General features: G+C 35.0%; 4 protein-coding genes and 1 long non-coding RNA gene across 5 annotated transcripts in view; 3 read left to right on the top strand and 2 right to left on the bottom strand.

Moving 5' to 3' along the window:
- Positions 1-22,822: 22,822 nt before the first annotated feature.
- Positions 22,823-25,352, top strand: LOC126715071 (pentatricopeptide repeat-containing protein At5g39980, chloroplastic). Its single transcript, XM_050415497.1, has one exon. It carries the CDS (start codon positions 23,065-23,067, stop codon positions 25,132-25,134), a length of 2,070 nt encoding a protein of 689 aa, XP_050271454.1. The 5' UTR covers positions 22,823-23,064; the 3' UTR covers positions 25,135-25,352.
- A 5,103-nt stretch (positions 25,353-30,455) lies between these two features.
- On the top strand, positions 30,456-30,884 carry LOC126703541 (histone deacetylase 6-like). The gene has a single exon (XM_050402504.1). It carries the CDS (start codon positions 30,456-30,458, stop codon positions 30,882-30,884), a length of 429 nt encoding a protein of 142 aa, XP_050258461.1.
- Positions 30,885-38,381: 7,497 nt separating this feature from the next.
- Positions 38,382-43,585, top strand: LOC126715070 (beta-glucuronosyltransferase GlcAT14B-like). Its single transcript, XM_050415496.1, has 4 exons — positions 38,382-39,273; positions 39,375-39,450; positions 39,552-39,667; positions 42,711-43,585. The coding sequence occupies exons 1-4, from the start codon at positions 38,673-38,675 to the stop codon at positions 43,223-43,225; spliced, it is 1,308 nt and encodes a 435-aa protein (XP_050271453.1). The 5' UTR covers positions 38,382-38,672; the 3' UTR covers positions 43,226-43,585.
- A 5,962-nt stretch (positions 43,586-49,547) lies between these two features.
- On the bottom strand, positions 49,548-51,206 carry LOC126707240 (40S ribosomal protein S28-1-like). The gene is made up of 2 exons (XM_050406829.1): positions 51,132-51,206; positions 49,548-49,985 (listed from the first exon to the last, which is right to left on the bottom strand). Exon 2 carries the CDS (start codon positions 49,975-49,977, stop codon positions 49,780-49,782), a length of 198 nt encoding a protein of 65 aa, XP_050262786.1. The 5' UTR covers positions 49,978-49,985; positions 51,132-51,206; the 3' UTR covers positions 49,548-49,779.
- A 19,137-nt stretch (positions 51,207-70,343) lies between these two features.
- Positions 70,344-72,089, bottom strand: part of LOC126715069 (uncharacterized) — a 3,493-nt gene continuing 1,747 nt past the window's right edge. The window contains exons 1-2 of the long non-coding RNA XR_007651795.1: positions 70,826-72,089; positions 70,344-70,741 (exon numbers count right to left, since the gene is read on the bottom strand). The exon at positions 70,826-72,089 is cut by the window's right edge and continues 1,747 nt beyond it. This is a non-coding gene — a long non-coding RNA (uncharacterized LOC126715069). The remainder of the gene's footprint in view (positions 70,742-70,825) is intronic.

Genomic DNA, 72,089 nt, shown 5'->3' with positions numbered 1-72,089 from the left:
GGCTTGCGCGTTGGCACAGGTGGCGGTGGAGTTGAGCCTCTATCAAGTAAAGGTCTGCGAAGGTTCCTCTATTCCCAACGACATGCTGTTGTTGCTCCGACATAAATCTCCGCTTGGGGCTATGCCTCGCAGTGCCAATGGCACAGGCAATTCTAAGGGCTTCTAACATCAAGCTAACTCCCCCCATCTTGGTCGAGGGGCTAACCTTCGAAAAATAAATAAATAAATAAACAACTACAAGTTTTGGACAGAACCAAGGCCTTATATGGCCCTCAGACTGAAGCCTCTGGGGAAACCAACTACTTAGAAGAAAAACTACAAGTTTTGGACAGAACCAAGGTCTTGTATGGTCCTCGGACTCAAGCCTCTGGAGAAACCAACTACTTAGAAGAAAAACTACAAGTTTTGGACAGAACCAAGGCCTTGTATGGTCCTCGGACTCAAGCCTCTGGGGAAACCAACTACTTAGAAGAAAAACTACAAGTTTTGGACAGAACCTAGGCCTTGTATGATCCTCGGACTCAAGCCTCTGGGGAAACCAACTACTTAGAAGAATAACTACAAGTTTCGGACAGAACCAAGGCCTTGTATGATCCTCGGACTCAAGCCTCTGGGGAAACCAACTACTTCGAAGAAAAATTACAAGTTTTGGACAGAACCAAGGTCTTGTATGGTCCTCGGACTCAAGCCTCTAGGGAAACCAACTACTTAGAAGAAAAACTACAAGTTTTGGACAGAACCAAGGCCTTGTATGGTCCTCGGACTCAAGCCTCTGGGGAAACCAACTACTTAGAAGAAAAACTACAAGTTTTGGACAGAACCAAGGCCTTGTATGGTCCTCGGACTCAAGCCTCTGGGGAAACCAACTACTTAGAAGAAAAACTACAAGTTTTGAACAGAACCTAGGCCTTGTATGGTCCTCGGACTCAAGCCTCTGGGGAAACCAACTACTTAGAAGAAAAACTACAAGTTTTGGACAGAACCAAGGCCTTGTATGGTCCTTAGACTCGAGCCTCTGGGGAAACCAACGACTTAGAAGAAAAACTACTGGGTTTGGACACAACCTGGACATTATATGGCCTTTAAAATCTACCCCGGAGAGGAGTTACCCATCGATAGTTGGGTTAACCCCTAGACTGAATGGAATCCCGAGTCTACCCTTGGATCCTCAATAGCAAGAGAACTGATGCGACTGTTATAGGGTCAGGTATTATCAAAAACACGGCCAAAGCCCTTCATTGCTCGGTAACCCTCTCGGATGGTTTATTTAGAGTTTATCGCTCTCGGACGGTCGCCTCGCATGCATGACGGAGCACTCAGCTGTTATCTCGGTTAGTTTCATGAGTTTAATCTATTGGAAGTTAGCATTATTATACTTGATAATGTCGATAAGTTCAAATTAGTAAGATTCTGTTTCAAGGTTTCCTGCTCTAAGTGTCATTAGAGGAAAATACACATGTAGCATACCCATTCACAAAGTAATTGCCGCAGAAAAGAAAAGTATTTAGAAGGAACGAATTCATCTTTTATTAGGAAAAAGAAATAGTACAACGTACAATGAAAGAGCTTGAATAAGCTTATACTAAAAACTAACTACATAAGCGAAAAGAAAAGATACAAGGGAATGAAGAAAAAGCCGAAGAAGAGGTGCAGAGAAGAGGGATGCTGCTGTTCCAAAATGTTATCCAAGGAGACCATTCCTCAATACTTTTACATGCCTACAACTCAGGCAGCAAAAGAACCCAACTTGGGGCTAGCACCGTTGAAGAAAAGGTGCAGAGAGCTCAACTTGAGGCTAGCACCGTTGAAGAAAAGGTGCAGAGAGCTCAACTTGAGGCTAGCACCGTTGAAGAAAAGGTGCAGGGAGCCGGAAGTTGATGAGCCTCCATGTTAACCACGCCTACGATAGAGCAGACGGCACTGATGGCGGAAAACCTTACTTCTGACGCATCAAGAATCTGATGCGACCAGTACCTGCTTCGGATTTTAACTGAAAGAGGTAGAGATACCATCCCCACCTTATCAAGATGAAAGATCATCTTGAGTCTGTGCCTCCCCTGTCCAGACCGCACCACCTTGAGTTTCAGAGGGGTCCGGTGCCTCTATGGCGGATGTAGTCCCTTCGCCTCTACCCGTGCCTTAAACATATTGTACTAAGGGTGGATAACACTGGATATGGAGACTGTGATTGTGGCTGAAGGAGTATGATTTTGAAGGGAGCCGAAGGGTTATGTGCAAGGGGAATAACCTCCTATCCTACTTATAGAGAGGGCAAGATGGTGGCATTTAATTTATGCGGGTTTCCAAGGAACGCTACAGACAAGATGGTTTTGGATCAATTTCCAACATCATCTGCAACCGTAAGATTTGAAGATCCTCGTGAAGGCGCGCTTCTAACACTGAAACGTCAAAGGACACCGCGTGAGTAAAAACTAAAGGGAGGCCTCTCAGTTCGGCACGTCTCACACTCAAATGGAAAAACGCAAACATCAGTAAAGTACAGAATTTGAGCAGGCCATGATGTGGGCCCAACATCACCAAAACCCTCCTCCCCAACTAAAAGTTGGGCAGCAGGATTTTTAGGGGCTATTATGAGGCCAGAGAATTCGTGGCCCAGGCCCACTCTACGTTAGGGCCCAGGGCCTGAGCCAAGGAGAGCTATTGCCGAGGACGCATAATGAAGGCTCAAAAAAGGCACAAGGATATGGCCGAGGACAATCTTATGCTCAGCACCTCACAAAGTGCCCGAAGAAAAGGACAAACTCGGTACAGGGGCAGGACAAAAGAGAAAGCTGCCAACACCGTAATACAGAATCCAGCATCTGACAAGCCCATGCTCCAAACCATGCCACTTAACTTTTCCAACGACCCCCAACCACTCTAGGTATGGATTGACAGGACAGGTCTGCACCCCAAAAAGTAAAAACTTACACGTGGACACTAAAAGGGGAAGTGAACACTAGTATAAAAGGGAAAGAAAGCGAAGGAGAAAGAGGCCTTCGGCCCAGGAGGAGGGAAATCCCTGCAAAAGGGAGAAAAGGAAAGATACAAGACTCCTCGGACGCTGTCCGAGGACTTAAGTCCTACAACCCGCACTAATGGAGGGCTTAGCTAGTCAAGCCAAGTCCGTCCATATATAAGCTCCCATAAAAACTACGACTAAACCGCTCACCTGTGCCCAAGGTCCTGCCTTTCAAGCTCACTCTCTACAAATCATATTGTTAGGGCCCTTTACATACGAGCTCAACGTCATTCTTGGGTCGTTAAAATCGTGTCCCTACACCTACAAAATAAGTCTTTTTTTCTTTTATGATTTAGCACTATTCAAAATTTGGAATTGCTCAATATATTTTTTATGCCAATATATTTTGTCAATGTCAACGTCTTGGATATATATATATATAGAGGTACCTCTATGTGATTTGTATGTTAGTACTTGGGAGAACTATGATTTGAGGAAATCGATATTCTTTCTATAAATAAAAAAGAATATAAAAAAAAACGCTAAATAATAAATTTTAAGATGAAGATTCAATTATAAATAGTTTTTATCCTAAAGGACTTAAATAAAATTCTCCACTAAATTTTATTAAATTATATATAAAATAAATAAATAAATAAATAAATTTCACATTATCTTCTTGACATGGGTTTTCTCGTGATTGCATGTCTACCATTATATTCATGATCGGGATCAATATAAAAATAGTTTTTAATTAAATTTCAAATAATCTTTTGGACAACCAATTAAAATTAGTTAGGATTGTCCTACGCATGTATGCCTATGATAAGACCGTTTCTTGACCTATAAAAATTGCTCATTTTATTTGGATTCAGAAAAATACAATTTTCCCCTATTCAATAATGATATCACGCGATGTGAATTTTGATGCTGGATCTATTATGAACTTTAATTTCTACCCAAGTGAAATTATCGATTTGCTCGAGTACTAAAAAAGGTGACCTTTAATTTTATTGTTGCGAAATGAGGTGTATACAGTGCTACGAGGACAGAGGACAGGTGCAGAAAGCCCAAAGAGATCGACGGTGGTATTCAAAACTTTCACATCCAGCTGCGCAGCGTTGAAGCAAGAGACAAGAGTACACTATCGACCCACTGGGGGAGCATATTCTTTATTGGTGATCGAGGACAACATGACGATATCTTCTTTTTTTTTTTTTTTTTTTTTTTGGGTGAAAGACGATTCATTAAAAACAGCTAAAGGGGAACAATAGGAACAGGACACAACTTGTTAATATACACCCCATTGAGATCATCCTCAAACACATCCAATAAGTCCACAGGCAGACAATGAAAAGAAGAAAAAACACAATCTAAACTAAAATTCATTCTAGCAAGGCTATCCGCACATCTATTTGCCTAACGAAAGCAATGCTTAACACGAATCTGAGGAATACGGGAAGCTAACAATTTGCAGTTGTCCAGAATAGGAGAAATAATATTATTCACATAGTCTGGTTTGTTCAAAATGTCCACAATAGCTTTTGGCATCCAGCTCAATCTCAAGAGAAGTAACATTAAGATTGCAGTACAAGATAAGGCCCTCCCTTAGCCCCCATAATTCTGCAGCAAAGCTACTGGTGATGCCGATACACTTGCTGAAACCAACAACCCACTACCCTAAATCATCTTTAACCACACCCCCACACCCTGCCAAATCGGGATTCCCATTGACCGCACCATCAGTGTTCAGCTTCATCCAGCCTTGTGGCGGCCTCTCCCATCGAATTCCCTTCAGCACTTTCTGAGTTTGCAACCTTGGGGAAGCAACACAATGATAATACTCCAATGCTTGTTTCACAATCTCTATAGCAAGGCTCGGATTCCTATTCTTCTTGTTGAAAACCATATTGTTCCTACTCTTCCAAACATTCCATATAGCTATTGGAAATACAACTTTCCAAGGGGGTTGGGTAGCACAAAGATTACTCATCATCCTACCATTGAAAGCCAACCAACTCTGAAGGTCACTCCTCCAAAATTCATGATTCGAAAAGGATATTCCTAGCTGATTCCACACACATTTCAGCTAATTGCAGTCCCTTAGCGCATGAAGAATGGTTTCAGATCCTCCCTGGCAGATTGGACAAACAATATCTTGGGTTATACCCCTTCTCTGCAAACAAACTTTAACTCCAATACTATTATGAACACATCTGCAAAGAAAAGTTTTAATTTTTGGGAGTGTTTCCGCTTTCCAAATCCAACTTGACGGGAAAATAGGAGTTTTATCAAACCCCATTGCAAGTCTATTAGCACTTCTCAAATCAAAAGTACCTTGAGGAGAATCAACCCAAGACAACTTATTAGCTCCTCTATTCAGGATTGTCACCGGAATGGCTTGAATCATCCTTTTAATTTCAAGAGGAATCTCAAAAGGGATTTTCCCCCAATCCCAACCCATGTCTAACAAAATGTCCTTAACTTCAAGAAGGCTAGATATTTTAGAAATGGGGTACATAGAGTTGTTTGTCTTACTCGTTACAACCATGTCAATTTGTTCCAACAACTGCTTCCCTCTCCTTTCAATTCAACTTGTAAGGTGTACTTGAGCAATCCTTTAATATATATATATATATATATATAGAGAGAGAGAGAGAGAGAGAGAGAGAGAGAGAGAGAGAGAGTTGTTGCTCTGAGTTCCTATTTTCTGCTTTTTTTGGTTCTTGTAATCTTTAGTTGAGAGTGGTTGTATAGAGGGGCCACAATGCTTTGTTTCAAAAGATTCAAAACCTGGTTGTCGCATAAAGAGGATTGCCTTTGCCTTGGCCACCCCTTCACTTTTCTTTATTATTATTATTATTATTATTGCTATTATTATTTTAATACTGAAATAGAAACTTTTATTGAAAAGCGGAATTAAACATGGTTGCCCTTGGCCAACTTTTTTATAAAAAAAATTATTTTATTCTTAAGAAGCCAAAAAGTTCATTAACAATAAAAGAAGAAGGTGAAAATGCTTGGTAAGCCTCTCTCTTTCTCTATATATATATATTTCATAGGGTATTTGTTAATTAATTATTTTAACAAAGTTTTGATACTATTTTTATAGAAAATGTAAAAATTTATCAAAAAAGTTAATTACTTTTCTATTTTCTTATAAAAAATTTTAAAAAAATTTCCTAAATCAATTCCCCAACCCATTAGCTTTTCCCCTTGTTTCAGTTGTTAATTTCTTTGGTCAAATCAAATAAATTTGCACAGGCCTAAAATAAATCCATACATATGGGCATATAAATATTGATAAAACAATTCAATATACAATTTATATAATACACGTACTGCATGAAAATTTTCTAATACATAGTAACATACACAAAAGAAAAACATCTTTCTACTTCGATATAAACTCATAACAGCCAGTGGCGGTTTCAGGATTTTTTTCCAAGGTGGTCCTTAAAAAGCATAAATTACACAATCTAATAGTAAGAGAAATTCATATATTGACAATAATGATGCACAAAAATCATTAGTGAGTTGATCGTCCACACACATGCCAATGGATGTACCTAAAGAACAAAAGAGAAGAATCAATCAAAGGGCACCGGTGAGGTATCGGCCAAAGGCCCTCCAAAGGTTAAGTCAGTAATAGAAGAATTTCCATAGTAACGTACACATAAGAAAAACATCTTTCTACTTCGATATAAACTCACAATAGCTAGTGGCGGTTTCAAGATTTTTTTCCAAGGTGGTCCTTAAAAAGCATAAATTACACAATCTAATAATAAGAGAAATTCATATATTGACAATGATGATGCACAAAAATCATCAGTGAGTTGATCGTCCACACACATGCCAATGGATGTACCTAAAGAACAAAAGAGAAGAATCAATCAAAGGGCATCGGTGGGGTATCGGCCAAAGGCCTTCCGAAGGTTAAGTCAATAATAGAAGAATTTCCATGAACTCAAGAGTGCTAGAGTTAGGGAGAATTCACGTACCTCAAGAAATGTAAGGTTTACAGTTTATATAGTGGCAGGGAACTGCCTCGAATCCCTTAATACGGGGTAATTTCCTTATAGAGAGAAAGGTCTCGAGATACTTGAGATCACCCTTCCATATATGGAAGATCTAATTGTGTGGTAGGACCTTTGGTCGTGATGTGCAAGCAATCCCCATGTTAGGATGTGTGAGTGGCCCCACGTAAGTCAACCATAGAGGGATAGGTTATCGAGGTCAGGGGTCGCCTGTTAGCATATGGGTTGATTGTCCCCTAGTGAGTCATCCCCCTTTAGTGTAGTAAAAAAGGTTTCGCACCCCCATTTCTTGTTCAATTGAAAATTATCTTCATCAATTGCCCCCTACTCCATGAGTCGTTGGGATGGTCGACGGGTCGTGGAGTTGTCATAAATAGGAGAAATTATGTCCTTCTGACAGGGTTAGTGACACATGTCACTTCTTGATTGCAGGAGCCAAACATCGTGATGCTTCATTTCTCGTGCTAGATCATCCTATAAATAGTCCAATGTCGTTATTGTCCTCATTACCTGAAAATTTTTCATTCTGATCCCAGAGCTCAATCGTCGGTTCCCTTGCTTCGTTGGTCACTCATTCGTCTGTTCCCTAGGTATGCTTCATCGATTTCTTTTATTCTGCCTCTTCCTTTATTGTTTGTTAGTTGCACACTTAGAAAGTAGAGTAGAATCTTAGCTTTCATTTGTCGCTTATAGGTGAGAGATGTCTAGAGATAGTAAAGCGATGAGTGAACGTACCCGTCAATCTGCATAAGTTTGGACGATGACTTGTCTAGTCACTCTAGGCTTGAGTATTCATTAGATGACTCGTTGGCATCCGATAGGGAGTCTGCGTCTGATCCCTCCTTGGAGGAGGCCAGTCTTTTGGGGCGACAACCAAGAGAGGTTATCCTTCTAGATGATTGGTCTATCTATGATTTCCCAGTTGATATGAGTGACGAGATCTTTGGAAGACTGGAGCCCCTTTTCCAAATACCTGACAATGTGCCCATTAGGAAGGGTGTCATAGGGGAGTAGTGCTATGAAGAGAGGTTGTCTAACGTAGGCTTCTATGAGACCACCTTCATAGCAAGGCCTCGTCTACCCCTTTCCTCCCTGCATTGTCAGTTAGCCTCCTTCATGGGCGTGTCTGTTAGCCAGATAACCCCTAACGCTTGGAGGATCTTCATTGGGGCTGAGGTGATGTGGGGTTAGCTCAATGGAGGTTGCCGCCTTAACTCTAGAGGAGTTCTTCTACTGTTATAAACCCTACGGGATCCCACAATCTATGGGTTTTTATAACTTTGTGTATTGCCGAGTTGCCCTGAGGTTGATATTTGATTTGCTAGATTCCAATCGTTAGTGGAAAGTCAAGTTCTTTTTGTGCAAAATGGTTAATTGGGTGTGTCAACTTGACGAGTGGAATAGCATAGGGTCCTTTTATGACCACTCTTGGGGGCTTTTGAACAAGTCTGGTGAGTCATCAGTGCTATCTGGGTCATTGGTTTACATTCTTTATTTAACTAACGTATCGTTTCTGCTTGTTTTAACTACAGTGTGCCCAAGTATCCTTCCTGAGCATGAGGCATTTTTGGAGAGGGTCTTCGAGATACCTTTTAAGGAAAGGTCTTGGAAGAAGCTTGTTAATTTCGACACACTCTGTGGTGGACCAATCCCTTCTGAAGAAGCCTAATGGTTGGATCGTTTCTTAAGAGTTCATAAGTATTTTTTATCATCGCTTTTGCTTTGCTTTAGCTCATACTTTTGCCTTTTCTAACCCACTCATTGGTTTCAGAGATGGAGTCAGCAAAGAATAAGCAGGCAACAAAGAATAGGTAGGAGAAGATTAAGAAAGCCGCTGCCTTGAGAGCTCAAGGTGGGGGATCGTGAGCCTAGCCCACTCATGCCTCTAAGAAGAGGAAGCACACCTTTAATGTTTAATCGTCAAGTAAAAGTGTTAGTGGTTCATCCATTCGTCCGAAGGCATATGAGGTTGTTACTGATGCTTCTCGTCATGGAAAGGGGAAGGGTCTCATGATCTCCCAATGCCCCGTCTTCCCTCTTCCTCGAGACCAACCCTTTGGGTGACTCCGGTCTTCATGACATGATGAGGGTATGTTTCCATTTCATTCGTCCCCCTGTGTAGACTTGTCCCTTTATGTTGTTCGTCCTTCTCTGACTTTGACTCGTCCCTTCTTACTCAAGGCTTGGTAAGGATACAAGCTTTGCAAATTTGTTGCTTATCTCGCAAAGCGTCAATCAAGCGCCTAAAGGATCGTTTAGAGTTTGAAGTAGATAAGAAATTCAAGGATTCTTCTCGGGCTCTTGGCCAAGAGGTGATTAATCTAAAGGCCAAGTTAAGTGGGATGGCCTATCAAACCAACGATTTGGTTAAGGAGAATGCCAATTTGAAATCTGAGGTGGCTACGCTACATGAGCATATAGAAAAAGTGAAGGAGGAGGTCATTAAGGAGTACCAGATGTCTTAACCCTATTTCAATGAAATGGGGGTTACTATGGGGACGGGTTTGAGGACTTTCGCAAACAAGCTATCCTTATGTTCCTAGACCTGGACTTTTCCCAAATCCAAATCAAGCTAACTGCCTCGACAACTCCTGCTACTGAGCTAACTCCTGATGATATAAAGACTGATGAAGAGATGTTGGTGACTGACAGGCCTGGTGGTGTGGCCGATGACCCTGTGGACCCTTTAAATCAGACTGGCAACTCCCCGACCAATCCTTAAAAAACTTTAATTGTACTTTTTCTTTTCTATTGCTTCTTGTCTTTTAGTCTTTGGTTTGTAACTCAAAAACAATGGTGGTGCCTTGTTTTGGGCCTAAAGTTATTTTTGCCCTTTGTTTTGGGCTAACACTTGTACTTTCCATTAATCTTACAAAGCTTTCACTTTTAAATTTCTTTGCATTTTGTTTTAGTGTCATGCTTGTCGATTTCTTTATTCCTTATCAGCGTCTTATTTAATCGTCAGTTTTGGAGGGTTTATTTTAGTGTTAGGCACTAATGGGTATGACTCGTCGGTTATTGCAATCCACTCCTTCTTTCTTTGAGTCGTCGGTTTTACCCTTTAGGTAGGGTTTTGAGTTTTGATAAGGATCTGGTGCACGAGAGCATCCTTGATCGTCTGTCTATCCCTTAGGTAAGACTTAGGATTTGATCAAGTGCATGAAGGTATCTTTGATCGCCTGTCCATCCTTTTGGTGGAACTTAGGATTTGATCAAGTGCTCATAGTATCTTCAGGTAGGTTTTTGAGTTTTGATAAGAATTAGGTGCACGAGGGCATCTTTGATTGTCTGTCCATCCTTTTGGTGGGACTTAGGATTTGATCAGGTGCTCAAGGGTATCCTTGATCGTCTATCCATCCCTTAGGTAAGACTTAAGATAGACTTAGGATTTGATCAGGTGCAACGAGGGCATCCTCAATCGTCTATCCATCCCTTAGGTAAGACTTAGGATTTGATCAGGTACACGAAGGCATCCTTGATCGTCTGTTTGCCTTTTAAATTGGGCTTTGTTTTTTTAATATGAGCCTTTTCTTGTTGTAGATAATAAAAACTTCATTTGAAAATAAACTGAATCAAAATGTTGATAACTTGCTATTTTATTAGCCAAAAAATTGGTCTGTCAACTACTTAAACAAAAACCTAAAGAAAAGTGATAACATAAGCAATAACATAGATTATTGTTGGTGCGCTACTGATAGTATTTTTTGATGTACTCGGTATTCAAAGGATGGTGTAGCCTTTGTCCGTCTAGCATCTCCAAGTGGTAGGTACCCTTCCTGTTGCAATCAATGATTCTGTATGGACCCTCCCAGTTGGGTCCTAACTTCCCTTGGGTAGGATCTTTGGTAGTTATGGTTACTTTTCTCATGACAAGGTCCTCGATGTTGAAGTTTCGTGGCTTCACCTTGGCGTTATAGTGCTTGGCCATAAGGTCTTGGTATCGAGTCATTCGTGCTCAACAGTCATCCTTACCTCATCCAGCAAGTCCAGGTGCAGACAGATTCCCTTTTCATTCTTCCTTTCATTATAGTGGGCTATCCTATAGCTTATTATTCCCACTTCTACGAGGATGATAGCCTTGCTCCCAAATGCTAGACAAAAAAGGTGTTTCTCCTATAGGTGTCCAAGCGGTTGTCCTATATGCCCATAAAACGCTAAGTAGTTTGTCCGGCAATATCCCCTTTGCCCCCTCTAGCCAATTCTTGATCAGCTTGAGCAAGGATCGGTTTGTAACCTTGACTTGCCCATTGGCTTGTGGGTAAGCAGGTGAAGAGTAATGGTTCTTGATTCCCAATTGATTGCAGAAGTCTCTGAACGCATCGTTGTTGAACTGCTTGCCATTGTCAAAGATGAGGGCCCTAAAGATCCCAAACTGGTAGATGATGCTCTTTCAGACGAACCTACGGACATTCTTTTCCGTGATGGTTTCCAACGGCTTTGCCTCTACCCATTTAGTAAAGTAGTCGATCCCAACAATAAGGAACTTGAGTTGTCGTATTGCTATCGGAAAGGGTCCCATAATATCGAGTCCCCATTGAGCGAAAGGCCATGGGGCATTCATCAAGGTAAGTGGTTCGAATGGTTGCCTTATGACATTGCTAAAGCATTGGCACTTGACACATGTCTTCATGTAGGATTGGGCATCCTTCTGCATTGTAGGCCAATAGTACCCTACTCATATGAGCTTGTGGACCAATGATCATGCGCCTGAATGGTTTCCGCACACCCTTTCATGGATTTCCCTCATATTGTAGTCCACTTCGTCAGGAGTTAAACAACTTAGGTATGGTTGGAAAAAACCTTTCTTGTATAGCACATCTGCCACCAGCACGAAGCGTGCTGCTCGAACTCTCAATCGTTGGGATTCATAGCAGTCTTTGGGAAGTGTCTTGTTCTTAAAGTAAGAGATGATTGGAGTTGTCCAATCAGCGCCCTTCGGAATTATCTGTATCTCCAATTCCTTAATGGCGGGAGATGGTTGAATGAAGGATAGTTCTTGTTGACCGATCATCATATGTTTTGCAGATGCAGCTTTGGCCAATCAATTAACATGCTCATTTTCTTCCCTTGGGACTTGTATGAATTCTACCGCAAATGCTTGGCTCGTTTGTCTCTTAATAAGGTTGAGATACTTTTTCATCCGTTCCCCCTTGGCTTCGTAATCCCTGTTGATATATCCGATGATAACTTAGGAGTAACTATGAAGAATAACGGATGAAGCCCCAGCTGCTTTGGCCAAATCAAGTTCTATGAGAATGGCCTTATATTTGGCTTCATTATTTGTCGTCGAGAATTGGAGTCGGATGACACATTCAATGGTGTCCCCTTTGGAGGATTAAAGGACTACTTTGATCCCTCCAGTATGCTTGTTAGATGATCTATCTGTTTGAACCCTCCATGGGGTTACCCCCTAATCATTGATTTCGCCAGTTATGAACTCAACGATGAAGTCAGCCAAGGCCTAGGCCTTGATCGCAATCCTCGAGCAGTACCGTATGTCAAATTCGCTTAGTTATTGCTCATAAGACTAATCGTCTGGCAACCTCCAGATTATCCATTGTTTTTCGAAGGGGCTTGTTCGTTTGAACTACTATGGTATATGCTTGGAAGTATGGCCTGAGTTTGTGAGCTATTATGATCAAAGCAAAAACTAACTTCTTCGTAGGGGGATATCTCTCTTCTGCCCCCTTTAATGCTCGGCTAGTATAGTACACGAGCAATTGTGCACGGTCTTCTGCTCAGATTAGAGCTGAACTAATGGCCGTGGGAGATACAGCCAAGTATAGAAGGAGCTCTTCATCGGGTTTGGATGGACTTAGGAGCAATGGGGATGCCAGGTATGCCTTCAACTCCTTGAATGCCTTCTGACATTCGTCGGTCCATTCAAAAGCTTTCTTTAGAATTCTGAAGAATGGCAAGCATTTGTCCAAGCTTACGAGATGAATCTATTGAGTGCTATGGCTCTTCCGTTTAGGCTTTGTACCTCTTTGATGTTCTTCGAGGGGCCCATCTCTAGGATTGCTTGAATCTTATCGGGGTTGGCTTCGACACCCCGTTGGGATACCATGAAGCCAAAGAACTTTCTCGATGATACCCCGAACACACATTTGTTGGGATGTAACTTCATTCCGTAGAGGCGAAGAGTTTCGAATGTCTCTTAAAGATCATCCAGGTAATGGTCCTCTTCTTTGGTCTTCACTAGCATGTCATCTACGTATACCTCGACGGTCCGTCCGATTTGTCAAACGACCATCTTGTTTACGAGGCTCTGATACGTTGCCCTCGGATTCTTCAATCCGAATAGCATGATCTTGTAGAAAAAATAGGCTTTGGCTTGTGAAAAACGATGTCTTCTCTTGGTCAGACTCCTTAAGCTTGATCTGGTTATGACAAAAGAAGGCGTCCATGAAGCTCAATAACTGGTGCGCAGCTATCGAATTTACAAGGAGGTCGATTTGTGGGAGGGGGTAGCTGTCCTTTGGACAAGCTTTGTTCAGGTCGGTGAAGTCCACACACATCCTCTACTTCTCATTCGCCTTCTTAACCATTACCATGTTAGCCAACCATTCGGGGTAGTAGACTTCTTTAATGAAGCCTGCGCCCAACAACTTGTGAACTTCTTCAGCTATGGCCTTGTCCCTTTCTTGTGCGAAGACCCTCTTTCTTTGTCGAATAGGTGGAAAGGATGGGTAGATGTTGAGTTGATGGACGATGGTATTTAGGTCGATCTCGAGCATGTTTTCATGGGTCCAGGCAAAGACGTTTAGATTGTCCCGTAGGAAAAGGATCAGTCCTTTTCGCACTGAATGACTGGCTTGCATGCTGATGTGAGTGATCCGCTCTGCGTGTTCATTGTCCAAGGAGATGGTTTCTAATCCCTCCATCAGTTCTACATTCACTTGTCGTTCTTCAATGTTCATGGTGGTCATTTGTTCGTCCATCTCTAGTATGGCTACATAGCATTCTCGGGCTGCCATCTGTTCCCCATGGGCTTCTCCTATCTCGCAATCCGTAGGGAACTTTAGTAGTAGGTGGTACGTGGGTGTAACTTCCCTCCATGCATTGAGCGTTGGTCACTTGATGATGGCGTTGTAGGCTGACGAGCAATTCACTACCAAGAAGGTGACATCCTTGGTGATTTGTTGAGGATAGGTGCTAATGGTGACCGACAACGTGACGGATCCGATGGGCATGACCTTTGTTCCGTTGAAGCCTACTAGAGGGACATTCAATGGCCTGAGCCGTTCCCTACCTATCCTTATTTGTTGGAAGGCTGGATAGTAAAGGATGTTAGTTGAGATTCCGTTGTCCATTAGGATGCGTCGGGTATTGAAGTTTGCAATGGCCAGATTGATCACCAAGGCATCGTCATGGGGGTGGTGGACTTGTTAACCATCCTCCTCAATGAAAATGATCATCGGGTCATCCATCCGAGTAAGCTTGGGCGGACGGCCGGTTAGCTAGACATTTTGTACTGCAGGTAGGTCTTCCTTTCCTTCCTTGAGGATTCGATCATTATGCTACCCCCAACGATCACTCTTATCTCTCCAAGTGGGGCCCTAGGTCATTCATCAGCTCATCGATTCGGCTCTTGGTCCCTTGGTGGGTTTTTTCCTATCCTTTCTCACCCTACGAACCATTGTAATTTTCCTTGCCTAATGAGAGCTTCTATATGTTGTTTTAAGTCATAGCAATCAAAGGTGTCATACCCATGGTCACGGTGGAAGTGACAGTACTTATTCCTCGATCTTTTGTTTGAGTCACCCTTCAGCTTATTGGGCCATGCTAAGGCGAGGTTGTCCCTAATCTGCATCAGGACCTAATCGAGTGGAGCGTTAAGAGGAGTGAAGTTGGTCATTCTCCCTGGCAGGGGCCTTGACCTTCGTTCATCCCTTCTGTCGCTTGTTTGAGCAGCCTTCCTTCCCTTGTCAAGACAGGGATCGTCATGCTTTTCTCGCTTCTTCGATCCGCCCTCTCTAGCAATTATGGCATCCTCTACATTCATATACTTCATGGCTTGGTACAACATGTCAGTCATGGTATTCGAATCATTCTTGTAAACAGAAAACAAGAACTTTCCTGAGCAAAGCCCATTGGTAAAGGCCGTGACTAGGACTTTGTAGTCTGCTTCGTTGATCAGCAGTGTCTCCTTATCGAATCGAGTGACATACGACCTGAGGCTCTTGTCGTCCCACTATTTGATGTTCAAGATGCTTGCTGAGGACCTCTTGTGTCGCTAACCCCCAATGAAATGTGTGACGAATAGCCCACTTAATTCCTTGAAAGTTGAGATGGAATTGGGGGATATCTTGCTGAACCATACTCGGGTTGGCTCTTTGAGCATGGTGGGGAAGGCTCTACATATGATTTCGTTCGGCACCCCTTGTAAGTGCATGAGAGTTTTGAATGACTCTAGGTGGTCAAAGGGGTCCTTCGACCCATCGTATGCTTCTACTTGTGGCATTCTAAACTTGGCTAGTAGGGGGAAAGATATGACCGGTGCGGTGAAAGGAAAATTGGTACGATGGACTAGTTCGTCCAAGCTAGTGGACACCCGACCCTTAAAGGCATTCATCATCATATTCATCTTCTCTCTCATCATCTGCATCTCTTGCGTCATGTGCAACGTGCCAACCTCCAACTCAGAGGGACAACTGGTGTCTTGCTGGTCCTGCCTACTGACGACATTGCTTTCCTCTTAGTCGTCCCTCTCTTAGTGATCATGGGGGATGATCGTTATCACGTTCGTCCCTTTCCTGTTCGTCATTTTGATCATTCGGCTCCTGATAATTTTGTTGCTCCAACTGTCGTTCCAACTCATGGTTTTGCTGAGTTAGCCATTCAACTACCGCAATGAGGGTTTGTACCTACCTCTCCAATGCATTAGGAGGGTTTTCGATCTCTTGGTTAGTGGTGGCCATTGATCATGTCAAGACTATACAACTCTGTCTTTGAAATTGTGATATGGCTTATCACTCATTTCCCACAGATGGCGCCAATTGATGATGCACAAAAATCGTTAGTGAATTGATCGTCCACACACATGCCAATGGATGTACCTGAAGAATAAAAGAGAAAAACCAATCAAAGGGCATCGGTGGGGTACCGGCCAAAGGCCCTTCAAAGGTTAAGTTAGTGATGAAAGAATCTTCAAGAACTCAAGAGTGCTAGAGTTAGGGAGAATTCACGTACCTCAAGAAATGTAAGGTTTACGGTTTATATAGTGGCAGGGAACCGCCCCGAATTCCTTGATATGGGGGAATTTCCTTGTAAAGAGAAAGGTCACGAGATCGGGATCACCTTTCCAAATATGGAAGATTTGATTGCATGGTAGGACCTTTGGTCGTGATATGCAAGTAACCCCCATGTTAGGATGTGTGAGTGGCCTTACGCAAGTCAACCTTAGGGGGATAGGTTGTTGAGGTCAGCGACTGCCTGACCTGTCAGCCTATGGGTTGAAATTCCCCTAGTGAGTCGTCCCCCTTTAGTGTAGTTAGAAAGGTTCAGCACCCCTAGGTCTTGTTCAATTGAAAATTATCCTCATTAGACAACAACAACAACCCAAAAAACAAGCAAATACATAAAGTTTTACTATTATTAATTAGTTGTCTTTGCCTAACATTATTTTATTATTATTTTTTTTTGTCTTTTATAATGTCTTACTCACTAACTTTTAATGCCTCCACTACCTCAATTCAAATATCCAATGCCACGGTGGGCCCCATCCACCCCACTCAAGAGACAAGAGTTAGTGCCAGCCAATCAACACAATTTAGCAATTACATTGCATATAGGCTATACAGTCATACACTCACAAAATATTAAAGAAATATAAAACATACACAAAACGACAAACTCACAAACCAAAAAAGTCAAATAAAGGCAATTAGGCAAAGCTATTCAATTGAATCAATTCCAAAGAGATTTAGAGAACCAAATTTTTTAGTTTCAGAGAGAGAGAGAGAGAGAGAGAGAGAGAGAGATAACATAGAAAAAAAAAAAAAACTGAAATACCTTGATAGGCTGCGTTGCTGCATGTTGAGAACTTAGAACTGGATAGGCTGGTTGGGTTACCTTTAGTGCTGCTCTGGGCCAACCAATCTTGTCGTCACCATCACCGATGTGCTCTGGGATTAGGGGCGGTAGCGAGTAGTACGTTGAGGCCAGTGACTGTTGACAATTGAGGTTCTTATTTCCCTTTAGGTTAGGAATTATTTTGGTTTAAAATTTGATTAAATTGGTGGTGCGAATTGATGGGTATATAGTTTATAAAAATTTTATTATTATTATTTTATTTATTTAAAAATCTGTCTGAGTAGTGAGTGAGGGAGGATTGATCTTGGGCTTTTTTCCCTAAGGTCTTTATTGGGCATTTGGGCTTGCTATTATTATATAAAAAAAAAAAAAAAAAAAATTTACAGATTTTAGTTCAAATTTTTTTTTTTTGGCCTTTTCCTTTTTGCTTGAATGGCCCCAATACATTGTTAAGTGAACCAAATTATGGACCAAAGTTTATTTCTATTGAGCATTAAAAAAAAAAAACTCAGGATGGTTACAAATATTTTTTTAAGGGTAGACAAATATAAAATTTTAATTATTACATATAATTTTTTTTTTCAAGTCAGGGTGGTCTTGGGACCACCCCTGACAACAACATTCCTTTTCGTGTGGTGCACATTGAACAATTATAAATATTATTGTGATAGCAAAATCCAAAATAAATAAATAAAAACAAAAACAAAAAAATCAAATTAACTTTGTCCACTTTTTTGAGATAAGTAGATATTGGGTAGTGAGGGAGGGGGCAAATTGGGTTCAAATCACAAATATGGGCATTGTAAAAGGTGTCATCACCACTAAATATTACTTGAACCTCACTTTACCTACTCATAAATGATTATAAAGTGAATTAAAAATTATCTAATTATTCAAAACAATCTAATTGCAATAATATATAAAAGAATAGAGAGTTAGTCAAATTATTATTTTAAATTAAAAATTAGGATTCCATGCAAGGCATGTACCATTACATTGATGTTAGGAATACTACATATTTTACTATATAAACCTTACAAACTATTGTATCACCAATAAAAAATAAATAAACATTCATTTATTATCTTGTTTAAGTGGTTTCTAAATATATCATTGTCACGTCAATTTGGTTTTTTTTTTTTTTTTTTTTTTTGAATCGTGCATTACATATATCATGTATTGATATATGAATATTCTATAAAATTTATTAAAAATTAAAAATATGTATATATTAAAAAATATTTGTTACAAATTTAAAATATATTCAATTAATATATTTTTTTTATCATCAGTTATGTAATAATATTTAACAAATATAATTAAGTAATTCTAAATAATTGTTCGGTTAAGACTTAAGAATATAATTATAACGTTTTCGTTCAAATTAGATACCTTAAAAGTGATGTTTCTGTCTATATATATAAAATAAATGATTTAAAAGTGATGTTTCTGTCTATATATAAAAAATAAATGATGTTTTTGTTGTCATATTGTGGCCTTATGATTCATGTGGATAGAAAGAAGATAAAGAGTTCTTTTTTTTCTTTTCTTTTTTTAAGTGGACATTGTAAGCCTATCCTCTCATGAAAAAAACTAATAAGGTATATATTTTTAGGGGTTGTTAAGCTCTCTTTGAGTAAATCTAATAAATTTTCGCAGGCCTAAAATAAATTCCCTCGTATATGTATGGGCCTATACATTATACCAATTTGATATAATTCATATCATATACCCATGTATATTGTATGCTGCATGTTAATTCTCTAATACGTTGATAAGATAAATATATATTTTTTTTTCCAATTTAATACATACTAAACCATTAAAAATTGTGACAGCTAAATCCAAAATGCATGAAAAAAAAAATTAAAAATGATCAAATTAACTTTGTCCCCTCTTTTTAGATAAGTAGATAGTAAAAGAGGGAGTGTTGGATATAACTATATATATATATATATATATATTCAAACCACAAATACGAAGCATCACAAAATATGTAATTACTATTGGTTTCATCAAATTAGGGTTAGCCACGCCTTTCGAGAGGCCAATCATTGTGCGGACATACTTGCTAAAGGAGGATGTTCCCTGTTAGAGAATTTTGTTGTTTTAGATTCCCCTCCTTATGAAAGTTTATATGTAAATTTAAATTTGGCTGCTTCTAGTTTGTACTCCCTAAGGCTTTCAGCCACTACTTCATCGTTTTTGGCTAGTTAATGTTATTTCTTTTCCCTTTTAACCCAAAAAAAAAAAAAAAAAACTATTGGGTTATTATTTGAATCTCACTTTGTCTAATCTTAAAGCTTAAAAGGATGATAAAGTGTATTGAAAAATTATCTAATTCATCAAAAAAAAAATTAATTAATTGCAATAAATGAATTCAGAGTTAATCAAATCATTGATTTATATTTAAAATTAAGACTCCATGAAAGCAAGTACTTTTCTTTGTTTTTATTTATTTATTTATTTATAAAATGTACTAATAAGTTCTTAGAAATTATCTTCTTAAAAGAAAAAAACATCTTATAACACTTGGTCAATAAGTTTGAAAAAATATATTTCCTAGTAGTCCTACCAAGCTATAGATTATATTTCTTTTTTGATTGGCTTTCACAAATAAATATTTGTTGGGTCATGTTAATAGTTGCTCTTAAAACATTTGTTAATGGACTATTCTCTTTGAAGAAAAAAAAAAACTGTCAATATATATATTTTTTTCATTTTCTATAAAATCTTTCTTAAAATGGTTTACTTACAAATGTACTTAGGGCATCAGCTAAATTTTCCTATATTTGTTATCATTAAAAGAGAAAAAGTATTCATCAAAAAAAAAAAAAAAAAAAAAAGAGAGAGAAAAAGTAAACGTCTCAACCCAATGATCATGAAAGAACTGAATTTCAAAAAAATAGAAAGACTATTTAGTTGTGAGAACTGAGGAGGTTATTGGTAAGGCCTAAGGAGACTAGGAGAGTCGTCCTGACTCCTGATTAAAGAGAAACTTACGGCAAAACTGATGAAAGGGTCGAAGTTGTCCTCTCTTTTCCTTATCAACTACTCTCCAATGCAAACTCAATTACCAGTAAGTTTCATCTTTCATATTCGAAGAAGGTATTTTAAAACTTTGAACATTGACCATGTTTATATGACCGTTCCCTATCAAACTATTTGACGGAAAAATCCCCTAAAAAATGTTAGCAACTTCATTGTATTGTATGAGTAATTTCATTGTGTTATTCCATGAAGATACAGAGAAAGAGCCTCAGCTTAATTTTGGCCTATAAGTATGAGAGGCAAGGAAAAGAGAAAGCTGTAAGGAAGAAAGTGAAAGGATTGAGAGATTCCGGTCATAGGAGAGATGACAGTGGCTGGGTTACATTATGTATGCATAGTCTCAGCTAGAGCCATCCTTCTGTGACATGAAACCCTTCAATTGCTTCTAAGTGTGACACAAAGAATGATAGATGATGATTCAATTGAGCTGGGAAAGAGAAATGAGGTTACAATGGAGCTTCCTGTTTCAAGAGAGGTGGTACCTAGTGCTCGAAATACAGCAACAGGCACCACCTCCTTGGACGGGATCTCCACTCCAACCTCAACTGTGCATTGCTTCCTATGGACATGTCGCATGTACGTCTTTCTTCTTATATCGATTAGTATTTTAATCTATAATGTCCACTTTATGATAATTAGTTTTTTATCATTAGATTGAAACTCTAATTGGTTGTTTGTATTGGTGGGGTTTGAACCGTAACATGTCTATTATGAACAAGAAAAAGATGCTTTTTTTTTTTTAAATAATTTTTGAGAAGAAGAAAGAAAGGCTTAAATATTTTTTTTTGAGATAGTTTCAACCTATGGCGTCCGCTTCCAATGATAACTTTTTATCATCAGATCGAGACATCAATCGGTTTTTGATATAAACAGAGATTAAACCCCAGATCTCTTATTCAACTATCCGAAATATTATTAATAGAGCTAACTGGAACTCACTAACACAACATTACCAGTTGTTCAACCATCATAGACATTCCTATGAACCTCAAATTGCTTAAATAGAATGTATAAGTGACTGTCAGAATTTCAATTTAGGGGAAAAATTTATGAATGACACACTATTAACACACATGCATGTTAACAATTGCATCCGAATGTATGTGACAGATTTCAAAAGTAAAAAGCTATTCATTTGGAAACTATGTCAAATTATAATGCATGAAAACCCATAAAGGTATAAAGGTATTATATTCATCATATAAACCCTATTTCTTTCAAATTCAAAATTCTACTTACCAAATATCAATGGAATGATTTTTTAGTAGTTAATTAAATAAGTACGCACAAAGTATTAACTATTTAATTATGTAAATTTTTGTTATTTTGGTTACTATACAATCTAAAATGTTCAAATTGTTATAATTTAAAACTATACTATGAAAACTTAGATGAAACTTCCTAGTTTAACTTGAAAATGATATCATACTCCACAACTTATATAATTACTCTACAGTTAATATGTAATTATCTCCGTAATTTATTATATATGCACCAATTTTTTTATCAAAGAGAATAAATTATTAAAAGATGAATGAGATCTTATTATCTTTCCTGCTAGCTAATATTATTTTTCTTTTAATTATAGGTTTTGAATTGTAATATATATTGAAATATGTATATATGTATATATTAGATTGTTGATGTGATCACAAACGGCCAAAAAAAAAAAAACGTTTATTGCCATATTAACAAAAACTTTTTTTTTTTTTTTGGTCATTTGTCACATTAACAATTTTCATCCAAAAGATAATGACAGTGAGTCAATGATTAAATTGACATGGCAGTGAAAAACTATAGACAAAATTGACAAAATTGAAAGACTATGGACTAAATTAAAATATGGTGTAAATGATAGAGACCAAATGTGTAGTTTACCCAATTTTATAATTATTAACAAAATTTAAAAAAAAATAATAATAATAATATCTTGTTAAAAGTTATCAATTAGTAGCATGAATTAAAATTACGATTTTTCATCCAATCCAATTTATGAAATACACTCCCAATTATTTCCCTTTTTTCTTTTTCTTTTTTTCTTTTGCAAAAATGTACGTACTATGTGTGTAAGTGTGTTAATAGACACTTAAATCTTAGAGTGGCAATTCATGTTCGCGTGTCAAGTTTGTATTGTGTCAACTCATGATTATCCGATTATATGAGTCAACACTAACCCGACATATTTATTAAACGAGTCAAGATTCATCAACTTATACGACCCATTTATTAAACAGGTCAATCGTGTCGACTTATTTATCAGATGTTATCAAAATGATAAAAAAATTATGAAAAAACAAACAAATAAATATTTTTAATGTAAAATTCAAAACTAATGAGTAACTACATCACAAATAATCATTCAAAACTAAAACATGTCTCAATATCATAAATAACCAATTACAATATGTCAAAAAAATAAATCACAATAATAATAAGTTTATATACCTAGGGTTTGAAGTGTATACTAATAAAATTTTATTTAATTAAACAAGTCAAACGAGTTTTATGGGTTGAATACTAACTCAACCTATTTATTAAATGAGAAGTGATATGTCTACAATATTTTTACAACAAATTCTAAGTGTCTGGTTGTTATTATTAGGGCAAAAAAATAATCTTAGTGGTAGTTTCAAATTTGAACCAATAACAACTAACTACCTATGATTTGTTGTAAAAATGTTATAAACGTAGCATCTCTCTTTATTAAATAGGTCAGTTGTACCAATCCGAATATGATTTGAATCTATTAAATCTCAACTCATAAACTACTAATTTCGTTTTGTGTCTCGTTGGGATCAAATTGGTTGCCACCCCTACTTAAATCTATAACCCACCATCTTGGGCTCTTGGCTTTGAACCTCCATTTTTGGCGCGGACATTAACTAGTAAACAGCGCATGAACATCACTGCCCTGGTCTCTAGTCCTAAACTCTTCGTAACTCAAATCTCTTAACTCTAGTATTTGTGTTAACAAAACAAATGAGTACAGTCTCGTTCTCTCCTGCTACTTCCATGCAATTATTAGATTCGTTTCCATCTTCTTCTTCTTCTTCTTTCTCCGTCCCATCATTGCCCCTCATCAGAACCAATAATTACTCCACCATACCCTTCAAGAAGAAATCTAAAAGAAAACCCAGAACCCGATTGCTGTTACTCAAAGTTACAGCTTCTTCAACAGCCAAAGATGTGTGGCGAAGAACTCCACTTCACGAAACGGTGTCGTCCTCGCCTTCTCATCAGCACCAACGATACTGTAGAAGGAAACAAGAGCAAGTGCACTTGGATCACAGTGTGGACATGGACGAGCTCTTGGCCTCAATGGGTCAAACCCAGAACGAGCATGAACTGTATGCGTTAATGTCACCTTACAAAGGTAGACAGCTCTCGATTCGTTTCATGGTCTCGTTGCTCTCCCGCGAGCCCGACTGGCAAAGGTCGCTCGCGCTTCTTGATTGGATCAACGAGGAGGCTTCGTATTCGCCTTCAGTGTTCGCGTACAACGTGGTGATGAGAAATGTGCTTCGCGCGAAGCAGTGGGAGATTGCGCGTGGACTGTTTGATGAAATGCGCCAAAGAGCGCTAGCGCCCGATAGGTATACTTATTCGACGCTTATTACTTATTTTGGGAAGGAGGGTATGTTTGATTCTGCATTGGGGTGGCTGCAGCAAATGGAGCAAGACCGTGTGTCTGGGGACCTTGTGTTGTATAGTAATTTGATTGAGCTTTCACGGAAGTTATGTGATTATTCCAAGGCTATTTCGATCTTTTCGAGATTGAAAGGGTCGGGTATTGTGCCTGACCTGGTGGCTTATAACTCAATGATTAATGTTTTTGGCAAAGCTAGGCTATTTCGAGAGGCGCGTCTTCTTATAAAAGAGATGAGGGAGGTGAGTGTTTTGCCAGATACAGTGAGCTATTCGACACTTTTGACAATGTATGTTGAGAACCAGAAGTTTGTTGAGGCATTATCTGTGTACTCTGAGATGACTGAGGTGAAGTGCCCACTTGACCTTACCACGTGCAATATAATGATTGATGTTTATGGGCAGCTAGATATGGCAAAGGAAGCTGACCGGCTGTTTTGGAGCATGAGGAAGATGGGAATTGAACCCAATGTCGTTAGTTACAATACCCTTTTGAGGGTTTATGGAGTGGCTGAGCTTTTTGGGGAAGCCATCCATCTTTTCCGGTTGATGCAGAGGAAGGATATTGAGCAGAATGTTGTAACCTACAACACCATGATCAAGATTTATGGGATGACTCTTGAGCATGAAAAAGCTACAAATCTTGTGCAAGAGATGCAGAATAGAGGGATTGAACCAAATGCCATTACGTACTCAACAATAATATCGATATGGGATAAGGCAGGGAAATTGGATCGAGCGGCAATGTTGTTTCAGAAGCTAAGGAGTTCGGGGGTTGAGATTGATCAGATTCTTTATCAGACGATGATTGTGGCTTATGAAAGGGCAGGATTGGTTGCCCATGCTAAGCGTTTGCTTCATGAACTCAAGCGCCCAGACAATATCCCTAGGGAGACTGCAATTACAATTCTTGCTAGAGCAGGTCGGATTGAAGAGGCTATGTGGGTTTTTCGCCAAGCTTTTGATGCTGGGGAGGTGAAGGATATATCTGTGTTTGGGTGCATGATTGAACTTTTCTCAAGGAACAGGAAGCATACAAATGTCATTGAGGTGTTTGAGAAGATGAGAATGGCAGGATATTTTCCTGATTCAAATGTCATTGCTCTGGTTCTGAATGCTTATGGGAAATTGCGGGAATTTGAGAAGGCAGATGCTATATATATGGAAATGCAGGAAGAGGGGTGTGTTTTCCCAGATGAAGTTCACTTCCAGATGCTCAGTCTCTATGGTGCTAGGAAGGATTTTAAGATGGTAGAGTCACTGTTTGAGAAGCTGGACTCTGATCCCAATATCAACAAGAAGGAGTTGCATCTTGTGGTTGCGAGCATCTATGAAAGGGCAAATAGGCTTAATGATGCATCCAGAATTATGAACAGAATAAATGAAAGAAGAACTTGGACATGACCATTTTTAGAAGTCCACATCTGTCTTTGTGTCTTGTAAATTTTGCAAAACCATTGTACAATGTATTCTTTTCTGCTGATAATTTTGTAAATCTTGTATTTGAACCTCTCATATCTCCAACACGTCCATCACATTGAGTTGTTCAGCTCACTAATGATCATTGTAGCACAAGGCAGGGAAGATGACATATAGTTGAATAGACAAGAACACTTTAATCATCTTACTTCTTCCAATCTTTATTTCAGGCCTATTTTGATATTTGCTGCCATATTTTAATGTGCATAAGAACTGACCTTACTTTGGCTTTTCCAAATCATCCTAAAATGGTGTATGAAGCACCTAATCAGTAATTACTAACAAAGTAAGAATGACTTTGGCTTTTCTAAATGATCCTATCATTGAAATTGAGTCTTGCTATATTGTCTGATCTACAATTCTATTTTCACCCCCCCCCCCCCCCCCCTGTTTTGGTAAAAAGATGTGTCATGTATTTTTGTGGCTTCTAGATGTTCAGGCAAAGATATTACCTGGAGGCTTGAGTAACCCATTAGTAGAACCTCAATTATTTTGCATATCATCCCTCTGATAGAAGCATCATGATATTTGTAAGAGAAATGCTCAGTGCTGGTCTTAAAATGGTGGGTTTCAGTTTGATAACTTCTCCTGCAGAAACAGAGCTTGAAATAAATGTCCTGGATTGGCTTGCTAAATTGCTTCAACTGCCTGATGATTTCCTTTCAGCAGGTAATGTGAAGGTGTAGTTCTTCTTCGTCTTTATTTCTCAAATCAAAGTTTTGTGTCTATTCTACTTGATAATTTGATATAGACAAGTAAGAAACAGTGAGGTCTCCCGTCTCCCATCTCCCTATGCTGAACTTACAGTTTTTCCTGGAAATAAAATATGCATTATACATTGAATATTTGGAAGTATTGGAATGGAAAGAAGTAGTATATAGTTTATTAAATCTAGGGTTACGGAGATTGCTGAAATGGTATGATATCTGTCATATGAGCAACTGTTATGGCAATTTTATATTTGCAGAGATGAACAAATATAGAATTAGGAATATACACCTACCTCAAGTGAACGAACTAAACTAAAGGAAAGGATCTTTGAATTTGCAGGATATATGCCCTTTTTTTTTCCGGAGTGGTAAGCAGTCAAAATATTTTTTTTACATACTGATGATGTGTTGTACTGGTATTGTAACGAATTTGGACTACTTTTGGAAGTTAAATTTAAACCTCAAACTTTTATGCATGTGTGTAATTGGACTAAATCTGCGTTTCCTGCACTTTTTCTGTTTGTTTTTTGAGAAAATTCTGACACAACACAAAACTTAGTCAATGCTTTGAATATGATTTAAAAAATAAAAAATAAAATCACTTTTCCTTCTTATCTATGAAATTATTCTCAATATTATTAACTTTCTCTATTACATGCATTCATCATCTTATCCTACATATTATTTGTCTCTATAAATTTTAGCACATTTCTTGTAATTTGAAAGACATCTCTGGTCAGGCAGTCACCTATCAGGTGCTTGGACATCTGAAGACTTGCTTGGTATTGCCATTTGTTTATGTCTTACTTCATGACCCATTTAGCTGGAGGAATATTTTTAGGGATTTTAATTGTACTAATTGGGAGGGTTCCACATTTTTACTTTTGCACTCATGCGTGTCAGCAAAAGGCTCATGAAGCAGCAGCACAATCATTTCAGGTTTTGGCCACTTTTATTGATTCTTTTTTTTTTTTTTTTCCTATTAATATTGCATGCTTTTACTTCCTAGAATTTAATCCACTGTATTTTAATTTTTAGGCCACTGTACTTCAAACTATGCCACTTTATACTTTCTCTTGTTTCAGAGTTCCTGAAGCCATTTGTAAGAAATTAGACTCTATTGTCAGAGACTTTTGGTGGGGTCATGACCAAGGGTTAGAAAGATGCATATGCTTCATTGGGATCAAATCTGCCTGAATAGAAGGGAAGGAGGTATTGGTCTTAAAAAATTCAGCATTATAAACCAATCTATGCTTGCAAAGCAATTTTGGAGGATAAGCCATAACCCTGAGTCTCTTTTAGCAAAGACCTTCAAAGCCAAATATTTTCCTAGATGCTCCATACATGACTCTTCACCTAAACCCCATCACTCTTGGTTTTGGAGAAATATCATCAAACAGGGTAACCCAAAACTAAGGGAAGGCAGATGGTGGGTTGGAAAAGGTTTGGACATTCCTCTCAACCACCCTGATTGGTTCCAGTGTCCTACTCAAAACCTGCAGAACCCAAACCTACTCACTGGCACTGTTGCTGACCTTATAGACCATAATACTGGTGTGAAAGCTGACCTAGTTAGAGCTGTTTATCCGTTCCTCCAATGTTCTGAAATTTTGAGCATTCCCATATCTAAGACAGGTGGTGTCTCGGATAAACTTTTATGGAAACACTCAAGCTCAGGGGAGTATAAAAAAATAAAAAAGCCAACATGCTTTAGGAGCTCTCTCTCTCTCTCTCTCTCTCTCTCTCTTTCTGTGTATTTTTAAAAATTCTCTGAATCATGCCAGGTAGTGGAATATGAATCTGATCCTCTTGCTGAATGTGGAAAATGGGAAAGGAGGACTAACTGGTGTTGTTGTCCCAAAAGCTCCTGTGTGGAATTCAAACAAAAGTTTGCATGCATGAAGGATTGTTCATACATCGGTGAGAAGCAGATTGAGATCATAGAAAGGATCTCCATGGATATATATATATATATATATAAATGGCTCTCGCAGTGGTGGCAGAATCTTCCGATCCAATTAAGCTTAGAGGTCTTGTGTTTGCTCTCTGTTATATGTTGTAGGAACTATAGATTTCTGCTCGTGTTTGTAACATTAATCATTGATGACCACCAACATCATAAAGCTATTGCAATCATGCTAAACAGTCAGTGTTTTTTGTGCTTTATGTCTTTGTGATTAGTTACTTTTTTCTTTTCTTTTCTTTTCTATGTAATATAAACTTCTTTTTGAGTTGAGGTTGACATGGAAGAATTAAGACATGATATGGATATTAAACTTTTGGAATTAATAGGCTTGTAGTTCAATCGCATAATATGCTTTTTTTTTAATTAGGAAAGCTAGGGTTTGAATCCCCCTTCTCCCATTGTTGTAACTATTGGGGTAAAAATAAATAAATAAATAAATAAATAAAAATAAAAAACCTTGAAAAGCAGATGCTTGTTGGTTTATTTTGTGCAGGACGATTGCATTGTTGGTATTGCATGCTCACCGATGGGGTGGGTTTTTAGGTTCTCTTTCATCTCTATATCCTACCAAGCTTGGATCTATAGCTATTAGAGGTCATCGCAAAACCTTTATTTCTGCTTCATGAATGGGTAACCTCTATTATTGGAAAGGTTTCTTTTGACCTTTTCTTGAACTATTTTTTTGTGTCCCTTTTAGTTGCTCTTAAGAGCAATATTGATCCATCACTTGTACAAGAAGCATTCTTTGGCAATGTTCTCAGTGAAAAGTTGCATTAATTGCAGGATGACCTGATTTAGTGGTCTCTACTCTCTACCACTATTCACAAATTTAATTTTGCGCATCGGGGATGAGAGGTGGACACCCTATCATTTTTAATGAAATCTAGAGTATGCATTGAAAGCAAAAAATGTGTTTATTTTCTTATTCATCTAAATCTTCTTTGTCTACCTGTATGTAAATATTTTGAATCTTTTTTTGGTAACATGATTTTGAATCTTAATGGTTTGATCATGTAGTGTTACATGTGCTAAAACTATAGGTTTAAAAAAAATGCGCTAAAATCATATGAATGTTTTGCATTTTGGTTGGGAAAATGTGATTGATTGTAGTGTTACTCGCTTATATACTTAGTGCTGAGTGATGGTAGAATAAAATTCTCAAATAAAGCAAGCAATTGCCACCAATACTAGCATATATAAATTCATGTAACTTCGTAAAATAACGGTCTATTTGAGTCCAGCTTTTAGCTTTTATCTTTTATGTACAGTTTTTTAAAATCACATTTCTTTTCTTATTGTTTTAAAGTACAAGCATACTTTAACACGTTTTCAATAAAATAAAACAATTAGCAAAAAAACTAAATAAATTGATGCTAAACGTATACTATGTGTTGAAAACAAAACATACTAGCAGAGGTTTGCAAGGTCTTAATATCATTTTGACTTCCGGGAGTCCATGTTCAAACATGAACCTCAATTCAATGCTAGGCTTAGAGAGTACTTATGAGTCCATATCTTCATTTTTTCTGCCTAACATTTAAATGATGCCTCTTAGACTAGAGTAGTAGAGTGAAGTCTGAACCTGGATTGTTAATTATTCACATCATTTTGAATCCCCATTATTCATGGTCAAATATGCACCTTAATTCTTCATTAGGCCCAGTGAGTTGAAAAGTCCATATCTATCCCCTAGGTTTGTATCATTTTGGTGCCTAACATCTTAAATGATGCTTTTATCCTAGACTTTGAGCCTTCAAGATCACACTAATGCCGTCACGTTACCCATCTACCCCTTTTGTGGTTACTGCCATTCCCATAACCTACCTTATCCCTTTGCATCTAATCCTACTTTGCAGCTGTAGATGAAGTACTTTGTCAATGACCAAATTAACGAATAGCTTGTGTCCATTCTACCATTGTTTCACATACAGGTTGCTTGCTCTTATAGATTGTTTTACATGTTTAGTCTCAAATAAATAATTTTATGCTCTGTTTGAATGTTAAAAAAAAGGAGGGGAGTAGAGTAAAGGGAGGTAAAGTAATTTAATTATCTTATTTGAAAGTTTTGTAAAGGAGGGGGAGGGATTTGGAGGGGTTTGGAAGGGTTTCAACTACCTCTAACCCCTCATTTTTAATTCCCTAAAATTGGAGAGACTTAGAGGGAGAGTAGAGTAGATAAATTATTGACCAAATGAATTCCCCAATTTACCATTTCTAAATTAACAAAATTACAAACCGATTATATAAATAATTTTTGTTTGTTTCTTGAGAAAATTTAAGATGAATGAAAAAAAAAAATTGAATCCCACTATTTCACTGACATTGAAGCTAAACAACCCCTTTTTTTACACACTTAACCATGTCATTTTCACTAAAAAACCATTGAAAGACCACGAAAATGAAAAAATAAATAATAAAAAATCAACTAATAACTTGAAATTTTGGAATTTTATTGCTCCAACGTTCTGGGCAACCAAACGGAGTAATATGTAGCCATTCAATTTACCTTTCTTACTGATGTTTTCAACTTGAAGAAAAGAGAGAAGATCAAGCAATTTGGGTTTTCGGTGATGGAAGAAAGCATGGGTGGCGCATCGCTCCCATCGGGACCCGACGCGAAGAAGCGGTGCGTGAGCTACTTCTACGAGTCGAGCATCGACGACTACTACTATGGCCAAGGTCACCCAATGAAACCCCACCGGATCCGCATGGCCCACAACTTGATGGTTCACTACTCCCTCCACCACCGCATAGAGATCAACCGCCCCTTCTTGGCCAACCCCTTCGACATCCGCCGCTTCCACTTTGAAGACTACGTCGATTTCCTCACCTTCGTCACCCCCAAGACGCTCTCCGACCACTCCTTCTCTCGCCATCTCAAGAGATTTAACATCAGTAAGGACTGCCCCTTGTTCGAATTTTATCAGTCCTTTGCTGGCGGGTCCATCGACGCCACCGTCAAGCTCAACCGTGGCGATGTCGATATCGCTCTCAACTAGGCCAGTGGGCTCCACCATGCGAAGAAGTCTGAGGCTTCTGGGTTTTGCTATGTCAATGATATCGTGCTTGTCATTCTTGACCAAACAGAGCAATAAGATTCAATTTCAGCATTTCCACATATTAATCATAGACCAATGTTGTAAGTTCTTTTTCAAATAGGGGTAAATTTGTTTATTTAAATCATTTTCTCTCGTTTTCATTCTAATTTTTAAAACATCCAAACAAGAGGAAGGGCTAATTACTCTTTTTCCCTTTACTAATTTTAAATACATCCAAATAAGGTGGAAGATAACTATTTCTCTCTACTTTCCTCCCCAATACTCTCTTCTACTCTCCTCCCTCTCTAAACTTCCAAACAGGCTATTAGAGAAATGTTAATGGATGCTTTAAAGATATTGGTATTGGATAATTTTTTTTTAAAAAAATTATGGAAAAAAAAAATTTTTTTTGACAGCTTTTTATATTTTTGATGAAAGTTATGTCAAAACTTCTTAAAAATAGTTTATTAACGATTTTCCTAAAGGCATCTATTAACGTGATCCATAAGTTTATTCCTATATCAATTTATATATCAGTTGGTGCCTTATTGGACTGAAACACTCTAATTGGGTGACCACCTCGGAATGCTTCATTGACATCCAGTAACTCAAACATTGGCTTTTGGCAACCCCCAATCAATCAATATATTACTAAAAGCTGAAGCGTAGCGTTTAATGCTGCTGCGCTCACGTTGAGCCACGTCAACGTCCACGTCATCATCTTTTTTTTTTTTTTTCCATTTTCTTATAATTATTTATAATTTTTTTTATTTCATATTTACACTTCTCCAACCTTTCTTCCTCCCTTACCTTTTCATCTCCCCACTACTTCTCTAACCTTTCTCCTTCTCTCATTCTCTCACCTTCTCATCTCCCCACTACTCTCTACATTAATATCATTCTTCATCTTTCCCTTCATCTTCCTCTATTTTTGTCTCTTCTTATTCACACTTTCTTACTATAAATTTGTCACTATCTCATTCATTCCATGCATAGTTTTTCCTTACAAAAAAAAGGTTCTCTCTCTCTCTCTCTCTCTCTCTCTTTCTCTCTCTCTCTCTCTCATACACACACACACACACACACACACACACACACAATTTTTGAGTGGATTTTTATTTTTTATTTTTCTTGCATCTTCGCTTTAGGTTGATAATTTTTTATATTCTTTAATCTACTTTAGGTTAATGCGATTCAGTTCTCTCTCTCTCTCTCTCTTTGATTGTTAAATGTTATCCTATTGCATTATAAAGGATTAAATATAAAAATATAATATTATTCTAATACATAGCATGATTTGGATAATTTAATTTGGTAGCTACTGTAATTTGATAGCATGATTTTTATAGTGCTCAATTTAGATGTTAAACTATGAGACTTTAATCATTTTTGTTTATTTTTTAATCCTTTGTGGTAGACAAAGTACTCTATAATGCAATTTATTTAGGGAAAAGCAAAGGTTGGCTAAACAAAAGTTATTGGATGAGAGACAAATTTTATCTTTCGCAATTTTACTTTAATTATTATTATTATTATTTTATAACAATGCATATATAAAAATTTAATTCTTAGATTTTGCTAATAATTGATTATTTGATAATATGTTTTGGGTGGACGAAATTACAATTTCCGCAAAGAAAATAACCTTAGTAGATTATAAATAACAATTTTTTTTCCTAATTGGTTCAATTAATCATAGTTAAGTTTTATTAATTTTTTTAGTTACTTTTTTCAGTATTTTGGATTGTAGGCAGAAAAAATAAGTTTGAGAAAGTTTGTTTAAAACTAAAAGAATAATTTCTAAATTTTATTTTCTTTTTAATGATTCACAAAATGTTATAAATAACTTTTATTAAAAAATAAATATTTTCGTTAAATTGCCTTTTGAATTTTTGAGAAAAATTGTATTTTTTTTCATTTTAGTACGACAAAAATTATTAAATTTATGATTTATGATTGTTTCTATATTACATTTATGATTATTCTTATAATGAATAAAAATATAATTACAAAATACATTACTTTTTATTAAATTAGTTTAAATTGTATAAAAAAAATTTAATAAAACTACCATAAAAATAATTATCATACGCAACGCGCAGGTTTGTGGCTAATCTACATATATATATATATATAAAACCGAAACCTTTGGAGCTCCCACAATTTTCCACGTCATCACTATTTTCTTTTTCTTTTTATTTTAGATTCTTTTTATTTTTGGTTCAATTTTCCACGTCATTACTATTTTCTTTTTCTTTTTCTTTTTATTTTGGAGTCTTTTTATTTTTGGTTTTATATCTTATCAAGTATTACAATAGTTTAGTTTAAATAAAATTCTATTAGATATATGTTTCAAAAGCTTGAAAATAGCCTTTGGAGCTCCCACAATTTTCCACATCATCACTATTTTCTTTTTCTTTTTATTTTAGATTCTTTTTATTTTTGGTTTTATATCTTATCAAGTATTACAATAGTTTAGTTTAAATAAAATTCTATTAGATATATGTTTCAAAAGCTTGAAAATTCTATTTCAACTAAAATTTTATAACAAAAATTTTCACAAATATAAACTTCTGCCAAGGTCGAAACCCTTCATACTCACTCAAATTTTCACAAAGAAAACACACATATCAAATTGAAGCCATAGCAGGAAGCAAGTTGATTCTTCAACGAGAACAAATCCTGTAGTACAAAGGCCACCTAATTGCTTTTAGTTTTGAACTCGATTGTCTTATTAACAACAAAGTTTATGAATTGCAGTGATGGACAGCCATCCACAAATAACATCCACGCAAAGGCTTGATGTTCTTCTTAATTATCTCATATAATTCTAGGAATTATTTTATTTAATTTTTTTTGGAATTAATATATTTAGATGGTTGGCATAGCAGACAACGTAAAAACAATTTTCTGTCATTTATGTTGCCTTTTGCATAACCCTAAATCAATGTTGAAATGTTGTGTTTTACAACCATCTGATCTTGGTAACCAAACCCTGCACCTATGATTGTTTATGATTATTTTTGTTCATTGTTTGTAGTTTAAACCCATTAAAACTTATTGGCTGATGGTATTTCATGGTTTTTTTTTTTTTCCCTTTACTTTTATTTTCAAGGTTGCTAGGAACACAACCTAACATGTGATTTTTTTTCATTGTTTAAAGTTTAGACCCATTAAAATTTAAAACTAATTACTTTATAGGTTCATGTACTTTTTTCTTCTTCTTATTTTTCTCTTTTGAATAGTCATATATTTTGTGTTAGTTTTTGCAATATTTGAACATGTTTAGCAGATTTCAACAACTATACCATGTATTATTCTTTTGAAGGTAATCAATTTTTCTTTTATATTTCTCTATTATAAAATCATATATATATATATATATAGTTTTGTTTCAATAATTTATAGGATGTAAATCTTATGATTCCTTAATATTTTTTGGCCTTTTGGAAGTTTTAACATCTGACTTTTTGAGTTATATTTTTGTAATATCCAAAACTATCTGGAAAATTTCAATAATTATAACCCTGAATTATTATTTTGAGTGTAACAAATTTTTCTCTTATATTTCTCTGTTGTGTAGTCACACACACATATATTTTTATAATTTTTAAGCTCTTAATCTTTTGATTCTTTTCAATAGTTATAAGTTTATAGTCATGAACTATTCTTTAATATTTTTCGTAAGTCATTGCACGTTCAAACAATGACTTCTTTATCAAATTGTAACACAAATTGAAGTTATACAAGAGCAATTCATGCAATAATATAGTTTCTTAATCAATTTAAAATTTTATAAAATCAATTTAGTTTACCACATAAATAGGTAGGTTCCCGTGCATAACACGGGTTGATGACTAGTGTAACGTAATTGTTGAACTAGGGCAGTTAACCTTAGGGTGATAAAAATAATAGAATATATGAGTAAATGACACTGAATCAGTCTCCAAAAGAAAAAAGGAACCTATATGAATTAGGCGAGCAGCTAAGCTATTTCAAACTGTTGGTTGATTGTAATGGGGATTACATAATCAAATTCTAGTCATCAAATAAGAACTCGACGACTTTACTTTATATAATTTTTGTTCTCTTCTGTAGATAAGAGTTTAAAACTATAAAACTGAGTTAGGCCACCAGGTTACAGCATCCCTCTAGAAAGCATGGAACTCAAAAAAAAAAAAAAAAAAATCCTCTTTTCACTAGGATCAGCATAGTGTGAAAGCTCTTCTCCATGGTTAGTGACATAAAATTCTTATTTTTATTTTTTCAATGAATCGATTTGTTGTAATTGATACATAATAGTGTAATACAAGTGGTTACTTCATTATAACTTTTATCAAAAAAAAAAAAAAAAATTAAGAATAATTTTATATTTCGTCAAAAGTCTTTTCTCTCAACTAATTGACATTTTTTAGTATTTTTAATGGAAATATTCAAAATTCAAATATTCCAATTCACATGATTGATCTATAAAAAATGTCAATTATTGGCTTTTGTCAACCCCCAATGTAACGTAATTGTTGAACTAGGGCAGTTAACCTTAGGGTGATAAAAATAATAGAATATATGAGTAAATGACACTGAATCAGTCTCCAAAAGAAAAAGGAACCTATATGAATTAGGCGAGCAGCTAAGCTATTTCAAACTGTTGGTTGATTGTAATGGGGATTACATAATCAAATTCTAGTCATCAAATAAGAACTCGACGACTTTACTTTATATAATTTTTGTTCTCTTCTGTAGATAAGAGTTTAAAACTATAAAACTGAGTTTGGCCACCAGGTTACAGCATCCCTCTAGAAAACATGGAACTCAAAAAAAAAAAAAAAAAATCCTCTTTTCACTAGGATCAGCATAGTGTGAAAGCTCTTCTCCATGGTTAGTGACATAAAATTCTTATTTTTATTTTTTCAATGAATCGATTTGTTGTAATTGATACATAATAGTGTAATACAAGTGGTTACTTCATTATAACTTTCATAAAAAAAAAAAAAATTAAGAATAATTTTATATTTCGTCAAAAGTCTTTTCTCTCAACTAATTGACATTTTTTAGTATTTTTAATGAAAATATTCAAAATTCAAATATTCCAATTCACATGATTGATCTATAAGTGCTTGTGGAGTATGGAAGGCAAGGGTTGGGGTTCAAGTTTTCAAGTGGGAGTTTCACACACATATACACTTAGATTAGGTTAGAGTAAAAATTATATTTTGTATAAAAAAAAAATCACATGATTGATCTATAAAAAAAATACATTCCAATTCACACGATTGATCTATAAAAAAAATAGTTTTGACTTTGATCTTTCCATAGGGAAATAGAAAATATATATAAAAAAAAAAAAAAAAATTGAAGGAACAATTCTCCTAACACTAACAGGTAGGCATGGAGGGTGAAGAGTTATAAATTTGGGGTCCACAGTTGGCGCTGCTGATTTAAGAAAGTCTATTTTTAAATTTATTATATCACAATCAGCATTTTAAACACTTCTAACTTCAATAATTGTTAATTACTAGTTGAAAGGGCCATCTGCTTCTTTATTTGGTTAGTGAGTCACATTAATTCATGAATAAGAAATAAAAAATTTGTTCCCATTAAAAAAAAAAAAAAAAAATAAAAATAAAAAGTTTGTTTCTTAATGAAGTAGGTTTTAACACGGGTCACTAATCTATTCATGCATAAAAGAATTACAGATCGCTATGATTCTCAAAGATAATAATAATATCATTATTACAGGTTGCTATTTTTGAGAAGATTTCATGTTATATATAATATGAAGGTCTTTTTGTATTACATTATGCTTTTATAATAAAATAACATAATTTTCATACCTTTTTTGTTTTGTTCTTCTTTTCCTTCCATTTCCTTTGGATAGGGTCATGGAGATCCTTAATCACGGCAACTTATTAGCCCAAAAAAAGAAAAAATAAAAAGTTATCCATGATATCCTTTGAATTAATTTCTGTCCAGTCCTACTCTCTTGTGGTCATTTATAATTTTTTTTTTTCTTGTCAAAGTTGCCTTGTGAGTTATGTATAATTTTTTTCTCAAAAAAAAAAAAAAAAAAGGAGTTATGTATAATTTTAATTTTTTTTTTCCAATGAATCTCATATCATTGGGTAAGTATTTTTTAGGTACCCATAGAGCACATAAAATAATGCTTCTTTCTCTCGTAGTCATATTGGAGTCTACTCATTAAATAAATGGTGAGATCCACCGTGAATGTGAGAGAAATGTCATCATTTTTCTATTTTTTGAGAGTATATAAGAATTTTTCTCAGTCTCAACTCTCAAATAAATCACCAATAGTTCCTCAAAAAAAAAAAAAAAAAAAAAAATCAATCACCAATAAATGATGGATAAACTAAATATTAAATAAAAAATAATGTTACAGACACAAATTATTTTACAACATTTTTACAAACTGCTGATGTGGTTTTAGCATTTTCCAAATTGACTCATATTAGAACTAGTAAGAATTTACCACATCAGGAGTCTGTAAATTTTTTGTAAAATAATTTGTGACTATAGCATTACTCTTAAATAAATAACATATCAAAGTGATTCATCAAAATTCTTCTAAAAAAAGAAAAAAAAGAAAAGAAAGAAAAAGTGATTCATCAAAATTTTTTCTGATTTCAATTTTGATAGCTCTAGATGCCTAAAACTTAAATTTCATATCTTCTTCTTGACCCTTATCTAGGCAACAACCTAACTTCAGGAATTTTTATCTAATCTCATGAATTTGACCATTATCTTAAAAAGAAGAAAAAGGAAGTTAGGATGGATTCATATCATTTGCAGTAATTAAAAAAAGAAGGAAATTACTACTTCTTTGTTTGTTACAGTTTCTTTATTCAGCTTTATAAAATTAATTGATTAAAAATTTAAAATTTTATACCTAAAAAGGCAATGAGATTTTTTTTTAAAAATAGTAAGTTAAAAAATATGGTTTTAAAATAGGATGCCAACAAAAACATAGATTTCATTCTTCCTTTCTTTTTTTTTTTTCTTTTTTTTTCATAATACATGGATCATTCTCCTTACTAAAACTCCTTTAATATTTTCTTGTTTCACTTACTTTTGTTGTAAAAGCCTATTCAAGGCTAATAGGAGTTTTTTTTTTAGTCAAGGCCTGTTGTCTAAAGAAGGTTAAAACAAAACAAGGCAAAGACCACAAAACAAGTTCTATTCTAACATTAGCTTTAAATCTTTGCCGTTTTTCTACTTTGTCAGGCAAAAAACTTAAAAAAAAAAAAAAAAAAAAAAAGTCACCTCAAACTCAAACTCAAACTAATCTAATCTAACTTTTAGTTTAACACCAACACAAAAGTCTTAACATAAATTGTTAAATCCAGAACTAGAGTCAACAGATACGGCAAAATCATGGTCAAGAAAACATTCGAAAATTTTCCAACAATCTGGCCCCCACCAAACTCTGAAAACCCCCATTCTCTCATCCTGAGCCGTTTGATCCCAAACTCAGTCTTTTGCCCAAAATCCACAACCTATTTACCCCTTCAGTCACGGCGAGACTAACATACTAGACTATGGTATACCCTCCAAATTTTCAAGCTCTCCTCCTCTTTTCTCTTCAAATTCACACAACTACAAAAAGGCCCTAATTCCTATTCTATTTTCATTTCCATAACAAATTCTTCATCATCAGCAGCAGCTCAAAACGAAAGAAAAGAATACTCTCCCTCACATCACTTACTATACAAGTATTGTTTCTTAAACAAAAAAATGAAGAGGCTGAAGAGCTATTACATCAATTTGAGACACTCACAACCGCACACGATGGAAAGGAAATGGATCTTCCCTTTGGCAATAGGCTCAATAGTTTCGCTTTTCCTTCTCTTCCTCTCCACGCTAACCTCACCCGACGGTTCACCGTTCCTCCCGTTCTACCGCTCGATCACGGCGTCGAGCTCCGTCTTCGTCGAGTCCAAGCTCCACGTCATCCCTACCCCTGCAATCTCTCTGCCTCCGCCGCCGGAGCCGCCTCGGCTCGCTTACCTGATCTCCGGCTCCAACGGCGACGGCGACATGCTGAAGCGGACCCTGCTAGCTCTCTACCACCCTCGGAACCGCTACGTGGTCCACCTCGACCTCGAGGCCTCGGTCCAAGAGCGATCCGATCTGAACCGGTTCGTTTCGGAGCACCCGGTTTTCGCTCGGTTCGGGAATGTGAAGATGATCGCTAAGGCCAACCTCGTTACCTATAGGGGTCCCACCATGGTCGCGAACACGCTCCACGCCGCCGCGATTTTGCTGCGAGAAGGTCCGGACTGGGACTGGTTCATCAATCTCAGCGCCTCTGATTATCCACTGGTCTCTCAAGACGGTATGCAATTCGTCGTCGTTTTAATTTATTTGATATTTTTGGAATGATATTCGAATTGGTGTACTTATTGATTGATTGATTGATTTGATTGGATTGATTAGATCTGCTGCACACATTTTCGTACTTGCCAAGGGATCTCAATTTCATTGATCATACAAGTAACATTGGGTGGAAAGAGTATGTTGCTTTGACTCTAACTAATCTGTTGAGGATTCATAGCCTGACGACGCTCAAATGAGCGGAATGTAATTAATGATTTTATTATGTGTTATGATTAGGTATCAGAGGGCGAAGCCGATAATAGTAGACCCGGGGTTGTATATGACGAAGAAAGCAGATGTTTTTTGGGTTACACAACGTAGAAGTGTGCCAACTGCATTCAAGCTATTTACAGGTACAAATTTTGTGTCTTTTACCTATTTTTGCTTTTATTAGTTTTAGGTTTGTTAAATTCTGATTGCGCAGTTTGTTAGTGTGAGAGAGAGAATTATGGCATTAGAAATGAGTGAATGGTTAGAAATCAAATTATGGATTTCGAATGGAATGAGCTTGGGTGAGAGAATCATATAATATCAATCTCACTAAATAGATCAATGCACAATCTTTTACCATTTAGTTGCTGCTGGGAGATCATAGGCATAAACATGATATGCATCTTTGTGGCAAACTGAATCCAATCATTTTTTGGGTTGTTGAATTGCATTCAATCTCAGCACAAATTTGTAGCAAAACTTGTAGTGTGGAAACCAAACCCAGCCTAATTCTGCAGTCAAAATTGAATTTTTTAGTAGGATGACTTTCAAAGAAGCTATGATCTATTAGTGAAATGTTTTGATTTGGGAAAATTGGGCCTGGACATTTTTTATACTGCCCCACCTATAAGAGCATGACTGACTTTGGAAACTATACCAGGACTAAGAACTCTTATGATATATACAAGAAGTACTTACTTTCCATATCTGACCTTGACTGGGATATATAGTGTATTTGGTCCCAATAATGCTATGAATAACTAACTTATGGTCACGTTAAAATAAGTTGACGTGGGAGTTATTTATTTATTTTATTTTCATGTGAGGACCATTTTTGTCAAGGTTTAAAAGTACATAGTACATAAAGTTTGCACACACTCATTGAAGAACCATGTGCTTCTTCTTGAACGCATATTCTCCTGGATTTAATATACATTATTTGATGATAGAGCTCTTGTGTTGGTTTATTAAATGGTAATTGTTGTAATTATGTGGTTGTTCTTATCTCTTATTCACTTTTCTTTTATCTTGTATGAGTTAAGTATGATAATGATTTTTGTTTTACTTGATTAGTTTTATGCAATATTTTCTGTTTTGATTCTTATTCTTATGCCTTTGACCTGGTTTTTGTTTCATTATCTATATTTATTGTTTCCCCTGGTGGCCTAAGAATTTTCTGTTCAAATTTTTTTTTTTCTTTTCTCATCTGCAGCTCATTTCATTTATTAACGGTTTCCTCGAGATTTTTTCACTTCCTATTGAATTAAGTATGGTAAAATATCTAGACGTCTATCTGTCTGCTTTGAATAAGATGGTTTAGCATGTTAAGAGGTGTACGGTAATGGAAAACAAAGAAGCACGTTTCTTCTTTGGTTTTACATCTGACATTTGTCTGGATAAGACAAAATCTTATATGAATGACTAGTCAAAATTCAAAAAGCTCCCCATATCCTGAGGGACTGTGTCGTGCATTATTTTGTCATTTGCAATTATATTAGGTTACCATTTGCTTACTTATAAAAAAAAAATTTTTAAAAATAAAAATATTGTTTTACTATTTTCTGGTGCTCATCTTTGTATGTGAGCATGTTGTGTGTGTGAGAGAGTAGGCATGACTAAATATGCGTAAGGATTTTGAGGCTGATTTGGCTAAAAGGTGCACAAAGGCTAATGATCAATAGTGTAACAATAACCCTTGAAACCAAGTTAGTTTCTCTTATTCAAAGCTGCCTTGTCACCTAGATAGTGATATTGCATAGTTTGATCTTGTTTCCCTTTCATTGCCCCATTTTATGCTTCAACCCTTTTCCCTTTTTAAAATGAACCCACTTTTGAAGATGCCTTTACAAAGTACACAACCAAAATGACAGTTATATGTTCAGACTTCCATCATTGCTAGTTTCCTTGGTTGGCTGTCACTGCATCTTTTGCCAGTTTGCTAGGTGCTAGCAGGCTTCATGCTTACCTGCACTTAGAAACCTCTGAAGGTATTCAATTATCAAATTATCAAAGTGAATCACTAGTATCACCTGCAAAAGAGATGGGAAGTAATAAGGGAGTTTGGCTTAATAAGGTATGCTTACAGCTAAACTGTGTACTTTGCACTGCTCCATTGGCACCTAACCCAAGCTGGACTTATTCCAAGCTTGTGGGTAAGTGTTCAGTTCCAGCAGAGGGTGGCTGATGTAGGGAAGGAAATTGGTGTGCTCTTGGAGGAGAAGCGGGCTACCTCCTATCTTCAAGCAGTAAGGTCTATGTTCTTTCCAGGACTTCGGATGTAAAGGAACACCAACCTTGTGTCAGGTCAAAAATATGGAAGATTGCTCACTATACATGTTATTCCTAACGCTCTATATTTTAAAAATGGTTCTGAAACTGTTCAATTCTGAGCAGCTCATACTTTTGTTCTTAATATGCAATGGGAGTCTTAGTTTCAAAGAACATGGAAGATATTCACCGTACATGTATCGTAACTCTGCAAATAAACTAGGTTTGTGATTCTATATAATTCTGAGCAGCTCAGATTTTAAAAATCCATCCCCTGGCCTGATACAGCTTAATTCATAGTCTTGCTTTCTCTATTTAATGTTCATAGTTCATGCTATGACATAATAGTTTCTTTAGGTTTGTATGAGGGGCATCAGGAGCATGGTGGTATCTGATACTGCATGTACTGCTTTAAAATTTAAATCAACAAGAAGGTTTAGTTGAAGCTCTGAAAGTTTTTGGTTCTTTCTCTGGTTCCTCATACCTGATTTATTGTGGAAATTTAAATAAAATTCCTGTGGATAGAATGAATTGTGCTAAAGCCATGCTGTCAATAAATTAAAGGGGTAGCACAATTGGTTGGGGGCCACAACTCATGAAGTAGAGGTGAATTGATGATTTGTATCAAGTGATTTTTGACCATTGAGTTTTGTAGTGAACTCATTTAGTGTTAATTGTTTGAAATTTGTTTCAATTCTCATAAGGTGTTGGAGTACTCCTTTTCATTTCTTTTCTTTTGTTCTTTCTTTTTTTTAATGGATTGAAATAATTGATGAATATCAATTAGAAGTCTTTTCTGAGCAACTATTTAATTGGTTATGAAAGTACATGAGTCTTATAGTATTGGAATCAGAAAATTTGCAAATTAGTATTGTGAAAGTAAAGTAGGTTTAACCAAATATTTGATTTTTGTTATAGGTTCTGCTTGGATGGTACTTTCTAGGCAATTCATTGATTACTGCATATGGGGATGGGACAACCTACCTCGAGTTGTCCTCATGTACTATGCAAACTTTATATCTTCCCCAGAAGGATACTTCCACACTGTAATCTGTAATGCCCAAGAATTCAGGAACACAACTGTGAACAGTGACCTCCACTTCATATCATGGGATAACCCTCCCAAGCAACATCCCCACCACCTCAACATTGATGACATGCAAAGGATGATTAACAGTAATGCTCCATTTGCACGGAAATTTCGCCAAGATGATCCAGTGCTTGACAAAGTTGATTCGGAACTCTTGTCTCGGGGTCCAGGCATGATTGTTCCAGGCGGTTGGTGCATAGGAAGTAGGGAAAATGGGACTGATCCATGCTCTGTTATTGGCAATACCACAGTCCTCAGGCCCAGTTCTGGAGCCAAAAGGTTGGAAAGTTTGATCGGCTCTCTATTATCGAGTGAGAATTTCCGGCCAAGGCAGTGCAAATAAAGCATCCAAAACTACAATAGTAAGCACCTCTTGCGCCAAATGAGGTGGTCTATATTTGACATGGAAGACAGTATAGTCAGGGACTTAGCATGTGTTATTAGAAAAAGAAAATGGCTGAAAGTATACACAACTCTGGATTATAGAGTAGCATGAAGGAGATGGATTTGGTGAAGTGATGTGAATTACATAGATTTGGTGAAACGATATGAATTACAGAGCTGGGATTACTACCTGCTGTAATGACACAGTTTACACGGCTGAACTGGTTGTGTAGCATTCCCTTTCCTATTCTTCTTTCTTTTCCTTCCCTTTTTTTTCCCTCTAATTTCAATTTTAAATATCCAGCCATTTCATATCAAACACTGAAGCATGTTTTGAGTTGAGCATGGGGTGGGAGAACGGTATATCTTAGTGCTTTTATTGGAAAATCTTTCATGAAGATGATACAAAAATATGATTGTCATTTACGTAAAGAATGCAATGTTAATAGACATGGTTTTTCAAATGTTGGTATGACATTTTAATTGGGTTATGATGAAGTGACGTTAGTAATAAACCTAAATTAAAATAATGTCATCATATTTAATATAACGGGTAATGTAAGATGTGAAAAAAGGATTAAAAATTTTATGTTCATAGCATTATTTAACTTCGAAACAAATGAAGAAGCATATGAGGTGTTTAATTTAAAATCTATAATTTTGAAATTAAGACTGATGAATTTTAGAGAGAGAGAGAGAGAGTGTGCCAGTATAGCTAGAATGTAAGAAATGAACTGGTATATTTTTGGATAGAAGCTTAAGGATTTTAGGGTTTGTCAAATTTTCAATTATAACACCAAAATTTTTTTGAATTACTAATTAAAAAAAGAAAAAGAAAAAAGTTCAAATGCAAGTTGGTGAAAAAGGTATTTGACTAATGGATAAATTTTTATTTTTTATTATATATATATATATATATTATACTATATTATATTATATTGCGATAAATATGATAGAATTTGAATCTATGGTGTTTGCTCTATTATGATTGTTTTTTAACATCAAATGAATATACTAATTAATTTTTGGTGTAGGCAAGGTTTAAATCACAAATTTTTTTATTTAATTATAAAATACTTCACTAATTGAACTTACTAAAACACACATGTATTTAATTATATGAGTTAAATGGTTTGTCAAAAAGGGGTTGACTCTTTTGCACACAAATAATTAACTGTGTCAATTCAAGTTGATACCAAATTTATGTAAGGTGTATTGTGTATATAGAGTACGAAAAATAACTGAAATTGTGTTTTGATTTGAGCTCACATATTCTTTAGAATATAATATTTTCATGTGACGAAACTGATGACAATTTTTATCTTAAAAATTTTAGTAAACACCTGCATATTATTTTTCTGTTGGTGATGGTCCAGCCAGTGTTTGGAATTTCATTCCCTTTTGCTTAATGTGGACAATTTGGAGAGAGAGAGAGAGGAACCGACAAACCTTTCCAGATGTGGGACTTTCAGTTGTTCACTTCATATAGTAATATAACATTGTCTTTTGTAAGAACTTTGTTTGAATGGGCTCATATAATCCATTCTATTATTTGATTTTATTGACTCTCTTTTGTTTCGATTGGAAGGACTATCCCCTTGAGAGGGGCTAGTTCTTCTCAATAAGAAAAGTTACTACTTATCACTTATCAGGGAAAAAATTTGCCAAGCACTCCTCCCCCTCTCCCCCTGCAACGAGCTGAGCCAGATCGCAAGGCCACACCTTGAGCTGGGATTGAATGTGTAGATCAATTTGAACTATTATTTGTTGTGTAAGTCTGCAATGTCGAGCTGATCTTTCCCTACCCAAACAAATGGATCTCTCCATGCAACATGGCTCAAAAATTTAAACACTAATTGAAAAAAATCTAATGCATATGATTGTGAAAGCATAAAGTAAAGCCTTATTACCAGGGATGTTTCATTGGATGGAAACGAGTCTGTGAACATGACATTTCGTATTACTTTCTGGATTGATTAAAAGTTTCAATACAGAAGCATTATAGTTGGTTGCCCATTTGAGCTTAAACGTGCTTGTAATTGGATATCAAGAAGGAAGAATGAGAGGTCAAGCTTTTGTGACATTTCCATCAGCTAAACTTGCCCGTCAAGCATTGGTATGTATTTTACGTAATGCAATCTGATGTGCCTCTGTTTTCTGGAGCATGTTGGCTTGTGCATATAGCACAGTTCGTTACTGGGGTCCTTGCTCATTTTTAGTTTGCTATATCCTAAGATTTTTTTTTTTTTTGAGGGTGAAATATGCCATGATCTCATTAAATAATGAGGAAATCGAATTACAACAGAGAAAGGAAATGCAGATTACAAAGTTCCCCCTAACACTTCGACCTATCAACTAGTAAGAGGTGTTGCAGCATTGGGGGCTCTATCCTATTCCAGAACTGAGTTATCCCAGAATCTCTAGCCAGTTTGGCTAACTCATGTGCCACTCTGTTGTAATCCCTTTCACATGCTTAACCTTCCGGCTATCAACAGAACTGAGCAAATCAAGGATCCCTTGGATAATAGGCCTTAGATCTCCATGGAGGGAGTTAGATGAAATGGCTTGAACAACCAAGAGAGAGTCAGATTCTAGTATAACCTATGTGAGCATCATTTGGCGGGCTAAGAGCATTCCTTCTTCAGCAACCAAAGCTTCCGTGACCTCCACTCCATACCTAGCAGACAGCAACTTGGCACTTGCTGCCACCACCATACCTCTTAGCCTCTACAGTCTCTGATTACCACCCCCACACCCGAGGGTCTACCATCTTCAAAAGTGGCCCCACCAACATTTACTTTATATACCCCAGGAGGTGGCGCAGCCCAACCAACCTCAGGAGGTTGCTGCCTAAGGAGATTAATAGTTATTGCCTCTTTATAGTCACTTTGGATCTGTTGTGCAAAATTCCAGATTTGAGTTGATGGAAGGCCTTGAGACTCATGAACCACTTGGTTTCGGTTGTACCAGATCTAAGTCATGGCTAGGACCAGATTCCAGAATTTTCAATGCAACATCCACTATGTCATATGTTCCAGCCAACAGGTTTGTTGGGCAAGACTTCCAATTCCACCATACAACACAGATTTTTCCACAATAGAGCAGTGCATACCGCATGCTTTGTACTTTCTACAGCTTTCTCACAGAGAGGGCATTTGGCACCAACCTCAATTCCCCTTTTTTCCATGTTTAGGCATGTTGGCAGCCCATTCACCCAGGCTCTCCAGGCAAGAAGAAGTCACTATAAACAAATAATGCGGTATCATGTTGATTTAGTAATCTGAATGATTCATCATAAATTCTATTTGGGTTCCTTACGTACTTACTGATGCGTCCCAATTTTAAGCTGCTATACTTCAGTTGTGAAATGAATGCTGCTATGGAACTGGCTTCAAAATCCATTCTCGCCATTACAATGGATATAGTCGTCTGCCTAGGATCCTATCTTGAGTAATTAAATGCTAAACAAATGCAAATGCGATAATACCATAAGCAAACACATGATTGATAGGAGGAATCACTCAACTTCAACGCAAAAATAATTTAAGAGAGTCAATACTACGCATAACTAGGCTATACAGTTACCATCAATACCTTTTACAACTTTAACCAGATATTAATATGACAATAATGACCATCAAAAGAAACTTGGACCCAAACTAAATGATACGTGGCTGCTATATAAGTTGACATTTTGTTCCTGCTTCATTCATCCCTTATTGAAAAGAACTTGACTACAAGTTTGAAGTCAAATCCTTTTAAAACATAGTGCACCAAAGGTTTTAGTATTTATGCTATGGCTAGTAGTGATTACGTTTACAGGTGATAGATTGTACATCAATTGACTCTTGTGGTGAACTAGAAAGATGGCATTGAATGTTTACTGGCTTTGATGTTATTTTCTCTTCATCTCCACAATATAAGGAAAGAGATTCCTCACATTAAAGTTTGGACTATTGAGAATCTTTTGGTAGCTCTGTGCGAAATGTAGTTGGTCTCAACTTATCCAATACTAGGCAAAGACCAAACTTTCTTTGCTTGAACACGTTATAAGTACTCTTTATACAAATAAACCATAATCAAACCACCTTCTTTGAACCCCAAGCTTCTTCTATGAGCATCAACTTTCAACTTTGGACTGGTAAATTTTAAGATGGCTTCAATTGTTATTGAACTTGTTCATATACTGCTTTTATTTGTGTACTCCAAACTCTTCAACTTCCATACTCACTCTTGCTTGAATTGACAAAGATAAGATATCCAGAAATTACGTGGATTTCTGCCAGACACCTTCAAATGGAGGTTTTATGTCATTGATCGATTGATTGAGCTATTATAAGCAAACTCAACTCAATAAATGACAAATCTCATTTCCTTAAATGCTCTTTTCGTAAACTTCTCAACAAGTTTCCAAGAGATTTATTCAAAAAATTTGTTTGGCCATCAATTTGGGATGGAGGCAGGAGCGTCCAAATTGCACTTAAAAATGATTAATAAATTTCATATCACAATCTAAAGTATTGTATCTAGGAATACCAAGATGAAATTATTTTTTTTTACACAATTTATTTTACCATGAGGGTCGTTGATACTGTTGCACTAGGCTTGTAAAAATGGCTTAGTTTTGAAGCATTCACTAGTTGAGAGTAGTATGTACAGTTAAACTTACAACTAAAGGAAATCTCTCTTTTTCTTGTAATAATCTCGCCTTTGTGCTTAAGACCTTAAGTTGTAATGATCATGCCATTCAAACCTTTGGTTGCAAAATATAGTCAATGGATTTGTCTTCAAAGGCAAGCCAATGATAATCCAGTTAATTTGGTCAGAATCCAGCTGCTACGAAAGCAAACTAAATAGATGTACTGCACCTAGAAGAAGCTCCATGGTTTGTTCTATGTGAATTGTTAAGGTAGCCGGAAGAAAATCCACCTACCACCTGGTATCAATAATGTTGGGGGGTTGAGCATGGGCTTAAATTTTTATAATATCATCATTTGCTCCTCACCCCAAGAAATAGAGAGCTTTGGAAAATGAATTGAATTATCAAAAATTGTTTGGAGTAGTTGCATCCTGTGGCTGTAGAAGGGAAAAATATCAAAAAAATTCTGCAATAGCGTAATCCGAGTCTTACTTGTAGTCAAGCAAAGCACTCCTAGTCTTACTTATAGTTCAAGTATTGTTAGTCTAGGATTTAGCCTAATATAAATACACTAATTTAATGGGTTGATTGTAATACACAACACCTCATAGTTATCATCAAAGGCTTTCCAACATGGATGTTGGCCTCTAAGGCTGGAGCCTGGACCACGTTAATTCCATACATTTTCTTTTTATCTTTTTTAATTTATATCAACATTATATCTAAAAGCAGCATTACGGACCATTTTGGTCTAATTTGGTCTATTTTGGTCCCTTCGGTCTATTCAGTCCACTTTAATGCAAGTCGGCCCACTTTGGTCAAGTTTGATCTATTCAGTTCACTTTGGTCTAATTTGGTCCATTTCGGTTCACTTTGGTCAAATTAAAAGTTACACATTAATTTGTAACTTATATATTCAAATTTGTAATTCCCCAATTCACTGGATTACATATTGCACACGAGTAGTGCCACATTTTCATAGGAACACAAAAGAATCTAGATCCTTTCCATTTCACTACAAAGTCAAAGTAATGGATTCCCTACAAAGTAAAGGTTAACGAAACTTATTTTCTTTGTAATAATGGTAGGATCAACCTAGTATGTCAATATATAAAATGACCAAACTGATTCTCTTTGAAATATTGGTAGGATCAACCTAGTAGGTCAATATATAAAAGCATAAAACACATTCATCTAAAAGCATTCCTTTTTGTTCATGTTTTTTCTTTTACTTTTTAGTCACAACACAAACCAAAAATAAAATAAAATAAAACTTTTTATAGAGCCAAAAAATACTTCAATTTCAGATCTCGGCGTTTAGCATGAATCACACACCATGACACGCTCTATTAAGATCAAGAGCTCTATGAAGAAGAGGCATTCCTTACATGACCAAGGTGGTTGCAGATGACTTGGTAAAATAAAAGAGTTTGGGATTAAATCCTTATTACTCATTCTCATAAACCTCAAGAACTTGCTACATAATATAACTATATAAGGACCTTGATCTTTATAATGAGCCTTAAAAGTTGCGAAGAAATGAAATCTACAAAAAATTGACTTTGCACTTAGGTCAGCAAATGAACAAAGCTAATTCATCTTCATGACTCATGAGAAGCATAAATATAAGAAATTGCATAAGTAAAGCAGCATAAATATATAATCAAAATCCAGATATAACTGGTTTACTACAGCAAAAATCAAAACATGCTTGTTTAAACTTTAAACCAACTACATAGCATTTATTCTAAAATAAAATCTGCCATAGCATCCCAAACAAAGTATCCATTCTCACAAAATGTTCATAGATACTAAAACTCAGTCATATATCTGAATTTGAACCATAGATAAATAAAAAAAAAAAAAAAAAACCATCAACGCAACCTTCTTGCTTCCCTTTCTGACTCAAGAAGAGTAAGGATATCACCTTCTCTAACAGGTCCCTTGACATTCCTCATAATTTGGCGGTTTGCATCATCCGTAAACCTCACTCTCACCTGAGTAACTTGCCCTCTTGATCCTGTCCTACCAACAACTTTCGTCACAATCGCATGCTTCACGTCAGTGTTCATTTGCACAGCTGTTGATCAAAGAAATAACACAAAGATGATTGTTACAAAAGAATTATTATTAGTCACCATCATGGTAATGTTCATTTTTATTTAATATAATTGGTAAAGTATTTTATCCTCCAATAAAATATTTGAAGAAATAGAATCCAAATAACACAAAAGAGAAATCAATTAATATCTTAATCAGATAATAAAGTGCAATCATTATACTACTACACTCATCAAAGGTTCAAGTGCTATTGTATTTAAAAAAAAAAAAGAAAAAAAAAAAAACACAAACAAAAACTTATACAGCCATTTGAAATTGATACAAAAACTAATTTCATTATTCTATTGTTTTTTGGTTACTAAAACATGTACACCTTAAAACTCTTAAGGGGTTTTCAAAATCCGAGAATTACTCGGTTGGGATTCACTGAATTAATTAGCTCTTATATCAGTCTGATTCTTTCCCCAAATTCAAAAAACCAACTTGTTTTTTTATTTAATAGAGTAATTTTGGCGAGTTGAGGCCTGAGGGGGAAAAAATTTCAATCAAATAAAGTTGGAATTCACAAAACGTGGCAAAGAGTTGGCAGGAAGTAATTGCCATTTTCAGAAAAATCAAAGGCTAAATCCGTCCTAATGAAAAAAGAAGAGGAGGTGTGCGGATACCAGTTGAGCTACATAAGAAAAAAATAAAAAAGATTGAGAAAATAATAAAATACATTTAAAAATTACCATTACAAAACGAAATATTAAATAAAAAAGAAATAATTTGATTTCTAAGTTGATGCAAAATTGGGTTGAAATAAAATTCAACAGCACGGTTGAGATGCTGGTACCAATTTCTAGGGGAAAAAAAGAGAGAAAAATATTCATTTAAAAATTTTATATTGTGTTTGGATTTGAATTTTTTTTTTTTAAATCATTAATCTAAAATTGTTAGTGTAAATTTAACAGTATATATGATTTGAATTTAAAAGATTTTGCTTTAAAAATAAAATAAAATAATAAAAAAAAAACCTCGAGATCCTAATCCAAACAACCTATGTTCTAATATTTCAATTTGTTATTTGCCTCACAATCAATTAAAAGCAATCATAAAAGTTCAATAACAATTAATGTTCAGCAACATAAAACAAAGAAGATTAGAGAAAAAAAAAAAAAGGTACCTGATTACCAAGAAATCACTCACGCTGGTTAAAAAAAAAATGCTCCTTGTTTAAGAGAAATTAAAAGCAAATAATCAAAAAGTAGAGGAGGAACCTAACATGGTATTTATACGTATAGACAGGTTAGGGTTAGGTCAAATTTTTAATGGGAACAGAATGACTAAATTAGCCTTAGATAGGCCAATCAGACTGGGATTTAATGTATAATATTTGGGCCAAGGAAAACCAGGCCTAGGAGCCCAAAACCTCATCTCAAGTCCATAATAATAGATCAGGCATTTTATCAAACACCCAATTGACTAATGATTACACCATCACTCTTGGGCCTTGGCCCTTGGCTTTAAAGGGACTAGGAGTCCGACAGTAGCATGGCACGCTTGGGAAAATAAATTAAAATAGCACATTGTTAAGTGCCTTGTAAACTTAACTCAACTTGCATGTCTTATGTTTTTAATAAAAATATCCAGATTCAAATTTACTTTTCTCTAATTATTGAATTAAGAAAAAAAAAAAAAGAAAGAAAGAAAAAAGAAAGCAATGCAGCATGTTGACACATTCCAATCCAAAGAACTAATAGGAGAAACTGTTGGGCGTGCTTAAATGATTGAGTGGATTTTTGTGAGGAGCCCTACTAATTCTTATTATGATGTCTAACTTATTTAGGTAAGACTTTTGGCACATTTTTGATGTGATAGAATGTGACTTGTGAGTAACTATTTATTATTTTCTCTTCACCGTTCACGATCTGTAATATCATAGTAGTAACAAAGTTACTGTACAAAAATTGTAGGACTAGATTTTTTTGGTCATTGTCCCCAAATTGGCTTTTACAACTCTTCAATCTCGAGGATAGTGAACAGCTGTTCCATGCTTGTGTTTGTAAATGGTAGTAAAAAGGTTGTCGAGAATATTGTTGGCAAGTGGCAACACAAGGTAAAGCATATTATATATATATATATATATATATACTTTACTATTTCATGATCAAAAGTACTTTACTATTTTTTTCCAACCCTAGGAATCACGTGTATTGTTGGACCGTGTGAACACTTTGCTATGTTCTCGGGCCCCCTTTTTTGTTACAAACTTACAACGTCCTTGCGCTTTGGATATTTAATTATTTGGACTTTAGCTTTCGAGGTGTAATTGTTCGTACTTTTCTTTTGTCGTTATTGACCAAAAATAACACAAATTGATTTTTTTTTTTTTTTTATCTTTATTTTTTTAAAAAAGTTTTAACAAGAGAAGACAGAATTTGCATCCTAAAAATTACCTTAAAAGTTTAAAATATCTAGAGATGCTAATTAAACTATAAGATTCTTAATTAGGAATTAAGCATTCAATAATACATCATTTCTTCAAGTTTATAAAAAAAATGTCATCAATATCGTCGAGTTTAATTTTAGTTTTTTTTTTTCCCATCTTTCTCCACATTAGGCATTTAATGTCTCACTAATAATTTAGGAAAGGTTAAAGTTTCATATTAGGATATTTTTTATTTCAAATTAAAATAACTTAATAATTTAAATCAAATATTATAAATTTAAAACTATATTCAGTATCACATTATTTAAAATTTTCAATTAAGATTGTTAATGGGTTGGTTTTGGGCTCATTTCAAACTTGTTCTGTTTAGGTTGGGTGAAAGAAGACGAGACCCACAGCCGACTGCCAATCACCACGAGTCGAGTCAGATTAAGCTTAAAAGGTTGATTGGTTGGTTCGGTCAAAACCGATGGAGTAACAGTAGGCATTAGAGAGTAGATCTTTGCCAATCTAAGCGAAGAAAAGTAGACTTTTGGATTTGAGAGTAGATCTTTTGAATTGAGTGGAGATCTAAGCAAACATGATCGAATCTAAGAGAAGGGTGGCTTGAATGTTGTCGAATCTAAGTATATTTGGCCTTATTTTAAGTGCTTATCGATCAGGTTGGATGGCTCAAGTTTTAGATGAGGAAACCTATCATTTGACCCATTGAATTTGGTTTCTGAGGGTTGAGACTTGTGGCCAACCACCTAAGGTGTTAGATTGGGTTGCAACAAACCGGTTGGGACGGCTGGCCAAGGAGCTTGAAGAGCCATATTTTCAATGATGAGATAGTATGAATAACTTATAGGTACTAAAGAAAAAAAAAAAAAAAAAAAAAGTCTAAACTGTGCTCCATTTTTTTTTTTTTTCTTTTTTCATCTTTTTTAAAGAGAAGAAAATTATATTTCATGATTCTTATTAGACAATTGCACACAACTTGCGTAGGCTTGCGCAACTTGGTTCAACATAACAATTGCCTTCAATAGTGGCACTTGTCAAGAGGAGACTGCACCGACCACCAACTTCGAAAATGCAATGTGTTTGTAATGATTTGTTTGGATAGAACTTATTTTGCTGAAACTCAAAACTGAAAATATTTTAGTAAAATAATTTTAAAATGTGTGAATAGTATCATGAGATTTATTTTTAATGAAAAAGTTACTGAAAAGTGAAATTTGTAAGTCCCATATATTGTTCATAAGACTCATAAAACTAATAAAAGAGACTGAAAAGTCAACAATATATGGCTACCGTTCATATACTACAGCAGTTGGTCCCCCTAAATAAACACGTGTGCAGCAGCCAAAAAAAAAACAAAAACATAAACGCAAACACATTCAATGTGAGTGTCATCTTGATAGAGAACATCACATTTACCAAACTTTATTGCAAACATTCTGACAAACCTATTTAGATGTGCCTGCGCCTACATGTGGCTGTAGGGAGAGGCAGAGAGAGAGAGAGAGACACATTCTTCGTGATTAAGTTATAGGACATAATCATTGTGCATCCATGTGACCATGATATCCATTTGAATGGGTCTAAGACGTGTTAATTGATAGTCATATTTGTCAAGCTCCTTGCAAGCTCATGTTTTCAAGGGAAAAAATATGGCTGTAGTACACTATACTGTGAAAATCCATTCTAAAAGATTTATCCCTGGCGGCATCTAGAGTCTTGGAAAAAAAATATAATATAATATAATACTTGTTTGACTGGGAAAAAAAATATAATTCTTGTTAAATATATCAACGTAAATTCATGATTTTTTGAAGTAGCCTTTTTTGTAACAGAGGTATGATCCAAATCAAGTTAAGGATATGTTTAGATATTGCTTATTTTGTTGAAAATTAAAAATATTATAGTAAAATAATTTTTAAATGTGTAAATAGTAACGTGAGACCCATTTTTAATGTTTTTTTTTTTTTTTTTTTGAATAAAGTGGTTGTTGGTCTTGTGAACAGTGCACGGGATTCACTGAATAGTACATAGTGTCTTTTGAACAGTGCTAAACAGGACCTCGTGTAATTTGCATGCATCAAAAAAAGAAAAAAAAATAAGAGAGGAAGGACGCAGACTCACAGACACCCCTCACAAAACGCAATCCAAACATTCATTAATTCTCTTGTTTTTCCTTAATTTTCTCTTCCCTCTTTTTACATCACTTTAATTATTTTGGATTAATTACTATTTTGGTTTTCAATCTTTATCCCATGTTTCAAAATAGTTCATAGTAACCTTTCAAATGTGCCATTTTAATTAAATTTATAGAAAAAAAGAGGTGGCAAATGAGAAGATTAAAATAATCTGTTTATGCTGATTGGATGCTTGAGATTTGTTCAATAACAAAAGCATTGAAAGACGATTTCTTGGAGCTAGGGATTGGGACCTCCGTCGGTTCCTTCAAGAGGTTCGTGGACTCATTGAGGGAGCTTTTAATCAAATCACTGAGTTCTAAAGAATTGTTATCACGTAGTGCAAACTTACGAGCGTCACTAGCTATTCTCTCTCAAGAGATGTTGCATGTGTGCCATGCCTCTTTCAAAAATTTCATTTCTTTTTTTGTTTAGTTCTCGAGGAAATAAAATAAAACTTAAAATGGAATCACAATTTCTTAGCAACCAAACAGCATTCCTGAGCACATACTTAAATGGTTTCCTGAGCAAGTTAATTTAAGCAAGCATGTCATATTTCAATTTATTTTTTTCTTATATAAATCTTAGAAAAATATCACCAAGAGCATTATAACTCAACTTGTTAACACTTTCAGGTATTTCCAACGAAAATATCCAAATCTTAAGTTCAAATCACCCCACCCAAAATATTGATGTATAAAAAAAACGTTAGAAATATATCATGAAAATTAACTTCATAAATAAATAGTGCATCACTTATAATAATCAAATACAAAATATATATGCACGAAAATAAATGCATTCATCCTATTAGTACTTTGTTTGATTACATTGCACAAATTAGATTACTTTGGTATTGGTTCATAACTTCAGATACATATTTATATATATATATATATATATATTAGTGTCACTAATAGTAGTTATGAAATATATATTTATTAAATTAATATAATTAAAAATATATGAACATATTACGTTATTGTAGTCACAAATATTTAATTATATCTAATAATTTAAGCACATAATTATTTTTGATATCTTCATTGCATATAAAATTAAATTTGATTTTACTTTTTAAAGGTTTTTATTTTAATTTTTGTCAAAACAACTAAACATGAAGAATAATGTCATATTCAATTTTTTTTTTTTTTTTGTGTTTTTCATAATAAGTATTCCAAATAAATTTTTTATTACATATAATTTTATAAAATAACCATGTAATTTATATAAATAAATAATTAGTAGTGTGCCATCGGGGTGTGTGTGTAATTAATACTTAGAAACAAATAAATGCATTTACCACATTAACATTTGGCAAGTAATTAATATATTGATATAAATGCAAAGTTTTAATGAGGTGTAAGGCTAAATGATGATCTCTCTCTCTCAAAGGAGAAAGAAAAGGAATGCACTAATTGGCACAACCTATAGAAGCACTACCAAAATTGTAGAGTTGCCACAAAACTATCCTAAGAGGATTTTATTTTATTTTATTTTATTTTTTTAAGTTATACTAATTTGCTTAAAATTTTTTAATACATCGATAATTGGGGTGAAGAAATTTGAATTCTAAACATCTCGATTAGAAATACCAAAAAATACCAATTGAGCCACAAAACTCTCACCATTATATTTTACTTTGTTAGTGAGAGGCAATTTCATTATTAGCCATCAATTACTAATGGGTGGGTAAAGGCATTATAAAATTGCTAAAACTGGTAACATTCATATAATATCATGGGAGCTTTCCTAAGCTCATAACTTGCAAGTAATATAAATGAAGAGAATTTTCTTTTATTTTTTATTTTTTGAAAAGAAGAATTCTCTTTAATCTTATGGAATCGCTAATTGGCATAACCTAAATTAGATCACTATGGTTGAAGTTCCTACTTTTATATATAAACATATTTTATATATATATATATATATTTATTTATTTATATGTTTTTTTCCCCTTTTGCTATGCTATAGTATTTGTACTTCATATAAGCTATATTTTTTAATTATACTTTGCATTTTTTTTTTTTTTAAATACATTGATAGTTGAGGGTAGAAAGAATTAAACTTTTAATGTTTCTGTTGGAGACACCAGAATGTACCGGTTAAACTATAAAACTCGTGCCATTATACTTTGCTTAGGCAATGACAGACAATTGTGTTATAAGCCATCAAGTAGTAATGGGTGGGTAATGTCATTATACAATTTCTAAAACTATTAACATTCGTATCGTGGGATTTCTGAGTCTCTGACCTCACAACTTGTAATATAAGTAGATCAAAAGCTTGTTGATTGTGAAATTATTAAAATTAACGAATATTACAATAAGATTCCCTTTAAAATCTAAAATTGCTTTTCTAATTTTTATCATTTCAAAGTAGTGGGCCTGAACAGAATCATTAAAGTGTATTAATGTTAGTTAATATAAGGTATCGTACAAGGTTAGTTGCCTTGGTTAAAAAAAAAAAAAAAAAAAAAAAAAAAACTAGTTTTTTCATCTAATAACAAAGTATTGGTCTGTTATAAAAGATTGTAAGTCGTTAAGGGGTTTGTCCCAAACTTGTTATTTCTCTCATGTTAGGCGGCAGGGCAACGGTGTGGCACGTGCTTTAGCTAGGAGAGTTAGAATGTCGTTTCCTTTATTTATTTGAATGGAATCTGTTCCAGCCGACATTACCTATCTAGTCTATATTGATGTAACTTCATAATTTTTCCATACATTAATAAAGTGGTTCCTTTTGTTCTCAAAAAAGAAAAAGAAAAAAGTACTTTAGTGTTTTAATAAAAGTTACAAGTTTCTTATAACAAAAACAAAGTAGTACTACTACTTTAGTGTTTTTAATTTTTTTGTTAAATTCCTTCTACGAGTACTTTCAAAGTCATTGATCCCTTTGAAAACCATATTATTTTCTACATATGGTTCCAAAAAAATTTCTATTAAAATTTTTGTAGGTCAGCGTAATTAATAATTCAAGGGTGGGGGAGATATAAATATATATATATATATATATATATATATCATAGTGACTAATTCAAGTGAAAGATTTAAAAAAGGAACCTTAGCTAGAATACAGTTTATCATGTCCACTTACTAATTAATTTCTTACATTCTGATAGGTCAAGAATGTATTGACCCCTTATGATAAATTAAAAAATTAATTAGCCAAGTTAATTAATTAATTAAATTAGCATGCAATATGCGTGATAGCACAAACAAATCACCAATTAACTAAATGCAACGGAAATTAAATTGACATGGAGATTTGTTTAAAAATGGGGAAAACCTACACGGCAAAAATCCCACCGGGTGATTTTAAGGTCATCACTCCCAAGAATTCACTATTATCACAAAAAGTGGTTACAAGTAAAGGAATCTCAGTACCTTATACCAACTTACAGTTGAACCCTTACCCCAATACCCAATTGGACTTGTTCTGTATTGACAATTTCTCCTTTTATTACATGGTTCACAGTACGTGATTAATCAATTCGATGCGTGGATCCCAGTACACAGTTTACTCACCAACTTAAGAAAGATGTTGGCTGCAAAGTTCTTCAGTTCATCAACACAATGAAGATCATGAAATTCCTTGGTTACAAAACCCTACAATGTACAAACACAGCAACTTCTTCAAGAGAAAAATGAACTAGGGCAAATTCTGTCTCCGGTCATAATTTGCATGAACACAACTTTACTTCACACTTGTGCCACCTTTGACGGCCCTTAAAAAAATCTTTATATATGTTTAGGGTTGTGAGAAAAGAAAGCCCAAACATATATTCACAGATTGGATTGAAATCAGCTTTGAAAAACTAAATTTTATAAACCTTGATAAATAGTTTATCTGTCGAGATAGCTGTCGAGTATCAGGATTCAGCAGTTTTTTAAACCTCGATAGATACTATCTGTCGAGTTAGTTGTCGAGATTTAAAATTCAGCACTTCTTTACTTGTTTCTTGGACAGACTTGCATGGATTTAACACTTAATCTTGAAACCTTATTCCTTAAAGCATTAACCATATCCTAGATCTACCCAATTACAAGTGAAGTGCATTTTGTAAAAGGATTAGCCAATTCTAATTTGACATATGTTCCTAACATTAAATCATATATGTCTTAACAATCTCCTCCTTTGGTAATCCGTGACAAAACTACAACAAACAAATGAATATATGAGAGAATTCATAAATCACTCAACTCATACTCACTTGTTGAATACAATAAAATCTATCCTAACACAAACTCTTGAAAAATTTTGCAAGAAGAGAGTTTATAGCAAGAAGACTTTGACAACCTGTATTTTTGAAATACTTTAAACAAAACTTATTATAATATCTTAGTGTGAAACAGAAATAATAGATTGCATACACTATTTAAGAAACATGTACATAAAGAGAGAAAAGAAACAACACATGTAAAGAAACAACACATGTAAAGATAGGTGAATAACATACATCAATAGATATAAACCAAATATAAGTACAATGTATATCAAATGGTCAAAGACCAATATACATGAGGTAATGTAAAAGAAAGAAAAGAAGATACATAAAAACCCCACTATATCCCTTATAGACACTCCCCCTATTACAAAAAATCTCCTATGCTAACTCTCCTCCTATGTATATGACTACTCTTATATCAAAACAACTTCCCCATTTTGTCACGAGTGACAAAGGGTAAGTACATCAAGTAGACATCTTATCATTAGTGGGTGAGCTAGCATCCTCGTCCTCATCACTGCCACAACCATCATCACTGCTAGAGCCATCATCACTCTCATCCTCTGAAGTCAGTGGAGATGGAGAGGTATAAGCAGTGAAATGACCCATGACAGTCTGTCGTCATGCGATATAACCAACACGGGTGTTCACCTGACACAACTTATCACTGAGTGTGTCAAGGCGAGCATCCATGTGCATAAGCTGTGCCATGATGGCCTCAAGAGTCACTTCACCCGCAGAAGATGAAGGAGCAGAAGTGGATGGAGTGGTAGAAGCTGGAGGAGTTGTCGTCTCTGTCCGGGGCCTCCTTGGTCTAAGCTGTGCCTCGCTCCGTTGAACGGTAACAGCGTTTATGGCACTCATAATCATGAAATGAGAAGACTCTAGAAAGGAGATAGAAAAATGGCAAAGAAGCCTCGTGATAGCGGAAGGAAAAATGAGTTTATCACGAGTTGTCGTATCCTTATAGATATCCACAAGGGATAGAATAAAATGAGAAGGGAAGTCAATAGAAATACCCTCTAAGAGGGATAACAAAAATTGAGTACGAGGCTCTGTAATAGATTTATAGTGAGACAAAGGATGGAGAATGAATGTCATCACCATGTTAAGGAATCTCGAACCTTTTGCAAAACCTGAGTAAGGGGTGTTTTGACGGTCACCCCAAAATGAGGGTGTCTCACAAAATAGAGACGAGAGTTCATCTTTGGACATAGTCCTTAAACGATCGCAGTTAGGGTAGTCAGGATGCACTACCTTAGGAACGTGTAGTGCCTGGGATATAATATTCGGAGTAACTACAATGTGCGTACCTCGAACGCAAGAGAAAAAAATGAGGTACAGAAGTATCAAATTCGTGTATATTGGAGTAAAACTCTTGTATGATCGTTTAGGGACAAGTGACCGGGATGTCACACAGTGACCCCCAACCTCGACTGCAGATGACAGTGGGAAGGTCAGTATCGGAAAAATCTGATAGAATGACTTGGCATTCCAAATGAATACCTCGTCGAGAAAAGTTCTCCAAAAAGTCCTTTCGGGCTTTATCATCACAGAATCATATGTGAGAAGGAGTAGGGTTAGAAGAAGTAGATGCCCCAGAACGAAGAGGGTTCGGGGATGGAGTGGATTTGCGTTTGGGTGCCATAAAGCAGGCTAACGCAAGAAAGAGAGAGAGGGAGAGAAAGAGACAAGCAGAAAAGCACCAACAAAACAATATAAAAGAATATAAAGAATTGAAGGTGCGTATGCATGAAAATGCATGAACATATGACATGCAACATAAAATTATCATAAGCTCAGCCCAATCTAAACCTACTAGCACACAACAGTTTAACATAATAATCACACATCTAAAATGCATGAACATATTGTTAAAATGCAAATGTGATGCAATGCATGAACATTTAGGATCATTTACACAAAACCCATCCAAAAAATTTCACAAAAACTTCATCAATTTTGAAAAACCTCAAAAAATTTTCAAAAACCCAAAAATCTAAGTCTAATGCGTGAAATGCATGAAGAATGAAGGATTAAGGACCCTTACCAAAGAAGAAGAACAAGATCTAGGCCGAAGAACACTTAGGGAATAAAGCTTAGAGTAAGAGAGAGAGAGGTTTTGGGAGGTGAAGAGACAAGATCTGTTGAGAGAGATTGGGGAAAATGAGAGAAAAGATCGTGCTGACCATATATATAGAAAGTCATAAAGTTCGATAAATCGAGAGGTGTCGAGAGGTGTTGCGGTTTAAAACGCGTGAATCAGTTGTCAAAGATTTGTCTAGGATCAGTCGAGAGGTGTCCATAGCAAAATGATCTCGGTGGATTGAGAAGATATTGAGAATCTATTGAGCATCCAAAAGGTTTCTCGATGGATCAAGCAGCTATCGAGATTGCTCAAAAACAGTTTTTCAAATAAGAGAAAAACACAAACATGAATGCAATCAAGCATGCTATATAACTAAAGTTCCAAACAACATTTTAAGCTCTCAAAATCATCTCTCAACAAGAAAAATTTCAAGCACATAGATCCAAAACACACACACAGAGTAAACCAGTCTAACTAATTTTATATTTCAAAAATAAGTTAAGACAGTTTAGTGAGCATACATTAACACATGTATTCCTTTGTACTTACACATATATCAAAAGTAGTAAAGAATATTGCGTGTTGTGTGTGAAAAATATCGCGAGATTGTATAAGTGTCTACATGTTATGACGATTTGAGATATGAGAAGATCATTTTAACTCACATATAATTATAACTATTTGATGGGAACTATCACCTCGAGATACATCCTATAACTCCCACATCTCCTAGAATACACGCTTGCAATCATATATAAAGCATTTTGGTTCTTTTTTCTTTTTATTTTTCTTTTAAGCAAATCATGCATGAGCATATAAGAGAGAGAAAAGAAACATCCAATGATGTTAAGCATTTGACATTCCACTTTTGCTATGCTAAAGCATACAAATATCATTTCATGATTGGTAGACAACAATGGTGAGATGGTTATTTATGCCTTTCTCTTAGAATTTTCTAGTCTTTCCCGTTAAAAAGAGTGATACGAAAGTTAAGTACAAAAGATTACTTAATCTTACTCATCACAAACACGAGCCACAAAACTCACTTGCTTAGTTGTGCATAAAGATGCTCATCTAAGTTACAAAAGACACAAAGTTTAGATAACATGTTTCAATGGCCATCTAAGGTACACAAGTACCAATATACACATACACACATTGTTTTTGTATTTTTTTTATTTTTCAATTTTTGATTTTTATTTTTATGAAAAGCAAGATAAAACAAAATTGAAACATAAACAAACAAAAACAAGTTAAGCAAAGCAATGCATAAAACTAGACTGACTCAAAGCACGAAAACAAAACACACATGTTATGCAAAAACAAAAAAAAAACAAAAAAAAAAGGGGAAAGAGAAAAAAAGTGACTAAATCACTTGGAGTATTTTTCCTTCCACACCTTAGAAGAATCTTTTCGTTTTAAAAACCCTTGATTTGGCGATGAGGGGGAAGAATTAAAACTGTTCAAGTTCAAAAGGAATATGAAGGCTTTGAGAAGATCTCCAAGAGGAGCAAAAGAGGATGGAAACTGATTTTGGTTTCCCAATGAGATCATATTGTTACTCTGTTGAGTGGCTAACCACTTATAGCAATTAGGTCAAGTATGTTCAGCTACTCCATAGTGATGACATAGATGCTGCTTCTTCTGTTTAGGCTTTTGAGTATTTCCCTTCTTAGCCCTAGGGTTTTTGATATCTTTCTTATCCTACTTAAGGGGTGCTTCTAAGATAGATTTATCCTTATCTATGTTCTCACTAGTTAACACATTTTGCACATTATTGTTTTCAGATTCAACATTATTACTAGGAGGAACAAAATAGTAGTACTAGCAAAAGCAATACCAGGTGAAGAGAAATCATACCCTAAACCAATTCGATCGGAAGCAATTTTTGAAGACTGAGCATCTCATTAAGCTTTGCATTTGAAGTCCTTTCCAATTGAGCTCTAACTTGGAACAGTTCTGCCTCAAGCTTCTTAGTCTTCTCAGTCAAGAAATTATTCTTAAATCTCAGTGTTCCAATAGTCTAATTGGCTTCATCAAACTTCGTGGAGATTTCTTCCCATTCAAGCTCCACATCACTGAGCTTCTTGTTGGCCAACCTATACAATTTCTCATACTTTTCCTAGACCTTGTATAACTTTGCATAGGCTGTGTAGATGTCATCTTGCTCATCCATTTTTTTTTAAACTTAGACTCCACTATTTCCTTTTTTTTCATCCATATCTTCAACAATCCTTTCAGTAGGATTTATAGTGGCAGTGAAGGCATTTAGAATTCCATCATCTTCATTGTCAGAATCATCTTCAGGCTTGGTGTCACTAAAGGTAGCAGCAAGTGCCTTACTTTTTCCAATGGTCTTGAGATATGTAGGACACTCCTGTTTCATGTGTTCGAAACCTTGACATCCAAAGCGTTTTGGTCCTGAGGGAACTGTGTATTGACTACCATCCCTAGCATCCTTCTTTCATTTGTCTTGGTTCTTGAACTGAGATGAGTTAGACTACTTACGGTTTTTGTCAAATCCTTTAGCATTGACATTTTTCATAAACTTTTTGAATTGCTGAGTGATATAGGATTTCATCTTAGAATCTTCATCGTCTAAAGACTCATCAGTGTCACTGTTCTTGGCCTTCAATACCATGCTCTTACTTTTGCTCGATTTCCTGATCCTAGACAAACCAAACTCATAGGTCTGCAGATTACTAACCAGCTTTGTCAAAGGAGTTTTGTCAATATCCTTTAATTCATCAATTGCGGTGATCTTGGCATGAAATCTCTTAGGTAGATATCTAAGTACCTTTCTAACAATCTTGGGTTCGGGAATGGTTTCCCCAAGATCGAAGTCTGAGTTCACTATGTCCTTGAGCTTGGCATAGAACTCATCAAACGACTCATCCTCCTCTATCTTAATTTCTTCAAAGCTCGTGGTAAGCCTCTGAAATTTTGAATCCTTAACAGCCTTGGTTCCTTCATAGGTTGTTTGGAAGATAGTCTATACTTCCTTTGTAGTTTGGGTAGAGGATATCTTCTTGAACTCCTCATTCATGACTGCACTGAATAAAGCATTCAATGCCCTGCTATTGAAGTTAGCCGCCTTGATCCTAGCATCATCCCAATTAGTCGGTGCTTCCTTAGGCTTGGTCTAGCCTATCTCTATAACTTGTCACACTTTCTCATCTAAAGATTGCAAGAAAGCTCTCATGCGAACTTTCTAGTAAGCATAGTTAGTACCATCAAATAAAGGAGGTATAATAAGAGACTGTCCTCTATCCATGACAAATAGGGGTGAATGGATCACATAGCAAAGATTAACCCTAATCAGAGTGTGTCTGCTTTGATACCACTTGATAGGCCAAGAATGTATTGACCCATTGTGATGAATTAATAAATTAATTAGCTAAGTTAATTAATCAATTCAATTAGCATGCAATATGAGTGGTAGCACAATCAAATCATTAATTGACTAAATGCAGTAGAAATTAAATTGACATGGTGATTTGTTTACGAATGGGGAAAATTTACGCGGCAAAAATCTCATCGGGTGATTTTAAGGTCATCACTCTCAAGAATTCACTATTATCACAACAAGTGGTTACAAGTAAAGGAATTCTAGTATCATATACCAACCTATAGTTGAACCCTTACCCCAATACCCAATCGGACTTGTTTTGTATTGACAATTTCTCCTTTTATTGAACGGCTCCTAGTATGTGACTAATCAATTTGATGCGCGGATCTCAGTACGCGGCTTACTCACCAACTTAAGAAAAATGTTGGCTTAAAGTTCTTCAGTTCATCAACACGATGAAGATCACGAAACTCCTTGGTTACAAAATCCTACAGTATACAAACACAATAGCTTTTTCAAGAGAAAGATGAATTAGGGCAAATTCTGTTTCTAGTCACAATTTGCATGAACACAACTTTGCATCACACTTGTGCCACTTTTGACGGTTCTTAAAACAATCCTTATATATGTTTACCATATACCAACCTATAGTTGAACCCTTACCCCAATACCCAATCAGACTTGTTTTGTATTGATAATTTCTCCTTTTATTGCACAGCTCCCAGTATATGACTAATCAATTTGATGTGCGGATCCTAGTACGTGGCTTACTCACCAACTTAAGAAAAATGTTGGCTTAAAGTTCTTCAGTTCATCAACATGATGATCACGAAACTCCTTGGTTACAAAATCCTATGGTGTACAAACATAGCAACTTTTTCAAGAGAAAGATGAACTAGGGAAAATTCTGTCTCTAGTCACAATTTGCATGAACACAACTTTGCTTTACATTTGTGCCACCTTTGACGGTTCTTAAAACAATCCTTATATATGTTTAGGATTATGAGAAAAGAAAACTCAAACATATATTCACAGATTGGATTAAAATTAGCTCTGAAAAACTGAATTTCATAAGCATCAATAGAAGCTTATCTGTTAAGATAGTTGTCGAGCATCGGGCTTCAACAGCTTTTTAAATCTCGATAGATACTAGTTGTCGAGTTAGCTGTCGAGTTTCAAAATCCAGCACTTCTTCACTTGTTTCTTGGACAGACTTGCATGGCTTTAACACTTAAATCTTAAAACCTTGTTCCTTGAAGCATTAACCACATCTTAGATTTACCCAATTACAAGTAAAGTGTGTTTTGTTAAAGGATTAGCCAATTCTAATTTAACATATGTTCCTAACATTAAATCACATATGTCTTAAAACATTTTGCTAAAAATGTTCTACTACAAGAAGCCTTATATATATATAAATTCCATTCAAAGCAAAATTCAGTATGAAATTTGTTGCCCTTTAGTCACGAAAGGTGTCTGCAAATTCAAAGAGAATTAGATTAATGAGTTCCCCCTAGAAAGATAGGGTCATTTTGTTCATAGATATATAATTTTCTTTTTCCTAGAGAAAACTAGGGTTTTCTGTGTAAGATGGTCTATGATTATACATAACTAGCAGTAATGAAAGAGAAAATTTTATAGATTTGACACACCTTACTCCTTGGGGCTTGGGCAATATTTTGTTAAAAAACCGTATAATCTTGAGTTGGGTGGGTCTACGTACGTAGATTAATTAGTATGTAAATTGGCCTCGTGATTCATTAACTTCATATGAACGAATTGATTAATCGTCATCATGAGTAAGTAAATTAATGGGACTAAAGCTTAATGCTTTTCATATTTCCGTATAAAAGCTGTGTGCCTTACAGCTCATTGTTCATGTGTTTTTTAATCCTCAAAACCCATCACATGAGAGCTCAACAACAAAGACAAAAGTTAAAGGGGTCCAAACTCCTGCGAACCCAACAAATTCGTTAGCCCTCTTTCAATCACTCACTTCCAACAGAATTGTCAATTATTGAGTATAGCAAGGACAACTTTTGAAGATTATTTAATGAATTCAAAAAAGGAAAACAAAACAAAAGAAGAAAAAGAACAAATAATGATTCAACACTTAGATTAAAGAAGAGAAGTGACTCTGCAAGCACAAGTTTAAATATAATTTCTCCCCACTGAGGGGGTAATAATAAAGTACCTGGCTTCGGATCTCATTTGTCCTTAATTATTGATGGTATATATTATAAATTCCAATGTGCTGAATGATTTTGAATAAAAGATATTCGTCTTATCCTTTCATATGGATAAGTAATAATTTCTCCTAGGGAATCATGTTTTGCTTCAATTAGTTTAAAGAAATTAAAAAAAAGGGTCTCCCATACTTTGGTGATTTGCCAACAATTAGTATGGCCTCAATGCTTAAAAGAATGACCCTATTAATGTAGTGCTCCATTATATATGTTATTATTTTGTGTACGGACACACGTGGCATGGTCTACAAAAAGAAAAAGGACATATCAACTAGTGAGTTCTCAATATTTCATTAGGTTTCGTCTCTATTTCAGGTGTTCTTTACATTTCCTTTCCTAAAGAACCATGTTAACAAAGTGAATCTTAATATGTCTCCTGACAAGTATAATGGAACAAGAGAAAAAAAAAATTGCTTCTTTATTTGTCTAGGGGAGATGAATTGCTTTAGAAATGAAAGGCTTTCCTCTTAATATATCCTCTTACATATATTAAGTTGATTTAATAGACACGTTAGGGAAATAAAAAATAGTGTGAAAACAAGTAAACACATCATTTTCTATATATAAAAGTAGATATATACATCATAAATGAATTTCCTATCATTATAAATTTGCATCAAGAATCAATATTAAATCTCTATTCTTTTGCATTAGTGATGGATGCTTTTTGTAGATTTTAAGTGCATGAAACTATACCGATGGTTAATGTCAAGTTAGATCTTCAAGGCAAGATTGTAATTTGGTTGTTTGATCTCCAAATACTTTTTATAAAATAAATATTGAGGTCAAAATGATCAAAATGATAGTTCATGAGTATTAATTAGATCACCAAATTGAAAGATATCAAAGAAACATATTTTAACGATAAGATAGATGCACTTGCACGCAGCAGATTCTGACAATAGGTGATTATGATCTCTTAATTTTAATTAGTCTATTTTTAGTCCAATTTAGATTAGATAATGTGTCATAATCATATTGGCTTATGGTAGGATTTATGGTAAGATTGCATGCACCAAATTTTATCCAGTTAAAGCATTTATTAAATTTTGATTTAATAGGTATTAATTTATTAATTAATTAGATATATTTGAAATCAATTTGCTAACCTTGAGGACCAAAAAAAAAAATCAAAAAATGAAATCAAAATTTGGAAGAAATTAGGTCCATATCGAAAGTGGAAATTAATAAAACAAAAAAAGTATGGATCTGAAGGATCTAGAGCTAAGTGCCAATCAACACTTAGGTCAGAGCCTCTAGATTCTCTTCCCTCTTTGGTTTGACTTGCTCTCCCGACAAGTTGACCTTGATTCTTACAATTTTTACTCAGAAAACCTAATTTTCTGAGTCCTACATTGCCTAGAGACATAGCCCTAGCTCCCCCACTTTAAGGACAAATACCCCCATTCACTTTCAGTTGAAAAAAAGGCACCAAATCCTTTTGAAACTTCAAAAAAATTCAAAATTCCTCTCTCTCTCTCTCTCTCTCTCTCTCTCTACCTAGCTTGAAGTGTTTTGGAGTGCTGTGCATGCAAGTTAGGTTTCTTAATTAACCTCCTTTTTATTTTATGCTTTTAAATTCAAGCATATCTAGTTTCTTGGTTTTTCATATGTTCTTGTTTGATTAGCATGATAGATCTAGGTTGTTCTTAGTCTTTGCATGATTAGATTTTTCAATCTAATAACATGCTCACATGCTCTTAGAATTAAGGGTTTTCAATTCAATAACATATTCATATGCTCTTAGAACTAGGGTTTGTCACACATCACACATATTTACCATCTCTTTCAATTTCTGATATGCATGCCTAGAATAGAGTTTTATCATGTTCTTAAATGTTTTATCTCTGCAATTTATATGTTTTGGATGACATAAACTCTTGAATGATGTGAAATGATCATTGGCCATCACAGTCTAAAAAATTGGTTTTACTAAGCAGGTTGGGTGCCTAATACCTTTCTAATCTTTTAACTAAGCATATGAACTTAGATCAAGGGTGATTTATATGTTTTGGATGACATAAACTCTTGAATGATGTGAAATGATCATTGGCCATCACAGTCTAAAAAACTGGTTTTACTAAGCAGGTTGGGTGCCTAATACCTTCCTAATCTTTTAACTGAGCATCCGAACTTAGATCAAGGGTTAGTAGATTAAGTTTTTCCCTTATTTTTTTAATATTTTTTTTAAAGATTATAACTAGGAATCAAAGTTGTATTTTTATTTTAGATTGTATTTAGGACCAAAACGATGAAATTTTTGGTTATTATCAAAGAGATGTACAATTTTCAATTCATTAATGAGTAATGTGTATTTTCCAATTTAATTTCTTATTTTCTTTATTAAAATAAGTGACTACTTCATTGTACAACCCTTAATCCGAGAGAGAGAATAATAACAATAGGATTCTTTCCACCATCTCTTGAGAGGCACAGTGTCTCACACATAAAATAATGTAAAGTTAGAATTTTGGTGAGATGTTTTAGAATATAAAAGTTTTCAACAAGGTAGGACTAAAACATAGTATATAGAATGTTGGTTTAGTATAAGTTGAAACAAAAATGAAGGGCTGTATGACTTAATTAATGGTCAAGAAATATGAAAGAGTGATAGTTTTCAATATCTTAAATCAATGAGAAATGATCCATTCTTATTTAAATCCTCCAATTTCCCCTAATTTTAATCTAGAGGTAAGACACATGACATATGACAAATCCAATTTTTATTATTTAAAATCCCATGTACACCACACAAAATCAAATAAATTCCATGTGTCTCACATCTAGTTAAAGTTGGAGGATTTAAATGGTATGAGATTTGATGTAGAAAAGGCAGTGGATTTAAATGGGATTGAGAGATTGAAGAAGAACTGAATTATATGATAATAGTAGGGAGGATACTATTTATATGATTGTAGAATACCTATTAAGTTGAAGGAAATTTTTTATAAGATTGCTATAAAAGTTGTTATGTTCTAAGGTGTTGAATGTTGCATTGTTAAAAAAATAACATATTCATAAAATGAGTGTAACTAAAGTAAGAGTATTAAAATGAATTTATGAAAATACAAGAAGATAAGATTCGAAGTGAGAAAATTCACTTAAACATAAGGGTAACTCTTGTTGCTGAAAAGATTAAAAAAAAAGAAAGAAAGGTAAATGAAGATTTAAAATAATATTAGTAGAAATAGTTTAAAAAGTTATGTCAATTAAGATATAATAACAAACAATATAATTTCAGATGAAATATAATGGCAGGAAAAAAAATGCATATAACTCATTGTGACTAGTTTGTTGAATATGTATAACTGACTCCAAATGTTTGGGATTAAGATTATATTTGAGATTAAGATTTGTTTGATATAGTTAGAGATTAATTTCCTACATTGGAATGTTAAAGTCAGCAAAATGATTTGCTCAAAAAAAAAAAAAAAAGGTCAGCAAAATGATATGATTCAATGAAGAGAATTGAGTGGCATGACAAATTGCTTCTGCCCTGCCCTCACACAAGCGCACGCACACAGGAAGAAAATAAAAATGAAGAACAGTATTATAGCTAATTTGTGGAATTTAATAACCATGAAATGTGATTCCAGTTAAAATTAGTTGTTACTTTGAATTATTTATAGTTGCCTTTGGATTTAAGAATTTAACATAAAGGGCTTTGAAGAATTAATATTATTATGAATCACTTGATATAAACTTAGCAACACATTATGACTTGGATTTTGATATATAGAATCAAACAAAAAAACTCATGATGTTATGGATCTGAAAGAACAATCTTATACCTAATCACTTCAAATTCACATATGAATAAGCTCAAATCTATTCCTAAATTTGATCAATACAAACAAAAATGATAAAATTTTATTTTATTCAAGTCATTTAAACTAAAAATTAAAATCCAAATCCCCTCATTGAATACCTCCCACCCAAACCACCATACAGATTCAATTCCCCACCACTGAATGGAAAATGAAAAACCAAACCCGAAAAAAGAAAAAAGAAAAAGCTCACTTCAATAAAGGAAAATCATGATTTGACTATTCTTTTTGGTGAGACAAGAAAATTCCAAGAATTGGCTGTTAGCCGAATAATTACTCGCCCAAGTGTTGAGAACTGAGATGGAGTCTGGTGGGGGCATGGTTTACAAGAAAGCAAACCAAGGTGCAGTTCATGTGATCAGCTCATCGAGTTCTTACCATTTTGCTGAGTGCCCCCCTCTTCTGTAACTCCAAGACCTCCACATGATCTCCTTTTAATGCATCTTTTGATATTAGCATCAGCCATCAATAAGCATATTAAACTCCACAACTAGAGCAATAAAATAAGTGCTTACCTTTCCTTGAGCTTGGTGTAAGAGGGGTTTGAATCAAGAGTATGCTTCTAACAAGGAGAGATGATGCTTTATATTTTGATTAAAAAAAAAGAGGTATATTTGAGCATGACACACAAATAAGGCCAAAACCTACAGTAATGGTTGTACGAAAGGAGGATATTCTTCAATGCAAATGGCATGGACTCCTCCAGTTGAGTGTGATACAAGAAGACAAGGCCTTGGCAGCCTCATTAGTCATTGAAAAGCAGGCAGCAATCAATTTCCCAAGTACCAGCTACTTTTTCAGCATAAGTTTAATGTCATCAAAGATGTGGCCCCAAGCTGATAGAGTATCACTCTTGATGCAACTCTGCTACTGCGTATATTGATCCACTACTCAGCATAAAAAGCACATCTTCATCAAATAATTGGACCACCTGATCATTTCATAGCTAGCTTCTTCCCTATATGTATAAGGATTTGTAAATAGTCCTAGTTTTTAATTAAAAAGTTGAAACAGCCAAGCCTATACTTTTAAAATTCTCTTTTAGAAAATCATTACAGGTAGGTAGTATCAGGGGAAGAGGGAACTAGGTAAAATGGAATGCTCATTAGGGACAAGCTACACAAATAGACTCTTACAAGTTCATAATAAATTATACAAATATAGAAGCCCACTCTATTTCTTCCCTACCATGACAAATAAATAAACAACTATATTTTCTCAGAATTAAGAAAACTATATATATTCCTACCCTACATGCCTTGTACGAATTTATGACTTGTTTATGCATGTTTTCAGAATAACTTAGTTGGAGATGATCTAAAAACGTCTTAATATATGCATTATTTCGTTTTTCATATCCTCTTGTCCATACCTGGCTGAGATTAAATCCAAGTGGACGAATAACCATAAACCTTATTATCACTACCACATTCACACACACACACACACACACATATATATATATATATATATATCTCTTCAACTAGAAAATTAAATTCCCTTTTAAGCAGTTATATGATCGGATTATTTAAGCATTTTTTACTTGTAAGTGATTGATTAGATAATTAAATGGATTGTACGTTTTCATTTAATAAGCTACATTTCCTGTGCTTGAAATCAACATGTCTTAGAGAAGCTCGGAACATAAAATAATCTCAAGGAAATAGTTAAAAAATAATAATAATAATAATAAACAAACAAACGTTGTAAAGGAACAGCTAAGAAGTGATATTTGCCAATAACAGCATCAACAACAGCAACAAGACCATCATCAACAAC

The sequence above is a fragment of the Quercus robur genome, chromosome 2, assembly GCF_932294415.1.
Source record: "Quercus robur chromosome 2, dhQueRobu3.1, whole genome shotgun sequence".
Lineage (NCBI taxonomy): Eukaryota > Viridiplantae > Streptophyta > Magnoliopsida > Fagales > Fagaceae > Quercus > Quercus robur.
This window is presented reverse-complemented; position numbering and strand designations above follow the sequence as displayed.

Coding starts and splice junctions, on each gene's coding strand:
- LOC126715071 (XM_050415497.1), top strand. CDS start 23,065: ATGAGTACAGTCTCGTTCTCTCCTGCTACTTCCATGCAATTATTAGAT.
- LOC126703541 (XM_050402504.1), top strand. CDS start 30,456: ATGGAAGAAAGCATGGGTGGCGCATCGCTCCCATCGGGACCCGACGCG.
- LOC126715070 (XM_050415496.1), top strand. CDS start 38,673: ATGAAGAGGCTGAAGAGCTATTACATCAATTTGAGACACTCACAACCG. Junction 39,274..39,374: donor TCCACTGGTCTCTCAAGACG/GTATGCAATTCG, acceptor TGGATTGATTAG/ATCTGCTGCACACATTTTCG. Junction 39,668..42,710: donor TGCATTCAAGCTATTTACAG/GTACAAATTTTG, acceptor TTTTTGTTATAG/GTTCTGCTTGGATGGTACTT.
- LOC126707240 (XM_050406829.1), bottom strand. CDS start 49,977: ATGAACACTGACGTGAAGCATGCGATTGTGACGAAAGTTGTTGGTAGG.